This window comes from Triticum aestivum, chromosome 6A (genome assembly GCF_018294505.1).
Source record: "Triticum aestivum cultivar Chinese Spring chromosome 6A, IWGSC CS RefSeq v2.1, whole genome shotgun sequence".
NCBI classification, from domain to species: domain Eukaryota; kingdom Viridiplantae; phylum Streptophyta; class Magnoliopsida; order Poales; family Poaceae; genus Triticum; species Triticum aestivum.
In genome coordinates, this window is record NC_057809.1 from 458,037,134 (window position 1) to 458,109,222 (window position 72,089).

Consider the following 72,089-nt stretch of genomic DNA (forward strand, 5'->3'; position numbering starts at 1 on the left):
GACGCATCACAAGATAAGGACCAGTGCCAGGCGCAACCCGCCTAGAGGTAGGGCCCCGTGAGTCCCGCGCTGGCTCATGGGTGCCCAGATACACCTCGCCAGGCCCTACCGTGCCAGCCACGTGTCAGGGCGGGGCTGTACACGCCCCGGGGGCTCCTCTCGGAGGGGAGCCCCCTCCCACGTACCAATGGAAGCATCATGCTCCGCGCTGGCTGACGACACTGCCGAAGAGCGGCTATGCCCGTATACATACGGAAGCGCTATGCTCCACGCTGGTGATAAACAACTGAGGGCGGCCCCCGGGCCGCATCAACCTCAGGGAGCCCAGAGCTCAGTGTCTAGCCTCAACATAACGCCTCCCCTCGAGAGTGCCACGTGAAGGGGCTCGGCACGGGGGCTGCGCCTGGGTCATGCCCAGACGCACGCCACCCAGCCAGGCCCCCCGGGCCTGGTTCGTTGCGCGTCTCTCCCCGAGTGGAGCCAATGTACGAAGGCCGTTTGAGCGTCAAGGGGGACTTCTGAGCATCGCGAATCAGGAGCCTAACTGGTCACGTAGCCCCTCACTCCTTAGTTCCGAAAGGCTAACGGCGGTTGAGGTATGCGCGCGGCCGGGCTCTGTAGATGTAGAACGGTAGATCCACCCACATCACACCTCCCTACTTGCTGTTCGTGCCCAAGGGGGACTCCTGAGCATCACGACTCAGGAGCCTAACTTGTCACGTAGCCCCTCACTCCTTGGTCCCGTCCTAGTTTCCGGTCGGGGCTAACGGCGGCTGAGGTATGCATGGGCCAGGCCGGCGTAGAACATAAGCAAGTAGGAAGGAAAAGCGTAAATTTCAAGGAATTCAAAAGCAAATATTACAGTCCACACTGTTATGTCAATGCCAAACGCAAGTTTAAACGCCTCCCCGAGGCATGATACATGTGCAGGAATTAAAGGCAGGACAGGAGCCACAAGGGAGTCACTTGTCGGCGGTGGAGCAGCGCGGAGTGGGTTCGCCTCATGGAGCAGCGGGGTCGGCAGCGCCTTGCTTCGGCTTGGTGCCGAAAGCCCGGAACTTCCCCAGCAGAGCCTCCGTGCAACCCTTCACGGCCTCGACAGTGGCAGCGGCACGCTCACTGCTTACTGGCTTCAGCAGGCTGTCGAGGTCGACGCCGGGATCGCGAAGGTAGATGTGGGTGAGGACCCGCGTCAGCGCTGCAGAAGACAGGACACGCGCCTCGGCCTCGGCCGTGGGGCCAAGGCCAAGGGCGACATCTTCAAGAGCGCGAACCAGGAAGGGAAGCAGCTTGGCGAGGCCGTCCTCGGCGCCAGCCAGCGGGTTCTCCAGGCCGCTGTCGTAAAGCGTCCTCGGCGAGGAGAGAGCCTTCGCCTCCATCTCCGCGAAGGCCACCTGGTCTCGGCAAGAACTTGGGCCTTGTCGTCTAGCTCGACCTTCCTCGCCCCCAACTCCTGCTCCAGCGTGCCTAGGCGGTCACGGCGCCTCCTGAGCTTGACCTCCCTCTCCTTGACGGCCGCCTCGCGAGCCTTCACGTCTTCTTCCTGCTCTTGGCGAAGGCGGGCCTCTTTCGTGAGCTGGTCCCACAGGCCTTGCAGCTCGTCCTCTAGCGTCTTGCAGCGACCACGGACATCGACCACCTCCCCCAGGGCTGCGTCACGAGTAGCCTTCGCCTCAAGGACGGCCTGCCTCTCCTCATCGCAAGTCGTCGAGGCCTGGACCAGCGCCGCCCAAATCGAAGCGTCGGAACGAATCCATCCTGAAGCCAGGTCCAAGCGCCTGGCCACCAAGCGAGGGTCGGCGCCAAGAAGATCCTGCCGCAGCCGGTCCAGTTCAGCAGCAGCACGATCTAGAACGGCAGGAGGAGTCGGAGAGACAGCAGCCGGTGGAGTAAGAGGAGAAGGTGGCAGCATGACCATAGCATCCTGAGGCGGAGCCTACTCTGCCCCAACGGCTGTAGTGGCGGCAGTAGGCAAAGGCACCTCGGGAGTCACTTGGGCCATGGGGGCTGAGCTCACCCCAGCCGGCTCAGCCAGGCCTCGCAAGGACGACCGGGCAAGAGAAGCCCGTGCGTCGCGGTCACCTTCCTTCGCGGGCAGAGGCGCTGCCACAGATGGAACCTCAGGAGCCCCCTTCGGCTTCTTTGCTGCGGGCACCAGCCTGTCCAAAAGATGTGGACGTCAAGCCTCAGCAGCAGAACAAGAAATAAAGACAAGAATCAAGCGCTTACGGGTCGTCGCCAGTGAGCTCATGCAGCCTCCGGCCAAATTTGAAGCCTGAAAGCCGGCTGGAAGGCTCAACCTTGGGAAGCTCGGGAGCGGAAGGCGCGTCTGCGGTCCGCCTCGGGGCCGGGGCAGACCCGTGGGAGATCAGCCCGGTCCTGTCCTTCTTCGGGTTCGGGGGCAAGCTCCCGCCGCCCTGCTCGTCATCATCCTCGTCGTCATCACTCGGAGAAAGGCGGAGAGCGTGGGACCTGCGCCGGGGGAGGGAAGCCCTCGACTCTCCGTCAGTCGCCTCGGAGTCAGGCCCTTTTTCCCACTCCCCTCCTTCCTCCTCTTCGCTGGAGTCGTCGGAGGACACGTCCACCGATTCCTCGGGACTTTCCATGGGCACGGGCCCGTCCCCGTTGAAGACGGGCATGGACCCCACTACCTGCTCCCAGTCGTCGCGGAGGAATAAGGGCGTAGGAGCGCCCTCCAACCTTGCCACATCGCCCCCGACCAGAGATTGGAGGACCGCAGCCAGATCTTCGTCGGCCAAGGCCGCGGGGCTCAGATGGGGCCTCCACATCGGAAGTGAGTACTGCCGAAGCGGAGCCAGCTGGTGCTCCAGGAATTCCCTCAGCAGCAACGCGCCAGTCAGCTTCGCCGCTGCCATGTTGGCCGGCCTCAGATCCGCGTCCATCTTCTCCAAACCAGCTTCGCGCGGGGGTCCGCGAGCTCCGCTCGACCCCAATCGCTGGAGCTCGTGGGTTGCTCCATGGGCAAGATCAGCCGAGTTTGGATGCACCCAGCATCTGCCAAGACCCACTTCCTCCTGAAGCCCTCAATCCTTTTCCCGGGGTTCGAAATGGCAATGGCGTCATCGTACGCGATGAAGCTCGCGCACGCGGAAGTAGGACCGCGAGAGGTCCGGAGGTAGAAGTAGTGGCGCAGCAAGGCCACTGAGGGCTGCACCCCAACGTGAGCCTCGCAGTAATAGGCGAAGATTGCCAGGAGAAGGACGGAGTTGGGGTGGAGATGCAAAGCGTGTAGCTTATAATGGCGGAGGACAGAGAAGAAGAACTCCGAGAAGGGAGGCACCAGGCCAGCAGCAATGGCACTTACAAAGAACGGATAGAAGGTGCTCCCTTGGCCCTCAGGGGTGGCGGAGCCGGCCTTGAACACCTTCGCCCGGTCGATGCCCTGCGTCGCCGCCATCCGGCCAACCGGGCGAGGCTCGCCTCAGACATGTTCGGCGAGTCCAGGGCAGACGAGTACCAAGCTCCGGCCGGGGACTAACGAGGCGCCATGGCTTCCTAGGTCACGCAGTCGAAGTAGATCTGGAAATTTTGGAGGAAGGAAGGAGAGGCGCAAGAAAGGGGATCTGAGCAGCAACCGGAGAAAGCAAAAAGCGAAGCCTAGGCAGATGCCGCTCCCTTATCAACTCGCGCGGTTGCTGAGGCGCCCACGTCCAGTCAACCGCCACGCGGCGCCGAAGGCCGCAGGCTGTTAGGGCCCGTGGCGCTTCGCTCTTACCCTTTCGCCTCCCTGCACGGCCAAGTCCGGGCGCGCCTTGGGCCCGGGGGCTACTGTCGGCGTTCTGGGAACGGGGGTCCCCAGACTTGCCTGCCTGCGGCCTGCGGCGTGGCTAGAGGAGGGGCCCAGCACGGCCCATCTTCATCAACACAGACCCAAGACCCTCGCGAGGGGCCAAGCCTCGCAGGGCGGATGACACGGAGCTTCCTCAAGCACGGCCTCATCAGGCTGGCTCGCGAGGAGGCGGAGAGATCAAGGCGGGGTACCTCACGAGGTGCCCATGAAGCAAGCCATGACGACCAAAGGCGCCAGGCGGGCGCCAGCCGTGCAGTGTCCTCCTTTCCTCTTTGGTGCAAAGGGAGCAAGCGCAGGCAAGAGCATCAAGCAAAGGCACCCGTTTCGGTGCAACGAGACCAAGACCAGTCCAACGGCAGGGAGGAAGTCATTGTGGAGCCCAAGCCAGCGTCACCACCAGAGCCTTTGGCAGGCGAGGACCAACTTTTGTCAGGATAAGTGTACCAGATGTTCCTCTTCAAAATGGCTAATTGTTGGTGCCCTTCCCGCTCAATATTTGGGAAGAGGCCCAGGGCCTTTGCCTATAAATAGGACTAGCCACCCACAGGGTAGAGGAGAGATGGGAGATCGGATCGAAATCAGAGAGAGAATCGAGAAGAGAGAGAGAGAGAGAGAGAGAGAGAGAGAGAAGGGTGACTGAACTCCTCCTAGCAGTTCATCCCCCCAGCCAAGAACAGACCCTCGCGAGGCTGTTCTTCCTTGTATTGCTCATCATCATCAGCCCAAGAGGCAATCCACCACACCACACACTGGAGTAGGGTATTACACCACAATGGTGGCCCAAACCAGTATAAACCCTGTGTCTCTTGTGTTGTTCTTTCCATAGCTTAGATCTTAGCGAGGCGGAGGGGTGCAGGTAGGTACAAGGCGAAATCTCCGCGCACACCCCAGTGTTCGAACCTCAAGGGTCTGCCGGAACCCGAAATCCAACATTGTCCTTCACTATTGCGGCGAAGTGCGCACGGGCAAAGCGGAGACGTCGAGAGCAGAGGAGGGCACGGTGGGGAAGCAGAGGAAGGAGAGAGAATGAGGCGTACTGTGCTTTGCATCGGCTTCGGCGCCTTTTATGGGTCTGCTGCCGAGTGGCTGACCTGTGGGCCTGAGCAATCCTGTCATATCCCGCAACAGTCGCTCACCCGATACGTGGTGAAAAGGCGGCACGAAGATAGAGGCGCCTCTGTCTACCCGCTCCGATTACCGCAGCATGCTCCGTCCGGCGTGCTTCTCCAAAATTTCGAATCCCGTGAGATCCGGGAACCGCAAAGCAACCAATCGCGCCGAAGATTTTGCACCATGACAACGCTCAAAGATTATCAGCATAATTCACTCGACGACCTCTGAATTGATCAAGGCGGCTGAAACAAGGTTGAAGCTTCAGCATGATTTTCAGACTCCAACGAAATACCTCCAAAGTGTGGAATGAAGTCGGAACCAACTTCATCCCGTTTTAGTTCAGACCTCAATCCATTCGGGGGCTAATGGCGATGACTTGTACCTAGGGTAGGGTCATAGGCCTGACCTAGACGCCCTACCCAAGGACACTGGCCTAGAGTCAAAGACATTCAAAGTACAACTCAAGATACCGACTAAAATCACCTTGGACTGTAGTCCACTCGACCAGATGAACCACTCGGATATCACAATTCCACTCGACCAAGATAGAGTCATTCGACCATACGAAGAATCACTCGGAGTACAAAAGATCTAAAGTCACTCAAGATGGCAACAGTCAGGCATTCACTCCGTAGTTTTAAAGGTCATTTATAGTCCTTTATAGCTGGCGTTACTAGTAACGCCCTGTCTTAACATACATTGAACCCCGTGTAACTGAGGGCTGGAGGGGCCTAGCGCACTCTATATAAGCCACCCTCCTCCTTTGGCAGAAGGGTTCGCACCCCCTGTAACTTTCACGCATAATCCAGTCGACCAAGCCTCCGGGCACCGAGACATAGGGCAATTACTTCTTCTGAGAAGGGCCTGAACTCGTAAATCTTGCGTGCACAACCTTGCCATAGCTAGCGCCTTGCCTCCTCCTATGTACCCCCTATTCTTACTGTTAGACTTGCTCCAACGACACTTTTGATAGTATCTCCTGGACCTATCTGCTTGAGCTCATGCAACAATTGGGATTCAGTGTGCGCTGGCGGGACTGGGTGACGCTGCTACTGTCCACATCACGCTCCTCTTTCATACTTAATGGTGTCCCAGGAATGCCGGTCTTGCACCGCAAAGGAATGAGGCAGGGTGACCCTCTATCCCCGCTGTTGTTCATCATTGCCATAGACCCTCTACACCGGTTGCTGCAAGCTATAGGCGATCAAGGCCTGCTCCAGCCACTGTCGGGCAGAGAAATTAAGCTGAGGGTGTGTTGGAGAACGTAGCATGCAATTTCAAAACAATTCTTATGATCATGCAAGATCTATCTAGGAGATTCATAGCAACGAGAGGGGTAGAGTGTGTCCACGTACCCTCGTAGACCGAAAGCGGGGCGTTAGCTTAACGCGGTTGACGTAGTCGAACGTCTTCTCGATTCAACCGATCAAGCACCGAACGTATGGCACCTCCAAGTTCTGCACATGTTCAGCTCGATGACCTCCCTCGAACTCTTGATCCAGCAAAGTGTCGAGGGAGAGTTTCGTCAGCACGAAGGCGTGGTGACGGTGATGGTGAAGTGATCCGTGCAGGGCTTTTCCTAAGCACTACGACAATATGACCGGAGGAGTAAACGGTGGAGGGGGCGCCGCACACGGCTTGGAACAATTGATGTGTCTTAGAGCCACCCCCACCCTTGTACATAAAGGAGGGAGAGGGGAGGAGGCCGGCCCTAGGCGCGCCCAAAGTGGGAGGAGTCCCACTTGGGCTCCTAGTAGGATTCGCCCCCCCCCCCTTCCTTTTATCGAAGGGGAAAGGGGGAAGGAGAAGGAAAGGGGGGCGCCACCCCCTCCCCTAGTCCAATTCGGAATCCTCCCTTGGGGGGCACCCCTTGTGGGCTGGCCTGCCTCCCTCCTATGGCCCATATCTCCCCCCCCCGGGGGGGTCCGATAACCCCCCAGTACTCCAATACGTACCCGACACATTTCGAACACTTCCGGTGTCCGAATACTATCGTCCAATATATCAACCTTTACCTCTCGACTATTTCGAGACTCCTCGTCATGTCCGTGATCTCATCCGGGACTCCAAACAACATTCGGTCACCAAATCACATAACTCATAATACAAATCGTCATCGAACATTAAGCGTGCGGACACTATGGGTTCGAGCACTATCTAGACATGACCGAGACACCTCTCCGGTCAATAACCAACAACGGAACCTGGATGCTCATATCGGTTCCTACATATTATACGCAGATCTTTATCGGTCAAACTATAATGACAACATACGTCATTCCCTTTGTCATCGGTATGTTACTTGCCCGAGATTCGACCGTTGGTATCTTCATCCCTAGTTCAATCTCGTTACTGGCAAGTCTCTTTACTAGTTCTGTAATGCATCATCCCACAACTAACTCATTAGTCACATTGCTTGCAAGGCTTATCCTGATGTGCATTACCGAGAGGGCCCAGAGATACCTCTCTGACACTCAGAGTGACAAATCCTAATCTCGATCTATGCCAAGGCAACAGACACCTTCAGAGATACCTATAGAGCATCTTTATAATCACCCAGTTACATTGTTACTTTGATAGTCCACAAGGTATTCCTTCGGTATCCAGGAGTTGCATAATCTCATAGTCAAAGGAATATGTATAAGTCATGAAGAAAGGAAAAGCAATAAAACTTCAACGATCATTATGATAAGCTAACGGATGGGTCTTGTCCATCACATCATTCTCCTAATGATGTGATCCCGTTCATCATATGACAACACATGTCTATGGTTATGAAACTTAACCATCTTTGATTAACGAGCTAATCTAGTAGAGGCATACTAGGGACACTGAGTTTTGTAGATGTATCCACACATGTATCAAGTTTCCGGTTAATACAACTCTAGCATGAATAATAAACATTTATCATGATATAAGGAAATACAAATAACAACTTTATTATTGCCTCTAGGGTATATTTCCTTCAGTCTCCCACTTGCACTAGAGTTAATAATCTAGATTACATTGTAACGATTATAACACCCATGGAGTCTTGGTGTTGATCATGTTTTGCTCATGGAAGAGGCTTAGTCAACGTGTCTGCCACATTCAGATCCGTATGTATTGTGCATATCTCTATGTCTCCATCCTTGACTTGATCACGAATGGAGTTGAAGCGTCTCTTGATGTGTTTGGTTCTCTTGTGAAATATGGTTTCCTTAACCAAGGCAATTGCTCCAGTATTATCACAAAAGATTTTCATTGGACCCGATGCACTAGGTATTACACGAAGATCGGATATGAGCTCCTTCATCCAGACTCATTCATTCGCTACTTCTGAAGCAGCTATGTACTCCGCTTCACACATAAATCCCGCCACGACGCTTTGCTTGGAACTGCACCAACTAACTAAAGGAAATATGCCCTAGAGGCAATAATAGTGTTATTATTATATTTCCTTATATCATGATAAATGTTTATTATTCATGTTAGAATTGTATTATCCGGAAACATAACACTTGTGTGAATACATAGACAAACTAAAAGTCACTAGTATGCCTCTACTAGACTAGCTCGTTAATCAAAGATGGTTATATTTCCTAACCATAGACATGTGTTGTTATTTGATTAACGGGATCATATCATTAGGAGAATGATATGATTGACATGACCAATTCCATTAGCTTAGCACCCGATCGTTTAGTATGTTGCTATTGCTTTCTTCATGACTTATACATGTTCCTATGACTATGAGATTATGCAACTCCCGTTTGCCGGAGGAACACTTTGTGTGCTACCAAACATCACAACGTAACTGGGTGATTATAAAGGTGCTCTACAGGTGTCTCCAAAGGTACATGTTGGGTTGGCGTATTTCGAGATTAGGATTTGTCACTCCGATTGTCGGAGAGGTATCTCTGGGCCCTCTCGGTAATGCACATCACCTAAGCCTTGCAAGCAATACAACTAAATGAGTTAGTTGCGAGATGATGTATTACGGAACAAGTAAAGAGACTTGCCGGTAACGAGATTGAACTAGGTATTGAGATATCGACGATCGAATCTCAAGCAAGTAACATACCGATGACAAAGGGAACAACGTATGTTGTTATGCGGTCTGACCGATAAAGATCTTCGTAGAATATGTGGGAGCCAATATGAGCATCCAGGTTCCGCTATTGGTTATTGACTGCAGACGTGTCTCGGTCATGTCTACATTGTTCTCGAACCCGTAGGGTCCGCACGCTTAAGGTTTCGATGACAGTTATATTATGAGTTTATGAGTTTTGATGTATCGAAGTTAGTTCGGAGTCCTGGATGTGATCACAGACATGATGAGGAGTCTCGAAATGGTCGAGACATAAAGATTGATATACTGGGCGGCTATATTCGGACACCGGAAGTGTTTTGGGAAGTTTCGGATAAAACTGGAGTACCGGGGGGTTACCGGAACCCCCCGGGGGGTTAATGGGCCTCATGGGCCTAAAGTGGAGAAGAGGAGGGGCTGCCAGGGCAGGCCGCGTGCCCCCTCTCCCCCTAGTCTGAATTGGACAAGGAGGGAGGGGCGGCGCCCCTCCTTTCCTTCCTCTCCTCTCTCCCTTCCTTCCCCCTCTCCTACTTGGACAAGGAAAGGGAGGGGAGTCCTACTCCCGGTAGGAGTAGGACTCCTCCTGCGCGCCTCCTACTAGGGCCGGCCGCACCCCCCTTGGATCCTTTATATACGGATATAGGGGGCACCCCTAGACACACAAGTTGATCCACATGATCGTTTTCTTAGCCGTGTGCGGTGCCCCCTTCCACCATAATCCTCGATAATATTGTAGTGGTGCTTAGGCGAAGCCCTGCGACAGTTGAACATCAAGATCATCACCACGCCGTCATGCTGACGGAACTCTTCCCCGACGCTTTGCTGGATCGGAGTCCGGGGATCGTCATCGAGCTGAACGTGTGCTAGAACTCGGAGGTGCCGTAGTTTCGGTGCTTGATCGGTCGGGCCGTGAAGACGTACGACTACATCAACCGCGTTGTCATAACGCTTCCGCTGTCGGTCTACAAGGGTACGTAGATCGCACTCTCCCCTTGCTGCTATGCATCACCATGATCTTGCGTGTGCATAGGAAAATTTTGAAATTACTACGTTCCCCAACAGTGGCATCCGAGCCTAGGTTTTATGTGCTGATGTTATATGCACGAGTAGAACACAAGTGAGTTGTGGGCGATATAAGTCATACTGCTTACCAGCATGTCATACTTTGGTTCGGCGGTATTGTTGGACGAAGCGGCCCGGACCGACATTACGCGTACGCTTACGCGAGACCGGTTCTCCCGACATGCTTTGCACAAAGGTGGCTAGCGGGTGACAGTTTCTCCAACTTTAGTTGAACCGGGTGTGGCTACGCCCGGTCCTTGAGAAGGTTAAAACAACACCAACTTGACAAACTATCATTGTGGTTTTGATGCGTAGGTAAGATTGGTTCTTGCTTAAGCCCGTAGCATCCACGTAAAACTTGCAACAACAAAGTAGAGGATGTCTAACTTGTTTTTGCAGGGCATGTTGTGATGTGATATGGTCAAGACATGATGCTAAATTTTATTGTATGAGATGATCATGTTTTGTAACCGAGTTATCGGCAACTGGCAGGAGCCATATGGTTGTCGCTTTATTGTATGCAATGCAACTGCGCTGTAATGCTTTACTTTATCACTAAGCGGTAGCGATAGTCGTGGAAGCATAAGATTGGCGAGACGACAACGATGCTACGATGGTGATCAAGGTGTCGCGCCGGTGATGATGGTAATCATGATGGTACTTCGGAGATGGAGATCACAAGTCCAAGAAGATGATGGCCATATCATATCACTTATATTGATTGCATGTGATGTTTATCTTTTATGCATCTTATCTTGTTTTGATTGACGGTAGCATTATAAGATGATCTCTCACTAAATTTCAAGATAAAAGTGTTCTCCCTGAGTATGCACCGTTGCCAAAGTTTGTCCTGCCCAGACACCACGTGATGATCGGGTATGATAAGCTCTACGTCCATCTACAACGGGTGCAAGCTAGTTTTGCAGACGCAGAATACTCAGGTTAAACGTGACGAGCCTAGCATATGCAGATATGGCCTCGGAACACTAAGACTGAAAGGTCGAGCATGAATCATATAGTAGATATGATCAACATAGCGATGTTCACCATTGAAAACTACTCCATTTCACGTGATGATCGGTTATGGTTTAGTTGATTTGGATCACGTAATCACTTAGAAGATTAGAGGGATGTCTTTCTAAGTGGGTGTTCTTAAGTAATATGATTAATTGAACTTAAATTTATCATGAACTTAGTACCTGATAGTATCTTGCTTATTTATGTTTGATTGTAGATAGATGGCCCGTGCTGTTGTTCCGTTGAATTTTAATGCGTTCCTTGAGAAAGCAAACTTGAAAGATGATGGTAGCAATTACACGGACTAGGTCCGTAACTTGAGGATTATCCTCATTGCTGCACAGAAGAATTACGTCCTGGAAGCACCGCTAGGTGCCAGGCCTGCTGCTGGAGCAACACCAGATGTTATGAACGTCTGGCAGAGCAAAGCTGATGACTACTCGATAGTTCAGTGTGCCATGCTTTACGGCTTAGAATCGGGACTTCAACGACGTTTTGAACGTCATGGAGCATATGAGATGTTCCAGGAGTTGAAGTTAATATTTCAAGGAAATGCTCGGATTGAGAGATATGAAGTCTCCAATAAGTTCTATAGCTGCAAGATGGAGGAGAACAGTTCTGTCAGTGAGCATATACTCAAAATGTCTGGGTATAATAATCACTTGATTCAATTGGGAGTTAATCTTCCAGATGATTGCGTCATTGACAGAATTCTCCAATCACTGCCACCTAGCTACAAGAGCTTCATGACGAACTATAATATGCAAGGGATGAATAAAACTATTCCCGAGCTCTTCGCAATGCTGAAAGCTGCGGAGGTAGAAATCAAGAAGGAGCATCAAGTGTTGATGGTTAACAAAACCACTGGTTTCAAGAAAAAAGGCAAAGGGAAGAAGAAGGGGAACTTCAAAAAGAACAGCAAGCAAGTTGTTGCTCATGAGAAGAAACCCAAATCTGGACCTAAGCCTGAAACTGAGTGCTTCTACTGCAAGCAGACTGGTCACTGGAAGCGGAACTGCCCGAAGTATTTGGCGGATAAGAAGGATGGTAAGGTGAACAAAGGTATATGTGATATACATGTTGTTGATGTGTACCTTACTAGAGCTCGTAGTAGCACCTGGGTATTTGATGCTGGTTCTGTTGCTAATATTTGCAACTCGAAACAGGGACTACAGATTAAGGGAACACTGGCGAAGGACGAGGTGACGATGCGCGTGGGAAATGGTTCCAAAGTCGATGTGATCGCGGTCGGCACGCTACCTCTACATCTACCATCGGGATTAGTATTAGACCTAAATAATTGTTATTTGGTGCCAGCGTTGAGCATGAACATTATATCTGGATCTTGTTTGATGGGAGACGGTTATTCATTTAAATCAGAGAATAATGGTTGTTCTATTTATATGAGTAATATCTTTTATGGTCATGCACCCTTGAAGAGTGGTCTATTTTTGATGAATCTCGATAATAGTGATACACATATTCATAATGTTGAAGCCAAAAGATGCAGAGTTGATAATGATAGTGCAACTTATTTGTGGCACTACCGTTTAGGTCATATCGGTGTAAAACGCATGAAGAAACTCCATACTGATGGACTTTTGGAACCACTTGGTTATGAATCACTTGGTACTTGCGAACCGTGCCTCATGGGCAAGATGACTAAAACACCGTTCTCCGGTACTATGGAGAGAGCAACAAATTTGTTGGAAATCATACATACAGATGTATGTGGTCCAATGAATGTTGAAGCTCGTGGCGGATATCGTTATTTTCTCACCTTCACAGATGATTTAAGCAGATATGGGTATATCTACTTAATGAAATATAAGTCTGAAACATTTGAAAAGTTCAAAGAATTTTAGAGTGAAGTTGAAAATCATCATAACAAGAAAATATAGTTTCTACGATCTGATCGTGGAGGAGAATATTTGAGTTATGAGTTTGGTCTACATTTTAAACAATGCGGAATAGTTTCGCAACTCAAGACACCTAGAACACCACAACGTAATGGTGTGTCTGAACGTCGTAATCGTACTTTACTTGATATGGTACGATCTATGATGTCTCTTACAGATTTACCGCTATCGTTTTGGGGTTATGCTCTAGAGACAGCCGCATTCACGTTAAATAGGGCACCATCAAAATCCGTTGAGACGACGCCTTATGAACTGTGGTTTGGCAAGAAACCAAAGTTGTTGTTTCTAAAAGTTTGGGGCTGCGATGCTTATGTGAAGAAACTTCAACCTGATAAGCTCGAACCCAAATCGGAGAAATGTGTCTTCGTAGGATACCCAAAAGAAACTGTTGGGTACACCTTCTATCACAGATACGAAGGCAAGACATTTGTCGCTAAGAATGGATCATTTCTAGAGAAGGAGTTTCTCTCGAAAGAAGTGAGTGGGAGGAAAGTAGAACTTGATGAGGTAACTGTACCTGCTCCCTTATTGGAAAGTAGTACATCGCAGAAATAGGTTTCTGTAACACCTACACCAATTAGTGAGGAAGCTAATGATAATGATCATGAAACTTCAGAACAAGTTACTACTGAACCTCGTGGATCAACCAGAGTAAGATCGGCACCAGAGTGGTACGGTAATCCTGTTTTGGAAGTCATGCTACTAGATCATGATGAACCTGCGAACTATGAAGAAGCGATGGTGAGCCCAGATTCCGCAAAATGGCTCGAAGCCATGAAATCTGAGATAAGATCCATGTATGAGAACAAAGTATGGACTTTGGTTGACTTGCCCAATGATCGGCAAGCAATTGAGAATAAATGGATCTTCAAGAAGAAGACTGACGCTGACAGTAATGTTACTGTCTACAAAGCTCGACTTGTTGCAAAAGGTTTTCGACAAGTTCAAGGGATTGACTATGATGAGACCTTCTCACCTGTAGCGATGCTTAAGTCTGTCCGAATCATGTTAGCAATTGCCGCATTTTATGATTATGAAATTTGGCAGATGGATGTCAAAACTGCATTCCTGAATGGATTTCTGGAAGAAGAGTTGTATATGATGCAGCCGGAAGGTTTTGTCGATCCAAAGGGAGCTAACAAAGTGTGCAAGCTCTAGCGATCCATTTATGGACTAGTGCAAGCATCTCGAAGTTGGAATAAACGCTTTGATAGTGTGATCAAACCATTTGGTTTTGTACAGACTTTTGGAGAAGCCTGTATTTACAAGAAAGTGAGTGGGAGCTCTGTAGCATTTCTGATATTATATGTAGATGACATATTACTAACCGGAAATGATATAGAATTTCTGGATAGCATAAAGGGATACTTGAATAAGAGTTTTTCAATGAAAGACCTCGGTGAAGCTGCTTACATATTAGGCATTAAGATCTATAGAGATAGATCAAGACGTTTAATTGGACTTTCACAAAGCACATACCTTGACAAAGTTTTGAAAAAGTTCAAAATGGATTAAGCAAAGAAAGGATTCTTGCCTATGTTACAAGGTGTGAAATTGAGTAAGACTCAATGCCCGACCAATGCAGAAGATAGAGAGAAAATGAAAGATGTTCCCTATGCTTCAGCCATAGGCTCTATCATGTATGCAATGCTGTGTACCAGACCTGATGTGTGTCTTGCTATAAGTCTAGCAGGGAGGTACCAAAGTAATCCAGGAGTGGATCACTGGACAGCGGTCAAGAACATCCTGAAATACCTGAAAAGGACTAAGGGTATGTTTCTCATATATGAAGGTGAAAAAGAGCTCATCGTAAATGGTTACGTTGATGCAAGCTTTGACACTGATCCGGACGATTCCAAATCACAAACCGGATACGTATTTACATTAAACGGTGGAGCTGTCAGTTGGTGCAGTTCTAAACAAAGCGGTGTGGCGGGATCTACATGTGAAGCGGAGTACATAGCTGCTTCGGAAGCAGCAAACGAAGGAGTCTGGATGAAGGAGTTCATATCCGATCTAGGTGTCATACCTAGTGCGTCGGGTCCAATGAAAATCTTTTGTGACAATACTGGTGCAATTGCCTTGGCAAAGGAATCCAGATTTCACAAGAGAACCAAGCACATCAAGAGACGCTTCAATTCCATCCGGGATCTAGTCCAGGTGGGAGACATAGAGATTTGCAAGATACATACGGATCTGAATGTTGCATACCCATTTACTAAGCCTCTTCCACGAGCAAAACATGATCAGCACCAAATCTCCATGGGTGTTAGAATCATTACTGTGTAATCTAGATTATTGACTCTAGTGCAAGTGGGAGACTGAAGGAAATATGCCCTAGAGGAAATAATAGTGTTATTATTATATTTCCTTATATCATGATAAATGTTTATTATTCATGCTAGAATTGTATTATCCGGAAACATAATACTTGTGTGAATACATAGACAAACTAAAAGTCACTAGTATGCCTCTACTAGACTAGCTCGTTAATCAAAGATGGTTATGTTTCCTAACCATAGACATGTGTTGTTATTTGATTAACGGGATCATATCATTAGGAGAATGATATGATTGACATGACCCATTCCATTAGCTTAGCACCCGATCGTTTAGTATGTTGCTATTGCTTTCTTCATGACTTATACATGTTCCTATGACTATGAGATTATGCAACTCCCATTTGCCGGAGGAACACTTTGTGTGCTACCAAACGTCACAACGTAACTGGGTGATTATAAAGGTGCTCTACAGGTGTCTCCAAAGGTACATGTTGGGTTGGTGTATTTCGGGATTAGGATTTGTCACTCCGATTGTCGGAGAGGTATCTCTGGGCCCTCTCGGTAATGCACATCACCTAAGCCTTGCAAGTAATACAACTAAATTAGTTAGTTGCGAGTTGATGTATTACGGAACGAGTAAAGAGACTTGCCGGTAACGAGATTGAACTAGGTATTGAGATACCGACGATCGAATCTCGGGCAAGTAACATACCGATGACAAAGGGAACAACGTATGTTGTTATGCGGTCTGACCGATAAAGATCTTCGTAGAATATGTGGGAGCCAATATGAGCATCCAGGTTCCGCTATTGGTTATTGACCGGAGACGTGTCTCGGTCATGTCTACATTGTTCTCGAACCCGTAGGGTCCGCACGCTTAAGGTTTCGATGATAGTTATATTATGAGTTTATGAGTTTTGATGTACCGAAGTTAGTTCAGAGTCCCGGATGTGATCACGGACATGACGAGGAGTCTCGAAATGGTCGAGACATAAAGATTGATATAAATCCATTAGGAGACTACACACAAGTCACCTAGTACCTGCACAAACAAATAAGAACCTCGCCAGCAACGCGATAAAAGGGTTGTCAATCCCTTCATGGTCAGTTACGAAAGTGAGATCTGATAAAGATAATAAGATAAATATTTTTGGTATTTTTGTTGTATAGATTGAAAAGTAAAGATTGCAAAATAAAATAAATAGTAAACCAGAATTGCAGATCAGAAACTTATATGATGTAAAGTAGACCCAGGGGCCATAGGTTTCACTAGTGGCTTCTCTCAAGATAGCATATATTACGGTGGGTGGACAAATTACTGTCGAGCAATTGATAGAAAAGTGCATAGTTATGAGAATATCTAGGCATGATCATGAACATAGGCATCACGTCCGTGTCAAGTACACCAAAACGATTCTGCATCTACTATTATTACTCCACACATCGACCGCTATCCAGCATGCATCTAGAGTATTAAGTTCATAAGAACAGAGTAACGCATTAGGCAAGATGGCATGATGTAGAGGGATAAACTCAAGCAAGATATAAACCCCATCTTTTTATCCTCGATGGCAACAATACAATACGTGTTGGTTCCCTTTCTGTCAATGGGATCGAGCACCGCAAGATTGAACCCAAAGCTAAGCACTTCTCCCATTGCAAGAAAGATCAATCTAGTAGGCCAAACCAAACTGATAATTCAAAGAGACTTGCAAAGATATCAAATCATGCATATAAGAATTCAGAGAAGAATCAAATATTGTTCATAGATAATCTTGATCATAAACCCACAATTCATCGGATCTCGACAAACACACCGCAAAAAGTATTACATCGAATAGATCTCCAAGAACATCGAGGAGAACTTTGCATTGAGATCCAAAGAGAGAGAAGAAGTCATCTAGCTAATAACTATGGACCCGAAGGTCTGTGGTAAACTACTCACACATCATCTAAGAGGATATGGTGTTGATGTAGAAGCCCTGCGTGATCGAATCCCCCTCCGGCAGATCACCGGAAAAGGTCCCCAAATGGGATCTCACGGGTACAGAAGTTTGCGGTGGTGGAAAAGTGGTTTCGTGGCTCCCCTGGATGTTTTTAGGGTATAAGAGCATATATAGGCAAAAGAAATAGGTCGGTGGAGCTACGAGGGGCCCACGAGGGTGGGGGGCGCACCTGCCCCCCTGGGCGCGCCACCCTACCTCGTGGCCGCCTCGTTGCTTCCTTGACCTCCACTCCAAGTCTCCTGGATTACGCTTGTTCCAAAAACGATCATTGCGAAGGTTTCGTTCTGTTTGATATTCCTTTTCCGCGGAACACTGAAATAGGCAAAAAACAACAATTTGCATTGGGCCTTCGGTTAATAGGTTAGTCCCAAAAATAATATAAAAGTGCATAATAAAGCCCATTAAACATCCAAAACAGATAATATAATAGCATGGAACAATCAAATATTATAGATACGTTGGAGACGTATCACTTAGAATCATCTGGATCAGTTTCAAAGCTAGCACCGATGTAACCATTTACGAAGAGCTCTTTGTCACCTCCATAAATAAGAAACATATCCTTAGTCCTTTTCAGGTATTTTAGGATGTTCTTGACCGTTGTCCAATGATCCACTCATGGATTACTTTGGTACCTCCCTGCTAGACTTATAGCAAGGCACACATCAGGTCTGGTACACATCATTGCATACATGATAGAACCTATGGCTGAGGCATAGGGAATGACTTTCATTTTCTCTCTATCTTCTGCAGTGGTCGGGCATTGAGTCTGACTCAACTTCACACCTTGTAACACAGGCAAGAACCCTTTCTTTGACTGATCTATTTTGAACTTCTTCAAAACTTTATCAAGGTATGTGCTTTGTGAAAGTCCAATTAAGTGTCTTGATCTATCTCTCTAGATCTTGATGCCCAATATATAAGAAGCTTCACCGAGGTCTTTCATTGAAAAACTCTTATTCAAGTATCCTTTGATGCTATCCAAAAATTCTATATCATTTCCAGTCAACAATATGTCATCCACATATAATATTAGAAATGCTACAGAGCTCCCACTCACTTTCTTGTAAATATAGGCTTCTCCAAAAGTCTGTATAAAACCATATGCTTTGATCACACTATCAAAGCGTATATTCCAACTCTGAGATGCTTGCACCAGTCCATAAATGGATCGCTGGAGCTTGCACACTTTGTTAGCACCATTAGGATCGACAAAACCTTCTGGTTGTATCATATACAACTCTTCTTTGAGAAATCCATTAAGGAATGCAGTTTTGACGTCCATTTGCTAGATTTCATAATCATAAAATGCGGCAGTTGCTAACATGATTCCGACAGACTTAAGCATTGTTACGGGTGAGAAAGTCTCATCTAGTCAACTCCTTGAACTTGTCGAAAACCTTTCGCAACAAGTCGAGCTTTGTAGACAGTAACATTACCATCAGCGTCAGTCTTCTTATTGAAGACACATTTATTCTCTATGTCATGCCGATCATCGGGCAAGTCAACCAAAGTCCACCCTTTGTTCTCATACATGGATCCCATCTCAGATTTCATGGCCTCAAGCCATTTCGTGGAATCTGGGCTCATCATCCCTCCCTCATAGTTTGTAGGTTCCTCATGGTCTAGTAACATGACTTCCAGAACAGTATTACCGTACCACTCTGGTGCGGAACGTACTCTGGTTGACCTACGAGGTTCGTTAGTAACTTAATTTGAAGTTTCATGATCATCATCATTAACTTCCTCACCAGTTGGTGTAGGCATCACGGGAACAGTTTTCTGGGATGAGCTACTTTCCAATTCGAGAGAAGGTATAATTACCTCATCAAGTTCTACTTTCCTCCCACTCACTTCTTTTGAGAGAAATTCCTTCTCTAGAAAGGATCCATTCTTATCAACAAAGATCTTGCCTTCGGGTCTGTGATAGAAGGTGTACCCAACAGTTTCTTTTGGATATCCTATGAAGACGCACTTCTCCGATTTGGGTTCAAGCTTATCAGGCTGAAGCTTTCTCACATAAGCATCGCAACCCCAAAATTTAAGAAACGACAGCTTAGGTTTCTTGCCAAACCACAGTTCATACGGTGTCGTCTCAACGGATTTAGATGGTGCCCTATTTACTGTGAATGCAGCTATCTCTAATGCATAACCCCAAAATGATAGTGGTAAATCAGTAAGAGACATCATAGATCACACCATATCTAATAAAGTATAGTTACAACGTTCGGACACACCATTACGCTGTGGTGATCCAGGTGGCGTGAGTTGTGAAACTATTCCACATTGTTTTAAATGAAGGCCAAACTCGTAACTCAAATATTCGCCTCCGCGATCAGATCGTAGAAACTTTATTTTCTTGTTATGATGATTTTCCACTTCACTCTGAAATTCTTTGAACTTTTCAAATGTTTCACGCTTGTGTTTCATTAAGTAGATATACCCATATCTGCTCAAATCATCTGTCAAGGTCAGAAAATAACGATACCCACCACGAGCCTCAACACTCCTCGGACCACATACGTGGGTGTGTATTATTTCCAACAAGTCAGTGGCTCGCTCCATTGTTCCGGAGAATGGAGTCTTAGTCATCTTGCCCATGAGGCATGGTTCGCAAGCATCAAATGATTCATAATCAAGTGATTCCAAAAGTCCATCTGCATGGAGTTTCTTCATGCACTTTACACCAATATGACCTAAACAGCAGTGCCACAAATATGTTGCACTATCATTATCAACTTTGCATCTTTTGGCATCAATATTATGAATATGTGTATCACCACGATTGATATTCAACAAAAATAGACCACTCTTCAAGGGTGCATGACCATAAAAGATATTACTCATATAAATAGAACAACCATTATTCTCTATTTAAATGAATAATCGTCTCGCATCAAACAAGATCCAGATATAATGTTCATGCTTAATGCTGCACCAAATAACAATTATTCAGGTCTAAAACTAATCCCGAAGGTAGATGTAGAGGTAGCGTGCCGACGGCGATCACATCGACCTTGGAACAAATCCCGGCGCGCATCGTCACCTCATCCTTAGCCGATCTTCATTTAATCTGTAGCCCCTGTTTCAAGTTGCAACTATGAGCAACCGAACCCGTATCAAATACCCAGGCGCTACTACGAGCATTAGTAAGGTACACATCAATAACGTGTATATCAAATATACCTTTGTTCACTTTGCCAGCCTTCTTATCCGCTAAATACTTGGGGCAGTTCTGCTTCTAATGACCAGTCCCTTTGTAGTAGAAGCACTCAGTTTCAGGCTTGGGTCCAAACTTGGGCTTATTCCCGGGAGTGACAACTTGCTTGCCATTATTCATGAAGTTCCCCTTCTTTCCCTTGCCCTTTTTCTTGAAACTAGTGGTCTTGTTAGCCATCGAAAATTGATGCTCTTTCTTGATTTCTACCTCCGCAGCTTTGAGCATAGCGAAGAGCTCGGGAATTGTCTTATTCATCCCTTGGGTATTATAGTTCATCATGAAGCCTTTGTAGCTTGGTGGCAGTGATTGAAGAACTTTGTCAATAACACTATCATCTGGAAGATTAACTCCTAGCTGAGTCAAGTGGTTATGGTACCCAGACATTTCGAGTATGTGTTCACTGACAGAATTGTTCTCCTCCATCTTGCAGCTATAAAACTTGTTGGAGACTTCATATCTCTCAACTCGGGCATTTTCTTGAAATATTAACTTCAACTCCTGGAACATCTCATATGGTCCATGACGTTCAAAACATCTTTGAAGTCCCGATTCTAAGCCCTAAAGCATGGAACACCGAACTATAGAGTAGTCATCAAACTGCCTCTGCCAGACGTTCAAAGCGTCTACATTAGCGGTAGGGGACTTGTCACCTAGCGGTGCATCAAGGACATAGTTCTTCTGTGTAGCAATGAGGATAATCCTCAAGTTACGTACCCAGTCCGTGTAGTTGCTACCATCATCTTTCAACTTAGCTTTCTCTAGGAACGCATTAAAATTCAAGGGAACGGTAGCACGGGCCATTGATCTACAACATAGATATGCAAAAACTATCAGGACTAAGTTCATGATAAATTAAGTTCAATTAATCATATTACTTAAGAACTCTCACTTAGATAGACATCCCTCGAGTCATCTAAATGATTACATGATCCATATCAACTAAACCATGTTCGATCATCACGTGAGATTGAGTAGTTTTCAATGGTGAACATCTCTATGTTGGTCATATCTACTATATGATTCACATTCGACCTTTCGGTCTCTAGTGTTCCGAGGCCATGTCTGTACATGCTAGGCTCGCCAAGTTTAACCTGAGTATTCTGCACGTGCAAAACTGTCTTGCACCTGTTGTATGTGAACATAGAGCTTATCACACCCGACCATCACGTGGTGTCTCGGCACGACGAACTGTTGCAACAGTGCATACTCAGGGAGAACACTTATACCTTGAAATTTAGTGAGAGATCATCTTATAATGCTACCGCCGTACTAAGCAAAATAAGATGCATGAAAGATAAACATCACATGCAATCAAAATATGTGACATGATATGGCCATCATCATCTTGTGCCTTTGATCTCCATCTCCAAAGCACCGTCATGATCTCCATCGTCACTGGCTTGACACCTTGATCTCCATCGTAGCGTCGTTGTCGTCTTGCCAACTATCGCTAACGCATAGTGATAAAGTAAAGCAATTACATGGCCATTGCATTTCGTACAATAAAGAGACAACCATAAGGCTCCTACCAGTTGCCGATAACTTTTACAAGACATGATCATCTCATACAATAACGTATATCACATCATGTCTTGACCATATCACATCACAACATGCCCTACAAAAACAAGTTAGACGTCCTCTACTTTGTTGTTGCAAGTTTTATGTGGCTGCTACGGGCTTCTAGTAAGAACCCTTCTTACCTACGCATCAAAACCACAACGATGTTTCGTCAAGTATGCTGTTTTAACCTTCAACAAGGACCGGTCGTAGTCAAATTCGATTCAACTAAAGTTGGAGAAACAGACACCCGCCAGCCACCTTTATGCAAAACAAGTTGCATGTCTATCGGTGGAACCGGTCTCATGAATGTGGTCATGTAAGGTTGGTCTGGGCCGCTTCATCCAACAATACCGCCGAATCAAAATAAGACGTTGGTGGTAAGCAGTATGACTATCATCGCCCACAACTATTTGTGTTCTACTCGTGCATATCATCTACGCATAGACCTGGCCCAGATGCCACTGTTGGGGAACGTAGCATGCAATTTAAAAAATTCCTACGATCAGACGGGATATATCTAGGAGATGCATAGCAATGAGAGGGGGAGAGTGTGTCCATGTACCCTTGTAGACCGAAAGTGGGAGTGTTATTTTAACGCGGTTGATGTAGTCGAACGTCTTCTCGATTCAACCGATCAAGCACCAAACGTACGACACCTCCGAGTTCTGCACATGTTCAGCTCGATGACGTCCCTCGAACTATTGATCTAGCAAAGTGTCGAGGGAGAGTTTCGTCAGCACGACGGCGTGGTGACGGTGATGGTGAAGTGATCCGTGCAGGGCTTTGCCTAAGAACTATGACAATATGACCGGAGGAGTAAACGATGGAGGGGGCGCCGCACACGGCTTGGAACAATTGATGTGTGTTAGAGGTGCCCCCACCCCCGTATATAAAGAGGGGAGAGGCGAGGAGGCCGGCCCTAGGTGCACCCCAAGTGGGAGGAGACCCACTTGGGCTCCTAGTAGGATTCGGCCCCCCTTCCTTTTATCAGAGGGAGAAAGGGGGAAGGAGAAGGAAAGGGGGGCTCCGCCCCCTCCCCTAGTCCAATTCGGACTCCTCCCTTGGGGGGGGGGCTCCACCCCTTGTGGGCTGGCCTGCCTCCCTCCTATGTCCCATATGGCCCATATCTTCCCGCGGGGGGTTCTGGTAACCCCCTGGTACTCCGATACGTACCCGATACATTCTGAAACACTTCCGGTGTTCGAATACTATCGTCCAATATATCAATCTTTACCTCTAGACTATTTTGAGACTCCTCATCATGTCCGTGATCCCATCCGGGACTCCAAACAACATTCGGTCACCAAATCACATAACTCATAATACAAATCGTCATCGAACGTTAAGCGTGCAGACCCTATGGGTTCGAGAACTATCTAGACATGACCGAGACACCTCTCCGGTCAATAACCAACAAGGGAACCTGGATGCTCATATCGGTTCCTACATATTATACGAAGATCTTTATCGGTCAAACTGTAATGACAACATACGTCATTCCCATTGTCATCGGTATATTACTTTCCCGAGATTCGATCGTCGGTATCTTCATACCTAGGTTAATCTCGTTACCGGCAAATCTCTTTACTTGTTCCGTAATGCATCATCCCACAACTAACTCATTAGTCACATTGCTTGCAAGGCTTATCATGATGTGCATTACCGAGAAGGCCCAGAGATACCTCTCCGACACTCGGAGTGGCAAATCCTAATATCAATCTATGCCAACCCAATAGACACCTTCGAAGATACCTGTAGATCATCTTTATAATCACCCAGTTATGTTGTGACGTTTGATAGCACACAAGGTATTCCTTGGGTATACGGAAGTTGCATAATCTCATAGTCAAAGGAATATGTATAAGACATGAAGAAAGCAATAGCAATGAAACTTTAACGATCATTATGCTAAGCTAACGGATGGGTCTTGTCCATCACATCATTCTCCTAATGATGTGATCTCGTTCATCAAATGACAACACATGTCTATGGTTAGGAAACTTAACCATCTTTGATTAACGAGCTAGTCTAGTAGAGGCATACTAGGGACACTGTGTTTTGTCTATGTATCCACACATGTATCAAGTTTCCGGTTAATGCAATTCTAGCATGAATAATAAACATTTATCATGATATAAGGAAATATCAATAACAACTTTATTATTGCCTCTAGGGCATATTTCCTTCATGGTGAGCCTATATGCGGACGATGCGGTCATCTTTGCAAACCCGATCAAAGAAGAGATTGAAACACTGATGCAAATTGTACACTATTCCGGGGAAGCCACAAGACTGAAAATAAACCTCTAGAAGTCAATGGCCACGCCAATCCGGTGCTTTGAAATTAATATGGAGTAGGTCCTATAGAGCTTCGGCGGGCAACAAACAAGCTTCCCCCTCACATACTTGGGACTGCCGGTCACCATCAAGGAATCAGATTAGTCCACCTACAGTTTATCCTTGACAGGATTCGGGCTCGACTTGCTAGGTGTAAAGGAAAACTAATGTCCATCGCGGCCCGGAGGGTCCTAGTCAGAGTTTTCCTTAGCTCATTGCCAACATTTGCAGTTACGGCACATCAGGTGAAAAAAATATTTCTCAAGGAAGTTGATAAATCCCGTCGAAGATTCCTATGGGCACAAGACGAGGAACTGTCAGGAGGGAGTGCAAGGTTAATTGGTCCAAAGTTTGCTCGCCGATAGAATACGGTGGGCTTGTCATCCTCAACCTCGAGAAATTCAGTAGGGCACTTAGGTTGCGATGGTTGTGGCACTCTTGGAAGAATCCCGATCGACCATGGGTGGGGATGGAGGTGCCATGTGATGACAGAGACAAGGCCACATACAACGCAATGACGACGATCACCATAGGGGACGGAAGCAGGGCCACCTTCTGGGATGTGGCTGGGCGGACGCTGAACCCTTGAAGCTCTCCTTCCTGCGCCTGTTCAAACACTCTAAAAGGAAAAATAGAACTATACAGGCGGCAGTCCATGCCAACACTTGGATCAAGGACCTGGCACATGGAGATACAAACCCCCTGCTCCATGAGTTCTTGAACATGGAGAGGTTGATCAGAATCGCCAGAGCGAGAATCAGACTGGGCCAACCGGATGAGATTAAATGGGAGCTCACGGCAAATGAGCACTACATCGCATCATCGACGTATCAAGCCTAGTTCCAAGGATCCCCGAAGACCCCTTTCAAGGTGATTTTCTGGAGTCTCTGGGCTCCTAGATGTCTCAAGATCTTCTCATGATTGATGCATCTAAAATGAGTATGGTGCAACGACAGGCTGCAAAGACAAAGATGGGAGAACCAATACTTCTGTCAACTATGCTTCAGACACCTAGAAAGCTCGATCCACCTGTTCTGGCAGTGTGAACTGTCTAGGGATGTTTGGGAGAAGGTGGCTACATGGAACGGCTGCCAGGCCATGAGCCCATCCATCTGGTCCTCCCTCAACCACTCAACAGACATTGTTGAGAGGATCATCAGTAGCACAACGACATTGAACCGAAAGAGGATCACAACGATCGTCACCCTGGTGCTATGGGAAATCTGGTTGGAGCCACACCAGTGCACCTTCAGAGACAAAATTGCACAAGGGATAGATGTTTTGACGGCTGCAAGACGAAGCATTGAACTATATATGGAGCCAAGCAGGAGCCAAATGCTTGGAGCAGCCGTTTGCAGAGCCGACAACAGGGATTGGCTAAGTCGTGTAATATAACTGTAGTGCCTCTGTGCCTTTTCTTTCTTTTTGCTTTTCCCTTTGATATCTAGATCATATCCTCCATGTTAAGCATTTTCCCGCTAGTTCCTGCTGAATATATGAATGCCAGCAATTTGCTAGATCTTTCAAAAAAAGGAGTTCGAGAGTTGACCGGTGCATGTGTGGTGATGATGGGTCACCGGTGCCAAAGAAGAACCATATGTTAGAGGGATACCTGGTGCGTCGGCGACTCCGGCAGGGTGGCACGGTCGCAATGCCAACTGCGGGTATGGTGGTTGGAGACGGCGCTTCAGCCGGTGGCAGCCGGCTGCAATGGGGCCAGCGTGCAACGATGTTGTGGAGAGGAGGAAGGCGGCGGGAGAATCAAAGGATTGCAACATTATGAACTAACAAATAATCCTCCCCTAAAAGCATCTACAGCGGTGCCTGAAACCTTCCTTTTATGTCGCGGACGGCCCAGTCACTGACCAGTCAAGAAAAAACTCAAACAAGCTCCTCATATCGACCCTAAAAGCCCGGCCAGACCGATACCCATCATATTCAACCCAAATCTCAGGCGGATATGGGGAGACCCGAGCGCGCCTGCCACATCGGACCAGACAGGCGGACCCTGCCCCAAATTGCACCAAATCACCCCCTGTCCTAGCCGATTCGTTTTATTCCTCTCCTCTCTCTCCTCTATTCTCCGCGTCATCCCTCCCCTAGCTCTGCCGCCATACTGAGTCGTCACGCCGCCAACACCGCTCAACGGCTCGCCCATCCGTTCTCACCTCCGCAGACGTTGTTGCCGGCCCGGCCGCCACCACGCTACATCCGGTAACTCTACTATCGATAGTCGCAACTATAACATGGGGTCATATCTTGCTGATGATATCTATTCTCGGTGAGCGGCGTTTGTGAAGACCATATCCAAACCCCGAGGTAAAAAATAAAGCCACTTTGCAACAATGCAAGATGCAGTTGGGAAGGATGTGGAGAGGAAATTCAGAGTGCCCCAAGCTGGTTGGAGAATTGTTTGTGGAGCTGCAATGATGTGTGAATCGAAGACTTTATGGCAAGTAATGACATGTTGTATTATTTTGCACAATATGATTGTCGAGTATGAGGATGGTGGAGTAGCCCAAACCAATGATTTTGCGACGCCTGGAGAACAATTTCACATTCCAAAACAACAAGATGCATATCATCTTATGAGAATCTTTGCGATCAACAGGTGCACACGCATCTACTCAGTGATCTTGTGAAGTATACATGGACCTACAATGCAAACAAAGTGCTAATGTTTGAATTGTGCACTTCAAATAAATTATATGTTCAAACTATGTATTTTCGATATCAACATTTAATATTTACATGTGAGATAGATGTCCATGAATTTGCATTAGTTTAAGAGTCATGCATGATTGTCATTGACAGGCACGACATTTGAGAGGTTGTTCGATACTGTTCGTGGGTCTGTGTGAACATGTCCGCAGACATACAGAAGGCCGGATTTATCATGTCCTATTGCAGATGCTTTAACATCTTGGTACTAGTATAGTAGATAACATGAACAGAGTAAATCATTTCCAGCAAATTTGCATGCGCATAGCACCAAATTTGTGGGACGCATCCCGCATACAACCAAATTAATCGTGATGGAGATTTATCTGGAATTCTGGACCATCTCTTGCTGGTAGACGTACGAATCATGGTTCTTGCTAAGATCTGTATATGATGACAGGAGGTTTCTGAATTGGACGCCGCTTGTCCTCGCTCGACGAGAATTTTTGGTGGCCTCGCCAAGTTTGAGAGCAACTCTAGCCGAGTCGGCATATTGTCGGCTATACTAATGGTCAATGTAGTAATTTAGGGTTAGAATGACACTCGATGCAGGATCACGTTAAATGACAAAGCGCGGTCCGGATGTATTTACTCGGATGGTCGACATGCGAGAGAAAAGGAAAATTGATGCCCGATATAGCATCGTTCAAGCAGCAGTAGGTAGACTCCAAAGGAGAGTGGGTTTCTACGCCCGAGCTCACCTAAGAACAGTGAATTCGAAACAAAAAGTAAATTTTTGAACTTTTTTGCTATTTTTACACTAAAGATGATGAAATTTCCTATGGGCAAATTTTAACATGCTCCCTCTTACCTCTTCTTTTTACATGAGAAGTAAGAAAGTAAAACTTAATCAGACCACTAATTGATGAGATCAACGGCTCAGATCTATTACATACTCTTACCTCTCATGTAAAAAGAGAGGGTAAGAGGGAGCATGCTAAAACTGCTCTTTCCTATGAGCTTGCAAATTTTCATGCCAAGATGACTTGGGGAGGAACTCCATAAAAAAAAGAGAGGCAAAAACGGAGCTAGAAAAGCTCGAGCAGCTTCGGCCATTTTGGAGCTCCGATTTTGTGTTTTGTCTTTACGGAGCTCCCCTGAAGTCACCTTGGCACCATTTTTTTGCAAGCTCCCAGAAAATTACATCATATCTACCGCAAACAAAATCATCGATTCTCAACGGAGGAAATGGCCATGCACAGCACACCACACCGCAGTGCACCTACCTAGGGTCGGTCCTCTACCTACCAACCCCCCCACTTTAACGCTAATCTCCAACAGAAAAAAGGCCAAAGGCGACGGAGGCTGGACTCACTGGACTGGAAGCCACCCGGCCGGCCTCCTCCTCCTCCTCCTCAGTAGCCCTCACTCTCCCACACTGCTCACTGGTTGGTCGACGATGATAAAAACCTCCACACGATAGGAATCTCAAGCCATCCTCCTCCTCCTCCTCCTCCCGGCAGTTTCCTCCACGGCTCCACCACCCCGAGCCCAAGCCAACCGAGCAAAGCGCACGCCAAAGCGAGGGGCTTTGCCTCGAATCCTGGGCGAGCCGAGCCACGAGCCCCACCACCACTGCTTTCGCCTTTCCGTTCATTCCAAGAACCGGCGTACGTACATGGAGCCGGCGGCGGCGGACGGGGCCTCGGACGAGCCGGTGCACAAGGGGCGGACCAACTCCATCCTGCTCCCCATCCTCGCCGTGCTCCTCGCCTACCTGCTCTACCGCTACCTCCGCCCGCGCCTCCGCGGCCTGCGCCTCGACCGCCTCCCGTTCCGCGTCCCGGACTGCCTCCGCCGCCGCGGCAATGCCACCCGGACCACCCTGCTGCCCTACTTCGCGCCCATCGCCGACCGCCTCGGCGCGCTGCAGCCCTACCTCGGCCCCATCGCCGACCGCCTCGGGGTCGGCGGCCCGCACGGCCACGGCGGCGGGTACGGCGGCGCCGACGCGCTCGTCAGGTTCCCCGGCGGCGAGGGCCTGTCGGTGGCCGCCATCCTCGAGGCGCCTGGGGAGGTGGTGGCCAAGTCGTCGCACAGCACGCTCTACCGCGCCGCCATGCGCTCCGGGGAGACGGCCGTGCTGCTCCGGTTCGTGCGGCCCGCGTGCGCCGTGGGCGCCGACGAGGCCGCCGCCGCCGCGCGCCGGATCGGCGCCGTCAGCCACCCGAACCTCGTGCCGCTCCGCGCCGTGTACGTCGGGCCCAGGGGCGAGAAGCTGCTCGTGCACCCTTCTACGCCGCCGGCTCGCTCCACCGATTCTTGCAAGGTCAGTGCATGCGCATCACTCACTCTTGCTTTGGTCGACATGTTCATCCTGATTCGTACAAATGCACAATTTTGCTACGTCAAAAGTGCACATGAGCCCACACCGCAAATGAAACTTTTTCTTAATTCTATTTGTTGCGACGAGATCACACATGAAACATTATGCAATTACATTTCGTCACAAAGGGAAAAGCATGGCGTGGTTGCGAAGCGAGTTCGAAGACTCCAAAAAGGCAGATCAGCAGCTTTCACTAAACAAAAATCATTTGGGCCATCAGTTTCAACTTTCTTTTTCGATAATCAGTATCAACTTTTGAGGCAATGTGGAATGTGTTACACAGTTTGGTTATGGTACAGAGTCCATTTCTTATTTCCAGTTCATGTTCGCTGGTTCTTATTATTATTGCCTACTGCGGCCAGGCAGGAAACATTTCTCTGCTTTGGTTGTTAGCCTGAGACCTCACATGACACTGTCCTGAAGCAATGGTCCTGGCCATTAATGTTACATAAGGTCATTAGATCACCCTTCACAATCGTGATCATTGGGGCACACAATCAGTCCAGTGTGTTGCTCAGTTAAAACAGTGGTTAGTGCTGTATAGTCGTCTGTCAAACAGTAGTGAACATAGTCATTGTTGTGCCTTAATTGAAGGCACATGCACACATGTGCAGTCTTTTCAAGCCAAAACCATGCATTCATAATATTGGCATTTGTTGTGATGGTAGCTGATGATAGTCTGCCTGTGTGCTGCCATTTTCACAGAGGGGATCGCCGACTCGCAGAGATGGAGCCTGATCTGCAAGCTCTCCGTGTGCATCGCCAAGGGGCTCGACCACCTGCACACGGGGATGGAGAAGCCGATCATCCACGGCAACCTCAAGACGAGCAACATCCTCCTCGACGCCAGCTACGAGTGCAGGATCTCGGACTACGGCCTCTACCTCCTGCTCAACACCGGCGGCGCCCACGAGATGCTGGAGGCGTCGGCGGCGCAGGGGTACAAGGCGCCGGAGCTGGTCAAGATGAGGGACGCCACCAGGGAGAGCGACGTGTACAGCCTGGGCGTGGTGCTGCTGGAGATGCTCGCGCAGAAGGAGCCCGCCGGCGACGACGACCGCGCGCCCAGCTCCCGCGACATCTTCCTGCCGGCGTCGTTCAAGAACCTGGTGCTCGAGAGGAAGATCTCCGACGCCTTCAGCTCCGACCTCGTCAGGCAGAGCAGGAAGTCGGGGAACGAGAAGAAGCTGAACGCGTTCTTCGAGCTGGCCACGGCGTGCTGCAGCCCTTCGCCGTCGCTCCGGCCCAACACCAAGGAGATACTCAGAAGGCTTGAGGAGATAGCAAAATAATTAACTAAATGTGGGTAGGTTCACCATTCAGACGTAGCACGAGGCAAGGCTCAAGGAACGACTGAACCTCTGCTGGACGGAAAATTGGAGAATGGAGGCACACGGTTCAGATATCATGGAATGTGTATAGTCAGAGTGTAAGCGCGGTGGAGGCCATCGTCTCAAGAATATACTCATTGTACGTAATTTATTTTCTTGTGCTTTGCTTGAAACCGACCATGTACAAAGTGTTGAAAGAGTGGGGACGGCGTATGCTGCATGTTCATGCATCAAAATCGCCATGTCGATGTAACCTTGGTCTGATCTGAGTGTTATATCAGATATGATTGGTAGGAGCATTTGCTGTGCAGCTTGTGATGTTCCCGGTGCATGTGCGGTTGTTCTACTTGTACGCACTGACAAGGGCCGGCAGGGAGTGATTCTCTCCAAGGGAATTATGCCCAGCGTTGCCTGATTTCGGTCTCTGCACAGTCATGCTGTCCTTAACAGTGGCTAGATTCCGAAATAGTAAGAAATTAAGATTCGGAACTTTTGGTTGTAGCTAGATTGCTCAGCGGCATGGCCTCAAAAACAGGTCACCATCCACCACCTTCTCTTTCGCCGACACCAAAAGCGTAGCGTCCGTAACACACGGGCCTACAGTCTGCTGATTTATTTCGTAACCTGCAAATGAATCGCCTATTCACTATCCCACGTCAACAAATGATCATCCTGTGCTAGCTTAAGCTTACCAAACGATCTTCGGCTTGACGCCAGAAAAACTTACTGATCATCTCGAGTCTCCTTGTCCCTGAATTATCGTAATGAGACGGAACATGAAAGGCATGTGTCATGGCCTCCGCTGGCCGAGTGATTATCAGGTGGGTGAGGCCTTGGTTTGTGCCACCGGTTAGCCGCGGCGTCTCTCTCGCAGCGCAGGGAAAGCGGCAGCACGTGAAGCGCCAACGAACCCACCGAGAAAACTTGGAGCAAGCCTCCAAGCCTCCAAGCCGGGACCGCCTCTCGTCGTCCTCCAACTCCGCGGCCCCCTAATGGTAGATCTTGTGGGCACGTACATACGTCCGTAGGCCGTAGCGTAGATCAAATGCCCCTGCGCGCGCTCAGGCCGGCCGGCCGGTCCGGTCCGGTGCACGGACGCCTGCGCTCGCCGTGCCGTATCATCAATTTGCTAATGCACATGTCCCTTGGTCACAAATCTTACGATGTGTACTGTCGACGCGTTTTTACTGCCTCTGGCCCGTTGCCGACGCCGACGCCGATGCCATGGCCGTGCGCCGTGGTCCTCGCCCGTCCATTCGCGGCTACTACAGTTGTGCGCGCCGTCCGTCGTGTAGCGTCTTGTGGGCATGCGGCGTGCACCGTGTTTAACTTGGTAAGCTAAGCCGCACACGGCGAAGTGTTCGGGTCGGTGGGAGGCGGGTCACCGTACCTACCTATGCGTCGACATGTACCCGGTGTACGTACGTGCCGGGCCGCGACGGCGATGGCTGGGGAGAGGAGATGGTGGTGGATTGGTGGTGGCGGTGGTTGCGCGTGGCTGGCGCGGCGGAGTAGGAGTGGTAGGGCGTCGGGGCGGTACCACGCGGATTGGGTGCGCGTGCACGGCGCCGAGCGCAGGGGGCTGCGTGGCCGGATGATAGATGCGTCGCACGCAGGCGCAGGCATGTGGGCGTCATGTGGTAGGGAGTTGGCTGTGGGTGCTACTACTGGGTGAGATAAGGCTCTGATAAGATGTGATTTGGCTACTGCCGCTCGCGATTCGCTGCTGCGCTGTCTACTCATTGCGAGAGTTGGTGCTTGTCACTGAATGTGAATGGTACCGTACCGGAGTTAAATCAAGTGAAAGCAGCAAGTACCACTGCCGGTGCCGGGGTTTATTTATGTTGGGTTGCACTGCGGCGCTGCAATCATCGCTCTTCCGTGCGGCTTCATTCGTTCCTTTGCTGGGGCCGGGGGAAACGGGTTGGCCTTGGCCGTCGCCGGCCGAATGCAATATGGCATCGCGACCCAAAGCTTTTGCTGCGGTATTGCCGACTTGCAAGTTAAGTTTTTTTTTTAATGAACGAGCAAGCTCGGTTGAGATCCTTGCCTTTTCAACCTTGAACAGCGGTATTTGTTTTGATAGAGTATTTTTCATTAATTCATATTGAAACACAAGCAGATGTACAAAATACAACGAGCACACAGCCAGCCACTACACGACTAGGATGCACACAACCAATACACACACAAAGATATTCATCACAAGATCAAAACTATGCCTAGGTCAAATGGAAAAGAAAGAGAAAAGAAAAGGAGAAAGGACTTCGCCGAAGCAGTAGAAACAACCATTGATGTGGCATGCCCTACTGCAAACATGACTAGTACACAAGTCATGGTGAGTACGTCGGTCAATGACAAGCGGTTGCAGGCAACTTCGGCAGTCGTCGACAAAGGGGTGCGAACGGAGGATATTACGAATGAGGCAGCGACAATGCATGTGGACGAGGCGGATGTCGGAAAGAAAGTTGTTGATGTGAGTTGTAATTATGTAAGGACATGAGGATTATATTGTAAAAGAACAAAAATCTAAATGAAGGGAGGTGAGAAGGGGATCGGTAGAAGACCCCAGATTTTTCCCCAATGTCTCCTCTCCTTCATGAACCCTAGTTCACAAATCCATGAGTGACAAGATGGTATCAGGGCGGGACGAATCCTGTGTGGTTCTCCTGTGATTTCGATTGATTTTGGTCGTCGGTGCGGTGCGGTGCTGTGTCGCTCCTATTGTTGGAGGTGCTTCTGCTGCTGGCTTTGTTGTAGGTGTCGGGAAGCGACCTCGATTCTGCCTGAATCAAGTACAACCGGGGAGGCTCCTGCAGCTACCAGTTGAATTGAATAGAGCCTGGGCGTCTAGACTCCCTCCCCCGCTACAAGCTAATTTTTTCTCTCCTGCCATCCGGCGCCGTGAGCAGGTCTAGTTCGTCCCCAACTTGACTCTCGGACTCCTTGAGCTTCTGTGTTTTTTATTGCTTTAGAAGAAGAATCAGTGTTGCCTGGAGCTGCTTTGGTGGTCAGCTGGCCGGATTAAATAATACTATTTGCTAGTGTTGCAATCCGAAGTAATTGCCGTACTCTTTGGCACATTGTTGAGCCGTACTAGTTGGTTCCTCTTTGTGCTGCACGTATTTGATAAGAAGAACCAAGTACTAGTGTTGGAATATATTCTTGCTCACTGAACCATGGGAGATCCAAGTACAGAAAAACAGGGGATTCTAGTGTTGATAAGATGTATGAAATATTTAGCAAACTGCTTAAGCACCAGCAGGCTGCTGAGCCAGTTAAGCATACACTTGAGCCAAATCCAGTCAAACTATCAGGACCTGGTGACTACATCAGTTGGGCACGCCATGCCAAATTGATTTTGAGCGCCAATGAGTATGATTATTTACTTGTTGGGAGTGAAGAAAGTTTGGAGAAAGGCGGTGCGGGCAGGAAACAAATCAATGATAAAGTACTAGTATGGCTGTTGGAAAGTATGGAACCAAAAATAAGAGAACAAGTGGAAGGCATGGACACTGTTTGTGAGGTCCGGTCATCTTTGAAGAAACAATTTGCAGGGAAAACAAATAAAATGCAAGCCACCCATATCATGCATGAGTTAACTAATTTGAAGCAGCGCTCAAGATCTGTAACAGAGTATCCAGGTGAAGTAAAAAAATTATATAGAAACTTACATTATCATCACCCTTTTGAACCTGTTGACAAGGATGACTTGGCAATTCATCATGTGTGGTTTGAGTCGTTTGTGAGCAAGCTCTTTCTTGATGGCCTAGACCAGGAACTAAACCTCCGTCGTCAATTGATATTTGGAATGCCTGAGTGGCCTAGTCTTGATGATATTATTTCTAGCATGATTGAGGAGGAGACTCGTTTGGCACAACCGAAGGAGGATGGTCAGGAGCGTGCAGATGCTCGTGCTGCATTATCCATACAACCTCGCCGTGCTACAAATTCCTTTGGTAAGGTGGATAAAAGCAAATTGCTTTGTGACCATTGCAAGAGAAAAGGACACACCAAGGATGAGTGTTTTGAGTTGCATGGTTATCCACCTTGGTGGGATAAAGGGAGATCTCAGCTAGGGGGAGCTCGGGGTTCAAACAAAAGACAAGCTAATTACAATGCATCTGCAAGGGAACTACATGTGGTAGATATGCAAGCTCTTGAGGATTTCAAATCCAAGCTCAAATTCTCTGAAGGCTCATCTTCGTCCCAAGGTTCCTCCAAAGTTGATTCTAGCTTTAATGCCATCACCCAAGGTATGGAATCCCACCAAGCCCAGTCAAAACCATGGATATTGATACTGGAGCTACTAACCACATGACAGGTGCCTCAAACTTGTTTACTTCAGGCACCTTCCAGTCCAGGCCAGCCAGGGTCCCGGCGACCCTCCTTACTCCTACTCCTACCCCTCCCAACTGCCGCTGCCACTGTGCTCACCGATTCTCAACGGAGGAAATGGCCATGCACAGCACACCACACCGCAGTGCACCTACCTAGGGTCGGTCCTCTACCTACCAACCCCCCACTTTAACGCTAATCTCCAACAGAAAAAAGGCCAAAGGCGACGGAGGCTGGACTCACTGGACTGGAAGCCACCCGGCCGGCCTCCTCCTCCTCCTCCTCAGTAGCCCTCACTCTCCCACACTGCTCACTGGTTGGTCGACGATGATAAAAACCTCCACACGATAGGAATCTCAAGCCATCCTCCTCCTCCTCCTCCTCCCGGCAGTTTCCTCCACGGCTCCACCACCCCGAGCCCAAGCCAACCGAGCAAAGCGCACGCCAAAGCGAGGGGCTTTGCCTCGAATCCTGGGCGAGCCGAGCCACGAGCCCCACCACCACTGCTTTCGCCTTTCCGTTCATTCCAAGAACCGGCGTACGTACATGGAGCCGGCGGCGGCGGACGGGGCCTCGGACGAGCCGGTGCACAAGGGGCGGACCAACTCCATCCTGCTCCCCATCCTCGCCGTGCTCCTCGCCTACCTGCTCTACCGCTACCTCCGCCCGCGCCTCCGCGGCCTGCGCCTCGACCGCCTCCCGTTCCGCGTCCCGGACTGCCTCCGCCGCCGCGGCAATGCCACCCGGACCACCCTGCTGCCCTACTTCGCGCCCATCGCCGACCGCCTCGGCGCGCTGCAGCCCTACCTCGGCCCCATCGCCGACCGCCTCGGGGTCGGCGGCCCGCACGGCCACGGCGGCGGGTACGGCGGCGCCGACGCGCTCGTCAGGTTCCCCGGCGGCGAGGGCCTGTCGGTGGCCGCCATCCTCGAGGCGCCTGGGGAGGTGGTGGCCAAGTCGTCGCACAGCACGCTCTACCGCGCCGCCATGCGCTCCGGGGAGACGGCCGTGCTGCTCCGGTTCGTGCGGCCCGCGTGCGCCGTGGGCGCCGACGAGGCCGCCGCCGCCGCGCGCCGGATCGGCGCCGTCAGCCACCCGAACCTCGTGCCGCTCCGCGCCGTGTACGTCGGGCCCAGGGGCGAGAAGCTGCTCGTGCACCCTTCTACGCCGCCGGCTCGCTCCACCGATTCTTGCAAGGTCAGTGCATGCGCATCACTCACTCTTGCTTTGGTCGACATGTTCATCCTGATTCGTACAAATGCACAATTTTGCTACGTCAAAAGTGCACATGAGCCCACACCGCAAATGAAACTTTTTCTTAATTCTATTTGTTGCGACGAGATCACACATGAAACATTATGCAATTACATTTCGTCACAAAGGGAAAAGCATGGCGTGGTTGCGAAGCGAGTTCGAAGACTCCAAAAAGGCAGATCAGCAGCTTTCACTAAACAAAAATCATTTGGGCCATCAGTTTCAACTTTCTTTTTCGATAATCAGTATCAACTTTTGAGGCAATGTGGAATGTGTTACACAGTTTGGTTATGGTACAGAGTCCATTTCTTATTTCCAGTTCATGTTCGCTGGTTCTTATTATTATTGCCTACTGCGGCCAGGCAGGAAACATTTCTCTGCTTTGGTTGTTAGCCTGAGACCTCACATGACACTGTCCTGAAGCAATGGTCCTGGCCATTAATGTTACATAAGGTCATTAGATCACCCTTCACAATCGTGATCATTGGGGCACACAATCAGTCCAGTGTGTTGCTCAGTTAAAACAGTGGTTAGTGCTGTATAGTCGTCTGTCAAACAGTAGTGAACATAGTCATTGTTGTGCCTTAATTGAAGGCACATGCACACATGTGCAGTCTTTTCAAGCCAAAACCATGCATTCATAATATTGGCATTTGTTGTGATGGTAGCTGATGATAGTCTGCCTGTGTGCTGCCATTTTCACAGAGGGGATCGCCGACTCGCAGAGATGGAGCCTGATCTGCAAGCTCTCCGTGTGCATCGCCAAGGGGCTCGACCACCTGCACACGGGGATGGAGAAGCCGATCATCCACGGCAACCTCAAGACGAGCAACATCCTCCTCGACGCCAGCTACGAGTGCAGGATCTCGGACTACGGCCTCTACCTCCTGCTCAACACCGGCGGCGCCCACGAGATGCTGGAGGCGTCGGCGGCGCAGGGGTACAAGGCGCCGGAGCTGGTCAAGATGAGGGACGCCACCAGGGAGAGCGACGTGTACAGCCTGGGCGTGGTGCTGCTGGAGATGCTCGCGCAGAAGGAGCCCGCCGGCGACGACGACCGCGCGCCCAGCTCCCGCGACATCTTCCTGCCGGCGTCGTTCAAGAACCTGGTGCTCGAGAGGAAGATCTCCGACGCCTTCAGCTCCGACCTCGTCAGGCAGAGCAGGAAGTCGGGGAACGAGAAGAAGCTGAACGCGTTCTTCGAGCTGGCCACGGCGTGCTGCAGCCCTTCGCCGTCGCTCCGGCCCAACACCAAGGAGATACTCAGAAGGCTTGAGGAGATAGCAAAATAATTAACTAAATGTGGGTAGGTTCACCATTCAGACGTAGCACGAGGCAAGGCTCAAGGAACGACTGAACCTCTGCTGGACGGAAAATTGGAGAATGGAGGCACACGGTTCAGATATCATGGAATGTGTATAGTCAGAGTGTAAGCGCGGTGGAGGCCATCGTCTCAAGAATATACTCATTGTACGTAATTTATTTTCTTGTGCTTTGCTTGAAACCGACCATGTACAAAGTGTTGAAAGAGTGGGGACGGCGTATGCTGCATGTTCATGCATCAAAATCGCCATGTCGATGTAACCTTGGTCTGATCTGAGTGTTATATCAGATATGATTGGTAGGAGCATTTGCTGTGCAGCTTGTGATGTTCCCGGTGCATGTGCGGTTGTTCTACTTGTACGCACTGACAAGGGCCGGCAGGGAGTGATTCTCTCCAAGGGAATTATGCCCAGCGTTGCCTGATTTCGGTCTCTGCACAGTCATGCTGTCCTTAACAGTGGCTAGATTCCGAAATAGTAAGAAATTAAGATTCGGAACTTTTGGTTGTAGCTAGATTGCTCAGCGGCATGGCCTCAAAAACAGGTCACCATCCACCACCTTCTCTTTCGCCGACACCAAAAGCGTAGCGTCCGTAACACACGGGCCTACAGTCTGCTGATTTATTTCGTAACCTGCAAATGAATCGCCTATTCACTATCCCACGTCAACAAATGATCATCCTGTGCTAGCTTAAGCTTACCAAACGATCTTCGGCTTGACGCCAGAAAAACTTACTGATCATCTCGAGTCTCCTTGTCCCTGAATTATCGTAATGAGACGGAACATGAAAGGCATGTGTCATGGCCTCCGCTGGCCGAGTGATTATCAGGTGGGTGAGGCCTTGGTTTGTGCCACCGGTTAGCCGCGGCGTCTCTCTCGCAGCGCAGGGAAAGCGGCAGCACGTGAAGCGCCAACGAACCCACCGAGAAAACTTGGAGCAAGCCTCCAAGCCTCCAAGCCGGGACCGCCTCTCGTCGTCCTCCAACTCCGCGGCCCCCTAATGGTAGATCTTGTGGGCACGTACATACGTCCGTAGGCCGTAGCGTAGATCAAATGCCCCTGCGCGCGCTCAGGCCGGCCGGCCGGTCCGGTCCGGTGCACGGACGCCTGCGCTCGCCGTGCCGTATCATCAATTTGCTAATGCACATGTCCCTTGGTCACAAATCTTACGATGTGTACTGTCGACGCGTTTTTACTGCCTCTGGCCCGTTGCCGACGCCGACGCCGATGCCATGGCCGTGCGCCGTGGTCCTCGCCCGTCCATTCGCGGCTACTACAGTTGTGCGCGCCGTCCGTCGTGTAGCGTCTTGTGGGCATGCGGCGTGCACCGTGTTTAACTTGGTAAGCTAAGCCGCACACGGCGAAGTGTTCGGGTCGGTGGGAGGCGGGTCACCGTACCTACCTATGCGTCGACATGTACCCGGTGTACGTACGTGCCGGGCCGCGACGGCGATGGCTGGGGAGAGGAGATGGTGGTGGATTGGTGGTGGCGGTGGTTGCGCGTGGCTGGCGCGGCGGAGTAGGAGTGGTAGGGCGTCGGGGCGGTACCACGCGGATTGGGTGCGCGTGCACGGCGCCGAGCGCAGGGGGCTGCGTGGCCGGATGATAGATGCGTCGCACGCAGGCGCAGGCATGTGGGCGTCATGTGGTAGGGAGTTGGCTGTGGGTGCTACTACTGGGTGAGATAAGGCTCTGATAAGATGTGATTTGGCTACTGCCGCTCGCGATTCGCTGCTGCGCTGTCTACTCATTGCGAGAGTTGGTGCTTGTCACTGAATGTGAATGGTACCGTACCGGAGTTAAATCAAGTGAAAGCAGCAAGTACCACTGCCGGTGCCGGGGTTTATTTATGTTGGGTTGCACTGCGGCGCTGCAATCATCGCTCTTCCGTGCGGCTTCATTCGTTCCTTTGCTGGGGCCGGGGGAAACGGGTTGGCCTTGGCCGTCGCCGGCCGAATGCAATATGGCATCGCGACCCAAAGCTTTTGCTGCGGTATTGCCGACTTGCAAGTTAAGTTTTTTTTTTTAATGAACGAGCAAGCTCGGTTGAGATCCTTGCCTTTTCAACCTTGAACAGCGGTATTTGTTTTGATAGAGTATTTTTCATTAATTCATATTGAACACAAGCAGATGTACAAAATACAACGAGCACACAGCCAGCCACTACACGACTAGGATGCACACAACCAATACACACACAAAGATATTCATCACAAGATCAAAACTATGCCTAGGTCAAATGGAAAAGAAAGAGAAAAGAAAAGGAGAAAGGACTTCGCCGAAGCAGTAGAAACAACCATTGATGTGGCATGCCCTACTGCAAACATGACTAGTACACAAGTCATGGTGAGTACGTCGGTCAATGACAAGCGGTTGCAGGCAACTTCGGCAGTCGTCGACAAAGGGGTGCGAACGGAGGATATTACGAATGAGGCAGCGACAATGCATGTGGACGAGGCGGATGTCGGAAAGAAAGTTGTTGATGTGAGTTGTAATTATGTAAGGACATGAGGATTATATTGTAAAAGAACAAAAATCTAAATGAAGGGAGGTGAGAAGGGGATCGGTAGAAGACCCCAGATTTTTCCCCAATGTCTCCTCTCCTTCATGAACCCTAGTTCACAAATCCATGAGTGACAAGATGGTATCAGGGCGGGACGAATCCTGTGTGGTTCTCCTGTGATTTCGATTGATTTTGGTCGTCGGTGCGGTGCGGTGCTGTGTCGCTCCTATTGTTGGAGGTGCTTCTGCTGCTGGCTTTGTTGTAGGTGTCGGGAAGCGACCTCGATTCTGCCTGAATCAAGTACAACCGGGGAGGCTCCTGCAGCTACCAGTTGAATTGAATAGAGCCTGGGCGTCTAGACTCCCTCCCCCGCTACAAGCTAATTTTTTCTCTCCTGCCATCCGGCGCCGTGAGCAGGTCTAGTTCGTCCCCAACTTGACTCTCGGACTCCTTGAGCTTCTGTGTTTTTTATTGCTTTAGAAGAAGAATCAGTGTTGCCTGGAGCTGCTTTGGTGGTCAGCTGGCCGGATTAAATAATACTATTTGCTAGTGTTGCAATCCGAAGTAATTGCCGTACTCTTTGGCACATTGTTGAGCCGTACTAGTTGGTTCCTCTTTGTGCTGCACGTATTTGATAAGAAGAACCAAGTACTAGTGTTGGAATATATTCTTGCTCACTGAACCATGGGAGATCCAAGTACAGAAAAACAGGGGATTCTAGTGTTGATAAGATGTATGAAATATTTAGCAAACTGCTTAAGCACCAGCAGGCTGCTGAGCCAGTTAAGCATACACTTGAGCCAAATCCAGTCAAACTATCAGGACCTGGTGACTACATCAGTTGGGCACGCCATGCCAAATTGATTTTGAGCGCCAATGAGTATGATTATTTACTTGTTGGGAGTGAAGAAAGTTTGGAGAAAGGCGGTGCGGGCAGGAAACAAATCAATGATAAAGTACTAGTATGGCTGTTGGAAAGTATGGAACCAAAAATAGAGAACAAGTGGAAGGCATGGACACTGTTTGTGAGGTCCGGTCATCTTTGAAGAAACAATTTGCAGGGAAACAAATAAAATGCAAGCCACCCATATCATGCATGAGTTAACTAATTTGAAGCAGCGCTCAAGATCTGTAACAGAGTATCCAGGTGAAGTAAAAAAATTATATAGAAACTTACATTATCATCACCCTTTTGAACCTGTTGACAAGGATGACTTGGCAATTCATCATGTGTGGTTTGAGTCGTTTGTGAGCAAGCTCTTTCTTGATGGCCTAGACCAGGAACTAAACCTCCGTCGTCAATTGATATTTGGAATGCCTGAGTGGCCTAGTCTTGATGATATTATTTCTAGCATGATTGAGGAGGAGACTCGTTTGGCACAACCGAAGGAGGATGGTCAGGAGCGTGCAGATGCTCGTGCTGCATTATCCATACAACCTCGCCGTGCTACAAATTCCTTTGGTAAGGTGGATAAAAGCAAATTGCTTTGTGACCATTGCAAGAGAAAAGGACACACCAAGGATGAGTGTTTTGAGTTGCATGGTTATCCACCTTGGTGGGATAAAGGGAGATCTCAGCTAGGGGGAGCTCGGGGTTCAAACAAAAGACAAGCTAATTACAATGCATCTGCAAGGGAACTACATGTGGTAGATATGCAAGCTCTTGAGGATTTCAAATCCAAGCTCAAATTCTCTGAAGGCTCATCTTCGTCCCAAGGTTCCTCCAAAGTTGATTCTAGCTTTAATGCCATCACCCAAGGTATGGAATCCCACCAAGCCCAGTCAAAACCATGGATAATTGATACTGGAGCTACTAACCACATGACAGGTGCCTCAAACTTGTTTACTTCAGGCACCTTCCAGTCCAGGCCAGCCAGGGTCCCGGCGACCCTCCTACTCCTACTCCTACCCCTCCCAACTGCCGCTGCCACTGTGCTCACCGATTCTCAACGGAGGAAATGGCCATGCACAGCACACCACACCGCAGTGCACCTACCTAGGGTCGGTCCTCTACCTACCAACCCCCCCACTTTAACGCTAATCTCCAACAGAAAAAAGGCCAAAGGCGACGGAGGCTGGACTCACTGGACTGGAAGCCACCCGGCCGGCCTCCTCCTCCTCCTCCTCAGTAGCCCTCACTCTCCCACACTGCTCACTGGTTGGTCGACGATGATAAAAACCTCCACACGATAGGAATCTCAAGCCATCCTCCTCCTCCTCCTCCTCCCGGCAGTTTCCTCCACGGCTCCACCACCCCGAGCCCAAGCCAACCGAGCAAAGCGCACGCCAAAGCGAGGGGCTTTGCCTCGAATCCTGGGCGAGCCGAGCCACGAGCCCCACCACCACTGCTTTCGCCTTTCCGTTCATTCCAAGAACCGGCGTACGTACATGGAGCCGGCGGCGGCGGACGGGGCCTCGGACGAGCCGGTGCACAAGGGGCGGACCAACTCCATCCTGCTCCCCATCCTCGCCGTGCTCCTCGCCTACCTGCTCTACCGCTACCTCCGCCCGCGCCTCCGCGGCCTGCGCCTCGACCGCCTCCCGTTCCGCGTCCCGGACTGCCTCCGCCGCCGCGGCAATGCCACCCGGACCACCCTGCTGCCCTACTTCGCGCCCATCGCCGACCGCCTCGGCGCGCTGCAGCCCTACCTCGGCCCCATCGCCGACCGCCTCGGGGTCGGCGGCCCGCACGGCCACGGCGGCGGGTACGGCGGCGCCGACGCGCTCGTCAGGTTCCCCGGCGGCGAGGGCCTGTCGGTGGCCGCCATCCTCGAGGCGCCTGGGGAGGTGGTGGCCAAGTCGTCGCACAGCACGCTCTACCCGCGCCGCCATGCGCTCCGGGGAGACGGCCGTGCTGCTCCGGTTCGTGCGGCCCGCGTGCGCCGTGGGCGCCGACGAGGCCGCCGCCGCCGCGCGCCGGATCGGCGCCGTCAGCCACCCGAACCTCGTGCCGCTCCGCGCCGTGTACGTCGGGCCCAGGGGCGAGAAGCTGCTCGTGCACCCTTCTACGCCGCCGGCTCGCTCCACCGATTCTTGCAAGGTCAGTGCATGCGCATCACTCACTCTTGCTTTGGTCGACATGTTCATCCTGATTCGTACAAATGCACAATTTTGCTACGTCAAAAGTGCACATGAGCCCACACCGCAAATGAAACTTTTTCTTAATTCTATTTGTTGCGACGAGATCACACATGAAACATTATGCAATTACATTTCGTCACAAAGGGAAAAGCATGGCGTGGTTGCGAAGCGAGTTCGAAGACTCCAAAAAGGCAGATCAGCAGCTTTCACTAAACAAAAATCATTTGGGCCATCAGTTTCAACTTTCTTTTTCGATAATCAGTATCAACTTTTGAGGCAATGTGGAATGTGTTACACAGTTTGGTTATGGTACAGAGTCCATTTCTTATTTCCAGTTCATGTTCGCTGGTTCTTATTATTATTGCCTACTGCGGCCAGGCAGGAAACATTTCTCTGCTTTGGTTGTTAGCCTGAGACCTCACATGACACTGTCCTGAAGCAATGGTCCTGGCCATTAATGTTACATAAGGTCATTAGATCACCCTTCACAATCGTGATCATTGGGGCACACAATCAGTCCAGTGTGTTGCTCAGTTAAAACAGTGGTTAGTGCTGTATAGTCGTCTGTCAAACAGTAGTGAACATAGTCATTGTTGTGCCTTAATTGAAGGCACATGCACACATGTGCAGTCTTTTCAAGCCAAAACCATGCATTCATAATATTGGCATTTGTTGTGATGGTAGCTGATGATAGTCTGCCTGTGTGCTGCCATTTTCACAGAGGGGATCGCCGACTCGCAGAGATGGAGCCTGATCTGCAAGCTCTCCGTGTGCATCGCCAAGGGGCTCGACCACCTGCACACGGGGATGGAGAAGCCGATCATCCACGGCAACCTCAAGACGAGCAACATCCTCCTCGACGCCAGCTACGAGTGCAGGATCTCGGACTACGGCCTCTACCTCCTGCTCAACACCGGCGGCGCCCACGAGATGCTGGAGGCGTCGGCGGCGCAGGGGTACAAGGCGCCGGAGCTGGTCAAGATGAGGGACGCCACCAGGGAGAGCGACGTGTACAGCCTGGGCGTGGTGCTGCTGGAGATGCTCGCGCAGAAGGAGCCCGCCGGCGACGACGACCGCGCGCCCAGCTCCCGCGACATCTTCCTGCCGGCGTCGTTCAAGAACCTGGTGCTCGAGAGGAAGATCTCCGACGCCTTCAGCTCCGACCTCGTCAGGCAGAGCAGGAAGTCGGGGAACGAGAAGAAGCTGAACGCGTTCTTCGAGCTGGCCACGGCGTGCTGCAGCCCTTCGCCGTCGCTCCGGCCCAACACCAAGGAGATACTCAGAAGGCTTGAGGAGATAGCAAAATAATTAACTAAATGTGGGTAGGTTCACCATTCAGACGTAGCACGAGGCAAGGCTCAAGGAACGACTGAACCTCTGCTGGACGGAAAATTGGAGAATGGAGGCACACGGTTCAGATATCATGGAATGTGTATAGTCAGAGTGTAAGCGCGGTGGAGGCCATCGTCTCAAGAATATACTCATTGTACGTAATTTATTTTCTTGTGCTTTGCTTGAAACCGACCATGTACAAAGTGTTGAAAGAGTGGGGACGGCGTATGCTGCATGTTCATGCATCAAAATCGCCATGTCGATGTAACCTTGGTCTGATCTGAGTGTTATATCAGATATGATTGGTAGGAGCATTTGCTGTGCAGCTTGTGATGTTCCCGGTGCATGTGCGGTTGTTCTACTTGTACGCACTGACAAGGGCCGGCAGGGAGTGATTCTCTCCAAGGGAATTATGCCCAGCGTTGCCTGATTTCGGTCTCTGCACAGTCATGCTGTCCTTAACAGTGGCTAGATTCCGAAATAGTAAGAAATTAAGATTCGGAACTTTTGGTTGTAGCTAGATTGCTCAGCGGCATGGCCTCAAAAACAGGTCACCATCCACCACCTTCTCTTTCGCCGACACCAAAAGCGTAGCGTCCGTAACACACGGGCCTACAGTCTGCTGATTTATTTCGTAACCTGCAAATGAATCGCCTATTCACTATCCCACGTCAACAAATGATCATCCTGTGCTAGCTTAAGCTTACCAAACGATCTTCGGCTTGACGCCAGAAAAACTTACTGATCATCTCGAGTCTCCTTGTCCCTGAATTATCGTAATGAGACGGAACATGAAAGGCATGTGTCATGGCCTCCGCTGGCCGAGTGATTATCAGGTGGGTGAGGCCTTGGTTTGTGCCACCGGTTAGCCGCGGCGTCTCTCTCGCAGCGCAGGGAAAGCGGCAGCACGTGAAGCGCCAACGAACCCACCGAGAAAACTTGGAGCAAGCCTCCAAGCCTCCAAGCCGGGACCGCCTCTCGTCGTCCTCCAACTCCGCGGCCCCCTAATGGTAGATCTTGTGGGCACGTACATACGTCCGTAGGCCGTAGCGTAGATCAAATGCCCCTGCGCGCGCTCAGGCCGGCCGGCCGGTCCGGTCCGGTGCACGGACGCCTGCGCTCGCCGTGCCGTATCATCAATTTGCTAATGCACATGTCCCTTGGTCACAAATCTTACGATGTGTACTGTCGACGCGTTTTTACTGCCTCTGGCCCGTTGCCGACGCCGACGCCGATGCCATGGCCGTGCGCCGTGGTCCTCGCCCGTCCATTCGCGGCTACTACAGTTGTGCGCGCCGTCCGTCGTGTAGCGTCTTGTGGGCATGCGGCGTGCACCGTGTTTAACTTGGTAAGCTAAGCCGCACACGGCGAAGTGTTCGGGTCGGTGGGAGGCGGGTCACCGTACCTACCTATGCGTCGACATGTACCCGGTGTACGTACGTGCCGGGCCGCGACGGCGATGGCTGGGGAGAGGAGATGGTGGTGGATTGGTGGTGGCGGTGGTTGCGCGTGGCTGGCGCGGCGGAGTAGGAGTGGTAGGGCGTCGGGGCGGTACCACGCGGATTGGGTGCGCGTGCACGGCGCCGAGCGCAGGGGGCTGCGTGGCCGGATGATAGATGCGTCGCACGCAGGCGCAGGCATGTGGGCGTCATGTGGTAGGGAGTTGGCTGTGGGTGCTACTACTGGGTGAGATAAGGCTCTGATAAGATGTGATTTGGCTACTGCCGCTCGCGATTCGCTGCTGCGCTGTCTACTCATTGCGAGAGTTGGTGCTTGTCACTGAATGTGAATGGTACCGTACCGGAGTTAAATCAAGTGAAAGCAGCAAGTACCACTGCCGGTGCCGGGGTTTATTTATGTTGGGTTGCACTGCGGCGCTGCAATCATCGCTCTTCCGTGCGGCTTCATTCGTTCCTTTGCTGGGGCCGGGGGAAACGGGTTGGCCTTGGCCGTCGCCGGCCGAATGCAATATGGCATCGCGACCCAAAGCTTTTGCTGCGGTATTGCCGACTTGCAAGTTAAGTTTTTTTTTTTAATGAACGAGCAAGCTCGGTTGAGATCCTTGCCTTTTCAACCTTGAACAGCGGTATTTGTTTTGATAGAGTATTTTTCATTAATTCATATTGAAACACAAGCAGATGTACAAAATACAACGAGCACACAGCCAGCCACTACACGACTAGGATGCACACAACCAATACACACACAAAGATATTCATCACAAGATCAAAACTATGCCTAGGTCAAATGGAAAAGAAAGAGAAAAGAAAAGGAGAAAGGACTTCGCCGAAGCAGTAGAAACAACCATTGATGTGGCATGCCCTACTGCAAACATGACTAGTACACAAGTCATGGTGAGTACGTCGGTCAATGACAAGCGGTTGCAGGCAACTTCGGCAGTCGTCGACAAAGGGGTGCGAACGGAGGATATTACGAATGAGGCAGCGACAATGCATGTGGACGAGGCGGATGTCGGAAAGAAAGTTGTTGATGTGAGTTGTAATTATGTAAGGACATGAGGATTATATTGTAAAAGAACAAAAATCTAAATGAAGGGAGGTGAGAAGGGGATCGGTAGAAGACCCCAGATTTTTCCCCAATGTCTCCTCTCCTTCATGAACCCTAGTTCACAAATCCATGAGTGACAAGATGGTATCAGGGCGGGACGAATCCTGTGTGGTTCTCCTGTGATTTCGATTGATTTTGGTCGTCGGTGCGGTGCGGTGCTGTGTCGCTCCTATTGTTGGAGGTGCTTCTGCTGCTGGCTTTGTTGTAGGTGTCGGGAAGCGACCTCGATTCTGCCTGAATCAAGTACAACCGGGGAGGCTCCTGCAGCTACCAGTTGAATTGAATAGAGCCTGGGCGTCTAGACTCCCTCCCCGCTACAAGCTAATTTTTTCTCTCCTGCCATCCGGCGCCGTGAGCAGGTCTAGTTCGTCCCCAACTTGACTCTCGGACTCCTTGAGCTTCTGTGTTTTTTATTGCTTTAGAAGAAGAATCAGTGTTGCCTGGAGCTGCTTTGGTGGTCAGCTGGCCGGATTAAATAATACTATTTGCTAGTGTTGCAATCCGAAGTAATTGCCGTACTCTTTGGCACATTGTTGAGCCGTACTAGTTGGTTCCTCTTTGTGCTGCACGTATTTGATAAGAAGAACCAAGTACTAGTGTTGGAATATATTCTTGCTCACTGAACCATGGGAGATCCAAGTACAGAAAAACAGGGGATTCTAGTGTTGATAAGATGTATGAAATATTTAGCAAACTGCTTAAGCACCAGCAGGCTGCTGAGCCAGTTAAGCATACACTTGAGCCAAATCCAGTCAAACTATCAGGACCTGGTGACTACATCAGTTGGGCACGCCATGCCAAATTGATTTTGAGCGCCAATGAGTATGATTATTTACTTGTTGGGAGTGAAGAAAGTTTGGAGAAAGGCGGTGCGGGCAGGAAACAAATCAATGATAAAGTACTAGTATGGCTGTTGGAAGTATGGAACCAAAAATAAGAGAACAAGTGGAAGGCATGGACACTGTTTGTGAGGTCCGGTCATCTTTGAAGAAACAATTTGCAGGGAAAACAAATAAAATGCAAGCCACCCATATCATGCATGAGTTAACTAATTTGAAGCAGCGCTCAAGATCTGTAACAGAGTATCCAGGTGAAGTAAAAAATTATATAGAAACTTACATTATCATCACCCTTTTGAACCTGTTGACAAGGATGACTTGGCAATTCATCATGTGTGGTTTGAGTCGTTTGTGAGCAAGCTCTTTCTTGATGGCCTAGACCAGGAACTAAACCTCCGTCGTCAATTGATATTTGGAATGCCTGAGTGGCCTAGTCTTGATGATATTATTTCTAGCATGATTGAGGAGGAGACTCGTTTGGCACAACCGAAGGAGGATGGTCAGGAGCGTGCAGATGCTCGTGCTGCATTATCCATACAACCTCGCCGTGCTACAAATTCCTTTGGTAAGGTGGATAAAAGCAAATTGCTTTGTGACCATTGCAAGAGAAAAGGACACACCAAGGGTGAGTGTTTTGAGTTGCATGGTTATCCACCTTGGTGGGATAAAGGGAGATCTCAGCTAGGGGGAGCTCGGGGTTCAAACAAAAGACAAGCTAATTACAATGCATCTGCAAGGGAACTACATGTGGTAGATATGCAAGCTCTTGAGGATTTCAAATCCAAGCTCAAATTCTCTGAAGGCTCATCTTCGTCCCAAGGTTCCTCCAAAGTTGATTCTAGCTTTAATGCCATCACCCAAGGTATGGAATCCCACCAAGCCCAGTCAAAACCATGGATAATTGATACTGGAGCTACTAACCACATGACAGGTGCCTCAAACTTGTTTACTTCCTACACACCTACCTCTGGTAAGGACAAAGTTCGTGTTGCTGATGGTTCCATGGCACCTATTACAGGACGTGGAACTGTCCAGTGTACCAAGACATTGTCCTTATCCCCAGTTCTGCATGTTCCTAAATTTCCTATCAGCCTATTATCAGTTAGCTCCATCACTAGTGCTCTCAAGTGTAGATGTTGGTTTGATCCTACCTGTTGTGTTTTTCAGGAGCTTGGGACAGGGAGAGTTCTCGGGACTGGGACCATGCATGAGGGACTCTACTATCTTGATGAAGGGGGAGATGAAATTGCTCTTGCAACCTGCATGTCTCCTACTCAAGAATTGTTACTTCATCACCGAAGATTGGGACACCTCTCTTTTGCTGCCATGTCATGTATTTATCCCTCTCTCTTTAACTTGTGTTCTAGAGAATCCCTTGTATGCGACGCATGTGAATTAGCAAAACATACAAGGGGTACCTATCCTAGCAGGGGTTTGCGAAGTCATAAATCATTTGAAGTAATACATTCTGATGTTTGGGGCCCCTGTGAGGTTTATTCTGTTTCTGGACATCGGTGGTTTGTGACTTCATTGATGGATTTAGTCGTTACACTTGGCTTTACCTTTTGAAGCGTAAAAGTGATGTGTTCCCTGTTTTCAAAGATTTGTGTGCTCTCATTCAAAACCAGTTTGGAACAATTATAAAAACCTTACGTTCTGACAACGGTACTGAATATGTTAACATGGAGTTTGGATAGTTCCTTGCATCACATGGCATTGAACATCAAACTACATGCGTCAATACACCAGAACAGAATGGTGTTGCAGAACGTAAGAATAGGCATTTACTTGAAGTTGCTCATTCACTCATGTTCACCATGAATGTCCCTAAGTTTCTTTGGGGGAGGCAATAAAAACAACAACATATTTAATAAATCGTATGCCTCTACTCACTCTTGAGTTTAAGACTCCAGCTGCGTGTCTTTTGAACACAAATGATTTTGTGGTACCTCCAAAGGTATTTGGTTGTGTTTCTTTTGTGCATGATTATCGAAATTCTGTTGGGAAATTAGATCCTCATGGCATCAAATGTGTCTTTGTGGGCTATTCTCCTTCTCAAAAGGGCTATAGGTGTTGGTGTCCCTCTGAATGTCGATTCTTTGTGAGTATGGATGTGACCTTTCGTGAACATGAACCTTATTATCTTGGATCAGCCAATGACACTGGCATTGCTCTATCCCCACCTGAAGTAGGACAAGAGGGGGAGAGCAGTGGTGGAGGCACCCTTATTGGATCAATACTTGTCCCTACTCCAGATGCTTCTGCTCTTGATAATAATATTCCTGGACATGGGGATGAGATAAATCATGAGGAGAGTAACAATTCTGGTCATGGAGACATGCAAGATGCAACAGGAGATTCATTATCACCTTCATAGAATGTTGATCACTCAGCACATGATGACCCAGGCACCGATGATCACTCTCCTAGTCCTATTGCTCCTACTAGCACCATGGGTGAGAGTGATAACCAATTGTCGACATCTGTTCCGCGAGGTAATTTACCCATTGCCTTGAGAAAACCAACTAGAACCTCAAATCTTCCTCCACACCTAAAAGACTACGATGTTGGTTATAAACACAACATAGCCAATTTCATCACCTACAAACATTGTAGCCCATCCTTTCAGAGCTTCATTACATCTCTAGATTCCACATCCATACCTACTAACTTCGACATAGCCAAGGAGGATCCAAAGTGGAGGGAAGCAATGCTTGAAGAGATGCGAGCTTTGGAAAAGAACAAAACCTGGGAGCTTGTGGATCTACCATAGGGTAAACAACCTGTAGGTTGCAAGTGGGTTTTCAACATTAAGCATACCCCGGAGGGTAAAGTGGATAGATATAAAGCTCGCCTTGTGGCAAAGGGATATACCCAAACATATGGAATTGATTATGAGGAAACATTTGCACCTGTAGCAAGAATTCTGTTAGAACACTCATATCATGTGCAGCAAACTTGAACTGGAACATTCACCAGATGGATGTAAAAAATGCCTTTCTTCATGGTGACCTTCAAGAAGAAGTGTATATGGAGATGCCACCAGGGTTCGAGTCCGGCTATGTTACTAGAAAGGTACTTCGCTTACGTCGCTCCTTGTACGGGCTCAAACAATCGCCGAGGGCCTGGTTTGATAGGTTTCGGCGTGTTATGTTGAGAATTGGGTACACTCAGAGCAATGCAGATCACACCATGTTTTACAAACGCAGAATGAGCAAGGTTGTCGTCCTCATTGTATATGTGGATGACATTGTTATCACAGGTGATGACCAAGAGGAAATTGTTCACTTAAAACATCATCTTGCGCGAGAATTTGAAGTCAAGGATTTGGGACACTTGAGATATTTTCTTGGGATAGAAGTATCTAGAGGAACAAAAGGTATGTTCCTTTCCCAAAGAAAATATGTCCTAGACCTACTACAAGAGGCAGGTATGCTTGGGTGTCGTCCAGCTGCAACCCCAATCGAGCAAAACCATTGCCTGATGAGTGATTCAGGAAAACCCGTGGACCGTGAATGCTATCAAAGATTAGTCGGTAAGCTCATTTACCTGTCTCATACTCGACCAGATATTGCGTTTGCTGTTAGTGTAGTGAGCCAATTCATGCATGACCCAAGATCATATCATATGGATGCCGTGACTCGAATCCTACGCTATTTGAAGGGGTGTCCTGGAAAGGGTTTACTGTACAGTCATCAGGGAAACCTCCAGGTTGAGTGTTATACTGATGCAGATTGGGCAGGCTCACTGGATGATCGACGATCAACATCTGGGTATTGTACCTTCGTTGGTTGGAATTTAGTTTCATGGCGCAGCAAGAAGCAAACTGTTGTGGCTAGATCCACGGCAGAGGCTGAGTTTCGATCTATGGCACATGGTGTATGTGAGGTATTATGGTTAAAGATATTACTGACAGAACTAGGGTTGTTCAAGGAATCACCACTGATGCTATGTTGTGATAACAAGGCCGCCATTGATATTGCAAATAACCCAATGCAACATGATAGAACCAAACATGTGGAAATTGATCGTCACTTTATCAAAGAGAAAATGGATAGAGGGATAATATGTATGCCTTATGTAAGTTCATCTAGTCAAGTAGCGGATATACCTACAAAAGGTCTACATGAGAAATCATTCTCTATTTTCTGTAGCAAGATGGGTCTGTATGATATATTCACCCCATCTTGAGGGGGAGTGTTGATGTGAGTTGTAATTATGTAAGGACATGAGGACTACATTCTAAAAGAACAAAAATATAAATGAAGGGAGGTGAGAAGGGGATCGGTAGAAGACCCTAGATTTTTCCCCAATGTCTCTTCTCCTTCATGAACCCTAGTTCACAAATCCATGAGTGACAAGAAAAGTTAACCGAGACAAGGATGAACAAATTATGAAGGTGATGACACATCTTAGCAAAGGAAAAGATGGAACCTTGCGTATTCTATGTGGTCCAGGATTTATGCCAGTTCTACATAAAGAAAGAGTGCATGTTAAATGTGAGAGCGTTGCTGGTTTAAAGGAGACCATGCAAGTGCATGCACGCACAAAACTAGAAAAGATTTGTTTGTTTTCTAACCAACGTGCAAAAGAATATCATGGATGCCTTTGAAGAAATAATGGGACGTGGAAACCATGGAGGAAAAATAGGAAGAGGAGCAGTATCCACGTACATGCTACAGATACGTTTCCAAGTCAACCTGTTGGAAATATGAGCAATTTACCAAATGATTTTATTAACAGAAATATTAGATAAAGCATGACTAATATAGCCGCGATAAAGCAAGTCATGCAACCTGACGGAGAACAAGTAAATAGCATTTTCATATATGAACTTGAACTGAACACATCTAGGACAGTCACTAGATCATGTTGCATATATGGAGTAGAACCTAACACATGTAGGGCAAGTACTAGTACGAGAAACTATGGCAGGACATCTAACAGAAAGAAGAAGAACACATACGGGACAGCAGCAGCAGAAGCACTGGACTTGGGGTCGACATCCTCTCCAGCCATGTCGTTGCTGAGGTAGTCGACGTCGGGGAAGTAGTCGTCGGAGTCCATGATGAAGAAGCTAGTAGTCGCGCAGAGCGCGCCCCAAAAACCTTATCACCCTTCTCCCGTACAGGACTCAAAAGGTGCGGTCTCGAAGGCCTACGGTCCTGACATGCGGTGCACGCCGCAAGCCGGGATGAGGAAGACAGCAGCAGCTCAGAAATGGAACCGATGGCGAGGAAAGGAGTAGTTCTGGTGCGTCTCTCTGGGAGGAGCAACCTCCCTTTTATAGGCGCAAGAGAAGGATGCGGGAGGGCAGCTACAGGAGGCCAGTAGTCGCGTAGAGCGCTCCCCAAAAACCTTATCACCCTTCCCCCGTACAGGACTCAAAAGGTGCGGTCTCGGAGGCCTACTGTCCCGACATGCGGTGCACGCCGCAAGCCGGGATGAGGAAGACAGCAGCAGCTCAGAGATGGAACCGATGGAGAGGAAAGGAGTAGTTCTGGTGCGTCTCTCTGGGAGGAGATACCTCCCTTTTATAGGCGCAAGAGAAGGAGGCAAGAGGGCAGCGACGGGAGGCGAAACGAACAGCCAGCAGCCGAAGGGTTGCACCGTTCGCATTCGAACTCCACTTCGCAAAAATCTTTTCAGCTTCCGTGTGACCTTTCGTATACCCGTAGTGTGTGGCAAAAATTTAGATATCGGCTCGGCTCATTCCCTCCCCGCGTTGCATCGTGACGAGGCGTGGCGTGGCGTGGCGAGGCAGGCGACGGAGGAGGAGCGTGCGTGAATATCTCTCTTGTTCTCATGCTCGTACAAGTGGGGAAAGAACCTCCCTTATAAGGAGGTCCAACTCCCACTAAACTAGCAATGTGGGACTAAACTTTAGTAGTATCCCTTGCCTTGCACAAATTGGCTAAGTGGGCCTCTAGGATTTATTAGGAATTTCTAAAATAGTTATTGGGCTGCCCAAAATAGACTAAATTCCATCAAACCCCCACCAGATCCCAGAGGCACACAGAAATTTGCCTTTGGTTCCAAAACATTGTTTTATATACCGGTACTGCAGTGGAGACTGTTAAGTTGAACTTCCACCTAGAACTCTATGCTACACTAGTAAGCAACTTGAACAGTGGACTGGGCTTTGAACTGCAAGATTTCTGCGAATCTAGCTTCACATAAAGCCTTGACCGATACGTGGCTACTATGGGTCTTCCCCGTGGGTGGAGCTTATGCGTCATACTCCGTGACCTTTCATGAGTTTACTAGAGAGAACCCTACTCTCATAGATTGCGATGTTTGACAATCAGACTCATATAGGTGTGTTCTTCGAAAGATGTTCTGCAGTATAACATCTCTGCTTAAATAAGCCACTTAGAACACATTAAGATATACATCAACCTGCCATGCAGATTAGGAGAGTATTGCATCTTCATGGAGTGGTATTGTGAATAGTAAGGATACTCTCCTCTCAGTTGACCAACAACTTGTCTTCCACATCTAATTCACGGGATCTCCGATCACAAAGAATAGGTTACCACTGTGAACAACTCATATTGTGGGTCTCATACCCATCTCTCTCGATGCATTATCTATCACATTATGTGATAGACCCTTAGTAAAAGGATCTGCCATATTTTTAGACATTTGGATATAATCCAATGTAATAACTCCGGAGTTTTTCATTTTCCTGACAGACTTTAATCTTCTCTGAACATGTCTTGATGACTTCATATTATCCTTTGAGCTGCTCACTTTCGTGATCACAGTTTGATTGTCGCAGTTCATAAGGATACCCGGTACAGGTTTCTCAACAACCGGGAAGTCATTCAAGAGCTGGCGAAGCCAATCTGCTTCGACCGTAGCTGTATCTAGTGTTGTGAGTTCTGCTTCCATTGTTGACCTCATTAAGATGGTTTGCTTGCAAGACTTCCAAGAAACAGCGCCACCTCCATGAGTGAATACATAACCGCTCGTGGCCTTTATCTCATCAGCATCTGAGATCCAGTTTGAGTCACTATATCCTTCAAGCACCTTTGGGTGCCCGGTGTAGTGAATTCCATAATTCGCAGTGCCTTTCAAATAACGCAAAACTCTTTCTAGAGCTTTCCAATGCACATCTCCTGGTTTTGAGACAAACTGACTCAGTTTGCTAACAGCGAAAAAGATGTCAGGTCTTGTAGCACTAGCTAAGTACATAAGCGAGCCAATAATCTGAGAATACTTCAATTGGTCTCTAGAAATTTTTCGATTCTTTTGAAGTAACACACTTGCATCATAAGGTGTTGGAGAGGGCTTGCAGTCACTATAGCCAAAGCGACTCAAGATCTTTTCCACATAGTGAGATTGAAGCAATGTAATCCCACCATCATCGTCTCTCAACAACTTAATGTTCAGAATGACATCAGCCACTCCTAAATCCTTCATCTCAAAACAGCGAGATAGGAAATTCTTGACCTCCTTAATAACATTCAGATTTGTTCCAAAAATCAGTATGCCGTCAACATACAAGCAAAGGATAACTCCCTCGCCCCCACCATGGCGATAGTACACACATTTGTCAGCTTCGTTTACAACAGAGCCTGCGGCTGTTAAAGTTCTTTCAAACTTCTCATGCCACTGTTTAGGTGCTTGCTTGAGTCCATATAAAGACTTCAACAACTTGCACACTTTTCCTTTCTGACCATCTACTACAAACCCATCTGGTTGTTCCATATAGATTTCCTCGTCCAACTCTCCATTTAGGAAAGCAGTCTTAACATCCATTTGATGAACGAGAAGACCATGCGAGGCAGCTAGTGAAAGTAGAACTCGAATAGTGGTCAGTCGAGCCACAGGTGAGTAAGTATCAAAGAAGTCTTCACCTTCCTTTTGGGTATATCCCTTAGCCATGAGCCGAGCCTTGTACTTTTCAATAGTACCATCAGGCCTAAGCTTCTTCTTGAATACCCATTTGCATCCTATAGGTTTGCACCCATAAGAACGATCAGTTATCTCCCAAGTTTCATTCGCCAAGATGGAATCCATCTCGCTACGAACTGCTTCCTTCCAGTAGTCAGCATCTTCAGATGCATAGGCCTCTGAAATAGAACTGGGAGTGTCATCTATGAGGTACATAAGAAAATCATCACCAAAGGACTTTGCAGTCCTTTGTCTCTTGCTCCTAATAGGAACTTCATTGTTCTCCTCCCCAGAACTTTCAAAGTGTTCCATCGAAATTGTAGGTTCGGTAATTGATGAAGCTATGTACCTAGGGTAGGGTCATGGACCTGTCCTAACTGCCCTACCCAAGGACATCTCTAGAAGAAATCACCTTTCAATCGACTTGGAGGTGTTCCACTCGACAGACTCAAAGACACTCGACCAAGAAGCAATCACTCGACCAAGATCCAACCACTCGACGGCCAGGAGACCTAAAGTCACTCCGCACGCTAACGGTCGGTCATTAAGTAGCTTTTATGGTCATCATAGCACTTTATTAGGGGCGTTACTAGTAATGCCCGACCTTAATGTACTTAAAACCATGCATAACTGAGGGCCGGAGGGGTCTGGCGAACTCTATATAAGCCACCCCCTCCTCAGTGTAGAGGGTGCGCACCCCTATAATTCATACACACATAATCCAGTTGACCGCCTCCGGGCTCCGAGACGTAGGGCTATTACTTCCTCCGAGAAGGGCCTGAACTCATAAACCTCGTGTGCTTACAACTACTCCATAGCTAAGATCTCACCTCTCCATACCTACCCCCCTACACTACTGTCAGACCTAGAACCATGACAGTTGGCGCCCACCGTGGGGTGGTGTCTTAGCGATTTGTTGGAGGAGTTGCGATCTTTTCCGATCCAAATCATCATGGTTTCTGGTGGAGTTTTGGTGGAGGGTCGCGAGATCCGTCTCGGCGCACTCACGTTCATCGCCGACGAGTCCGCTTGGCTTCAGGAGGCTCCGCTCGACGTCGACGCACTCCCTGTCCGCGGGGCAACGCACTTTTGCACGTGCGTTCGCGGCGTCCTCTTGCGGCAACCGTTGACCCATTATCGGTCGGCCCCTGTGTTGTCCTCCCTCCCTGTTTCCTGCCAGCGCAAGCGCTCCGGTCGGTCGAGACTGCAGTGGTGGGTGAGACACGCGGTGGCACGCCAGTCGGCCACCCCTGAAGTCGCGGCGATCGAGCCCGACGAATCCCTCTACGGCCTATTTGACCTGTCGACTGGCTCCATAGAGACCGCATCCGAGTGCGACAATAGTGATCCGGCGGCGGAGGTTCTGATGGTCGATGGACCGCGCAGTCCTCCAGGTTTTCCCCGCACCGACGGAGGCGCAGGTGGAGGCGACCCGTCGCATCCCCATGAGGAATATCTCCCCGAGCCTCTCACGTCACTGCAGAGAGAAGAACTTCGTCGCCGAAACATGGATGCACTGCACACTCCTGTCGGTGGAGAAACCCCCAAGGCTCGTGCCTTGGAGGACGCGCGCCTGGCAAACTTGGCTGAGCGCACTCGACTGGAGAACCTCCAGCGAGCACTCGACGAGCGTGCGCGACAACAGGTTCCAGAATCCAGTCGACGTTAGCTCTTTCCACCCCTGCAGGTATATCGAACTCCGATTCAGAATTTAGCAGCTGCAGCCCGTATAGCAGAGTCGATTCATCCTTCCCAGTCAGACGCTGGCAGAGGCTTGCTGCAGATCAGAGCGTTACTCCGGGCAGCAGGAGACCAGAATTCCGCTGTTTCTCAGCCGCGGAACAGGAATCATAGCAGATCCATTGCTGCAGACACAGTCCAGTCGGCTCATAGCCCAAGATCGCCCCCGAGGCGTGAGGGACGTGGGGACCGGCGTGATCAGTACAGAAACCGTGAGCAGTATGATCACTGATTCGTTCGTGACGATCGACGTCGAGTGCCCACCCCTCCCCCGAGGAGTGGATCGTATGTGCCTCGGCAGCAGGATGACAGGCGCCCTCATACTGTTGGGCGAAGGATTCTAGTCGACCCCAGGGAACCAGGCTTTGATGCGAGATCAATTCTCGTTCAAGGTTTGGTCGACAGGAACAGAGCTCATCGAGAAGGTCACGACAGAGATGCACCTACCAGCAGCAGAGTACATGTTTCGGGGCCTGAGTGCTTTAGTAGAGCCATCAGGGCTGCTGTGATTCCTCCCAACTTCAGGTTGGCGACTGGAGTCAGTAAGTTCACTGGTGAGTCCAAGCCCGATACTTGGCTTGAAGACTACCGAGTGGCTGTCCAGATTGGCGGTGGCAATGATGAAGTGGCCATGAAGCACCTGCCTCTCATGTTGGAGGGCTCGGCCAGAGCGTGGCTGAATCAGTTAGCACCCAGCAGCATTTACACTTGGGAAGATCTCGCCCGAGTGTTTGTCACCACATTTGAAGGAACATGCAAGCGACCGGCAGGGCTGACGGAACTGCGGTCTTGCGTGCAGAAGCCGAATGAAACTTTGAGGGATTACATCCAGAGATGGATCACGTTACATCACACGGTAGAGAATGTGCCTGATCACCAAGCAGTCTGTGCCTTCAAAGAAGGCGTCAAGTACAGAGAACTGAATCTGAAATTCGGTCGAACCGGAGACATGTCTCTGAATCGGATGATGGAGATTGCCACCAAGTACGCTAATGGTGAAGATGAGGATCGACTCCGGAGTGGCAAGCACAAGTCAGTCGCCCAAGAAACCGGAGGAGGAAATTCCAATCGGAAACAGAAGCGGAAAGCCGAGCCAGCTGCTCCTGGGGAAGCCTTGGCTGTAACTCAAGGAAAGTTTAAGGGGAAACCCAAAGGGCCTTGGAACCCCAAGAAAGTTAAAGACCAAGACGGAAATGATGTGTTGGATTTGCCATGTCACATCCACACCAAGAAAGATGAAGAGGGTAAGCTCATTTACCCGAAACATACCACTCGACAGTGTCGGCTCTTGATCCAGCAGTTCCAGGGCAAACAACCCAAAGATAAGGAAAAGGAGTCGGACAAAGTTGAGGACAAGGAAGACAGTGATGATGGATACCCCCAGGTCAATTCCACCTTGATGATTTTTGCTGATGTTGAAAGCAAAAGTCGACTGAAAGTTATCAACCGTGAGGTGAATATGGTTGCTCCGGCGACACCCAGTTATCTGAAGTGGTCTCAGACTGCCATCACATTCGACCAGTCCGATCACCCAACGCACATTGCCACCCCTGGGAGGCAAGCTTTGGTGGTCGACCCAGTTGTTGAAGGCACTCGACTGACCAAAGTCTTGATGGATGGTGGCAGTGGTTTGAACATACTGTATGCTGAGACGTTGAAAGGGATGGGCATTCCGATGTCCAGACTCAGTACCAGCAACATGAGTTTCCATGGAGTCATTCCTGGGAAGAAGGCTGAGTCACTCGGCCAAATTGCTCTTGATGTGGTTTTCGGTGATTCCAAGAATTACCGCAAAGAAAAGTTGACGTTCGAAGTTGTGGATTTCCAGAGTGCTTATCACGCTATTTTGGGCAGGCCAGCTTATGCACGCTTCATGGCTCGACCATGTTATGTGTATCTCAAATTGAAGATGCCTGGTCCCAAAGGTGTGATCACTGTTACGGGCAATCGGAAGAAAGCAGAAGAGTGTTTTCAGAAAGGCTCAAAGATCGCTGATGCTCAGATGGCAGTGGTGGAGCTGCAGGAGTACCAGAAGACTGCAGACCCGAGTGATTTGTTGCGAGCCAAGAAGCCCGCTACAGAATCAGCTTTTCAGTCGTCTGGTGAAACGAAGCCGGTTCACATTCACCCGACCGATCCCAGTGCTGCTCCGACTCATATCTCAACAACACTCGACTCCAAATAGGAAGAAGCGCTCATCCAGTTCCTCCGTGAGAACTGGGACATCTTCGCATGGAAGCCTTCTGACATGCCGGGTGTTCCCAGGGGGCTGGCTGAGCACCGCCTACGAGTCGACTCAAAAGTGAAACCTGTCAAAGAACATCTCCGACGGTCCGCCGTCCAGAAGAGAAAGGCTATTGGTGAGGAGGTGGCTCGGCTCTTAGCAGCGGAGTTCATCCGAGAGATTTACCACTCCGAGTGGCTCGCCAATGTTGTCATGGTCCCCAAGAAGGACAAGTCACTTCGCATGTGCATTGACTTTAAACATATCAATCGGGCCTGCCCGAAAGATCATTTTCCTCTCCCCCGCATCGACCAGATAGTCGACTCGACTGCGGGATGTGAGCGACTGTCTTTTTTAGACGCCTATTCCGGGTACCATCAGATCCGTCTGTATGGACCTGACGAGATCAAAACAACTTTCATCACTCCATTCGGGTGCTTCTGTTATGTTACCATGCCATTCGGCCTCAAGAATGCCGGGGCCACATTCATGAGGATGATTCAGAAGTGTTTGCTTACTCAAATCAGTCGGAATGTGGAAGCATACATGGATGACATTGTGGTCAAGTCATGGAAGGGTTCCGACCTGCTGACTGACCTTGCTGAAACCTTTGCCAACCTCAGGAGGTATGATATCAAGCTTAATCCATCAAAGTGCACATTCGGAGTTCCTGGCGGAAATTTACTCGGTTTTCTCATTTCCGAACGGGGAATCGACGCCAATCCAGAAAAAGTTGGTACTATACTCCGGATGAAACGTCCTGTGCGAGTGCATGACGTCCAAAAGCTTACTGGTTGCTTGGCCGCTTTAAGTCGATTCATCTCTCGTCTCGGTGAAAAGGCATTGCCTCTTTACCGATTGATGAAGAAGTCAGACAAGTTCGAGTGAACTCCTGAAGTTGATGCAGCATTTGCAGAGCTCAAAGCTCTGCTCTCCACCCAGCCAGTGCTTGTTGTCCCAATCAGCAAAGAACCTTTGCTGATTTACATCGCAGCCACGGGACAAGTCGTCAGTACGGTACTTACGGTTGAGCGGGAAGAAGAAGGAAAAGCCTTCAAAGTTCAGCGCCCAGTATATTATGTTTCTGAAGTTTTGACCCCATCGAAGCAAAGATATCCTCATTATCAGAAGCTTGTATATGGGATTTATATGACCACAAAGAAGGTTGCTCACTACTTCTCTGATCATTCCATTACAGTCGTCATCGACGCTCCATTGTCAGAGATCCTACACAACAGAGATGCAACTGGTCGAGTGACAAAATGGGCGATTGAATTCCTTCCTCTAGATATCAAGTTTGAGGCAAAGAAAGCTATCAAGTCCCAAGCAATAGCAGATTTCGTCGCCGAGTGGATTGAACAACAACTGCCGACTCAGGTTCACTCGGAGCATTGGACCATGTTCTTCGACGGTTCCAAAATGCTGAATGGTTCCGGTGCCGGGGTAGTATTGGTCTCCCCCCGAGGAGATAAGCTCAGATATGTTCTTCAAATCCACTTTGATTCCTCCAATAACGAAGCAGAATATGAAGCACTTTTATATGGGTTGCGCATGGCCATTTCACTCGGCGTCCGTCGCCTCATGGTCTATGGCGACTCAGATTTGGTGGTTAATCAAGTGATGAAGGAGTGGGACGTCAGAAGTCCGGCCATGACTGGTTATTGCAATGCAGTGAGAAAGCTGGAGAAGAAATTCGAGGGGTTAGAACTTCATCACATACCCCGACTGAAAAATCAAGCAGCTGATGATTTGGCGAAAATAGGTTCCAAAAGAGAAGCCATTCCCAGCAATGTGTTTTTGGAACACATCCACACACCATCAGTTCAGGAGGATCCCTTCACTGAAGAAGCCCCGCAGCCAAAAAGTGCCACGGATCCGATTGAAGTTGAAGTTCCAGCTGTGGTCGACCTGATCATGGAAGTTTTGGTCATCACTCCCGACTGGACGGTACCGTACATCGCGTACATCCTAAGGAAAGAACTCCCAGAGGACGAAGAAGAGGCTCGACAGATCGTCCGTCGATCCAAGGCCTTTACAGTCATAAAGGGACAGTTGTATAGAGAAAGCGCGACTGGAGTCAGTCAGAAGTGTATAACACCAGAAGAAGGTCAGATAATCCTTGATGATATCCACTCGGGGACCTGTGGTCATCTTGCGTCCTCTCGGACCATTTTGGCTAAAGCATACCGAGCGGGATTCTACTGGCCAAGGGCGAATGAAATGTTGAAAGAGATAGTCGACAAATGTGAAGGATGTCAGTTTTACTCCAATATGTCACACAAACCCACGTCAGCCCTGAAAACCATTCCACTCGTCTGGCCCTTTGCTGTTTGGGGACTGGACATGGTTGGACCACTGAGAACGGGCAGGAGCGGCTTCACTCATGTGCTAGTAGCAGTCGACAAGTTCACCAAATGGATTGAAGCTAAGCCTATCAAGAATCTTGATGCTTGCACTGCTATCAGTTTCATCAAAGATTTGATATTCAGATATGGAGTTCCACACAACATCATTACTGACAATGGGTCAAACTTCGATTCTGACAAATTCAGAGCCTTTTGTGCCTCTCAAGGCACATGAGTCGACTACGCTTCAGTCGCTCACCCCCAGTCGAATGGACAAGCGGAAAGAGCAAATGGCTTAATTCTCAAAGGACTGAAACCCCGACTGATGCGCGATCTCAAGCACGCAGCAGGTGCTTGGGTAGACGAGCTTCCATCAGTTCTTTGGGGATTGAGAACAACCCCGAACCGATCGACTGGAAGAACCCCATTCTTTCTGGTCTACGGAGCCGAAGCAGTTTTGCCGAGTGACCTGCTTCACAACGCACCGCGAGTCGAGCTCTACTCTGAGGATGAAGCAGAACAAGCCCGGCAGGACGCAGTCGACCTCCTGGAAGAAGAAAGAGAAATGGCCATGATCCGATCGACCGTCTATCAGCAGGACTTGCGTCAATTCCATGCCAGAAATGTGAAGAGTCGAGCCTTCCAAGAAGGAGACTTGGTCCTCCGAGTGGATCAACAGAAACCACACAAACTCGCTCCTACTTGGGAAGGTCCCTTCATAGTCACCAGAGTCCTCCACAATGGAGCGTACCACCTTTATAATGTTGATCACCAGATTGATGAGCCACGAGCCTGGAATGCGGAGCTGCTCCGCCCCTTTTATACTTGAATTCTCACTCGGATGAGATGTAATAAGAAAAACTTCTGTAGTTTATTTATCAAAGGCAAGAGCGTTATAATTTTCCCAGTGATTGTTATTGTTTTTGTTTGCGTGAGAAATCTCCCAGTGGGTGGCTTAGCTGCGAACCCGTTTCACCTAAGTGTTTGAAAATCCTACCAAGTGGTGGGCCAGCCTCCGACTCGGAGGCTTAGCTGCGAACCCGTTTCGCCTAAGTGTTTGAAAATCCTACCGAGTGGTGAGCCAGCCTACCACTCGGGGGCTTAGCTGCAGTCCAGTACTCGCCTAAGTATTTGAAAATCCTACCGAGTGGTGAGCCATCCTCCCACTCGGGGGCTTAGCTGCAGTCCAGTACTCGCCTAAGTATTTGAAAATCCTACCGAGTGGTGAGCCAGCCTCCCACTCGGGGGCTTAGCTGCAGTCCAGTACTCGCTTAAGTATTTGAAAATCCTACCGAGTGGTGAGCCAGCCTCCCACTCGGGGGCTTAGCTGCAGTCCAGTACTCGCCTAAGTGTTTGAAAATCCTACCGAGTGGTGAGCCAGCCTCCCACTCGGGGCTTAGCTGCAGTCCAGTACTCGCCTAAGTTTGAAAATCCTACCGAGTGGTGAGCCAGCCTCCCACTCGGGGGCTTAGCTGCAGTCCAGTACTCGCCTAAGTTTGAAAATCCTACCGAGTGGTGAGCGACCCTCCCACTCGGGGGCTTAGCTGCAGTCCAGTACTCACCTAAGTTTGAAAATCCTACCGAGTGGTGAACGACCCTCCCACTCGGGGGCTTAGCTGCAGTCCAGTACTCGCCTAAGTTTGAACAATCCTACCGAGTGGAGAGCGACCCTCCCACTCGGGGGCTTAGCTGCAGTCCAGTACTCGCCTAAGTTTGAAAAATCCTACCGAGTGGAGAGCGACCCTCCCACTCGGGGGCTTAGCTGCAGTCCAGTACTCGCCTAAGTTTGAAAAATCCTACCGAGTGAAGAGCGGCCCTCCTACTCGGGGGCTTAGCTGCAGTCCAGTACTCGCCTAAGTTTGAAAAATCCTACCGAGTGGAGAGCGACCCTCCCACTCGGGGGCTTAGCTGCAGTCCAGTACTCGCCTAAGTTTGAAAAATCCTACCGAGTGGAGAGTGACCCTCCCACTCGGGGGCTTAGCTGCAGTCCAGTACTCGCCTAAGTTTGAAAAATCCTACCGAGTGGAGAGCGACCCTCCCACTCGGAGGCTTAGCTGCAGTCCAGTACTCGCCTAAGTTTGAAAAATCCTACCGAGTGGAGAGCGACCCTCCCACTCGGAGGCTTAGCTGCAGTCCAGTACTCGCCTAAGTACGAAACACATCCCAATCCGCAGGGACGACGAGGTGCAGGTCGACTGCCACCTTCTCCTTCGGAGCTTCGCCACAAATACAACGTGCGCTCCATCCCAATCCGCAAGGACGACGAGGTGCAGGTCGACTGCCACCTTCTCCTTGGGAGCTTCGCCACAAATACAACGTGCGCTCCATCCCACTCCGCAAGGATGACGAGGTGCAGGTCGACTGCCACCTTCTCCTTCGGAGCTTCGCCACAAATACAATGTGCTCTCCATCCCAATCCGCAAGGACGACGAGGTGCAGGTCGACTGCCACCTTCTCCTTCGGAGCTTCGCCACAAATACAACGTGCGCTCCATCCCGGCCCGCAAGGACGACGAGGTGCAGGTTGACTGCTACCTTCTCCTTCGGAGCTGCGCCACAAATACAAAAGTTGTCCCGAGTGAAGAACGAGTTCCACTCGACGGAGAATTCATGAAGATATTCAACGATAAACCAAGTTCAGATAAATCCTAAAGGTTCCAGACCGCAGATCGAAGTGCTCGGGCATTCAGCCCGAAAGAGTTTAACGGTTACAAAAACCACTCGGCATTCCGAGGCAAATTTAAGGTGGGGCATAAAAGTTTGTTCACTCCGCAGGAGGAGGACTGGCAGGCTCGACGAACTCGTCCAGGTCGACGCCGTTGGCGATCCGAGTGGCTGCAGCAATAAAAGTCTCCATAAAAGATCGAAGTCATGCCTCTGGGTGTTGGCGACCTTGATTGCTGCCAGCTTATCTTGTCGCACCTCCTTGTAGTGGACACGAACCAAAGACAGAGCCACATCAGCACCACACCGGGCAGAAGATTTCTTCCACTCCTGCACTCGACCAGGGATCTCGTTAAGTCAAGTCATCAGGGATTCGAGATCATTCTAGAGCATGGCCCCTGGCCAAAGTGCCGTGTCGATCCATGCCGTGGCGACCTTCAGTCGAGCCAAGTAGTCCACAACACCGTCGATGCGGGATTCCAGTCGGAGCAGATTCATGGCAGTTTCATCTTTCACGGGAGAGTTGATGGGGTCCAAACCTGGCTCAATCCGCCCAGTCTCCTCCTCGAAGTTCTGGCAAAACTCTGCATTCACGATCCAAGGATAAGTCAATTTTCGTATGCTGAGTCGACAAAAAAAAACATCAGTCGGAACAAAATGTATACCTTCAAGCTTGATGAACAACTTCTTGGCAAGGCTCCTCAGATAGCTCTCCAGATCGTCCCTCCTGCGAGTGATGCCTTCCATCTTCTCGTACAGGTTGAAATTGTCCTTCTTCAAGCGCGTGCACTCCTTGTTGGCTTCGTTCAGGGCAGATTTCATCTTGGCCTTCTCTTCTTCCAATTGGCCGACTGAAGCCAGTTTCTGTTCAGCCAGAGCGGTTCTGTCGTCAGCTTTCTTTTGAGCGGCAGCCAAACCCTGATCCTTCTTCGCCAGAGCTTCGTTCAGTTTTTCTGCAAGGAAATGGTGCTTGATTCAAAAAGAGCAGAAGGGTACTCAAGCCTAAGACAAACCAGTCGACAAGCTCGTCTTACCATTGGCGTCGTCCTTGGCCTTTTGCAGCTCTATCTTGGCCAATTCCAAGTCAATGTTTAGCTGGATCTGCTGTTTCTCCAAGTCAGCAAAGCGAGCTCCAAGATCACAAGATTTCTGCAATCAGGGAGGGGAAGTTATTTTACAGCGAAAAACGACAAAGACAATAAATACTAAGACTACGGTCGACTGCCCGCAGTCCACCATAGTCTCGGGGACTACACCCAGTGGGTGCACTTTGCGTGCCCCCACCGGTTCAGTTTACACTCGACACGGCCAGACCAGATCGAGCGAAAGAATCAAAATACAAAGACTACAGTCGACTGCCAACAGTCCACCATAGTCTCGGGGACTACACCCAGTGGGTGCACTCAGCGTGCCCCCACTAGTCCAAAAATTCAATCGACGCACCCAGTGGGTGTACAGATGCAAAGATTTTCGGAAAGAGAGTCTTCAGATAGCATATCCTAACAGAACAAGCGGTGACCAACTAACCTAAACATTGCTTTGGAGAGCCGAGCTGGCATCATAGGCGGCCTAACTGGCGTCCCGCACCATCTTCACCTTCTCCATCATAATGCCCGCCTGGCGTATGGCTTCCTTGGCAGCATTCACTTCGTCCTCTGGGACATGATGGACCGCAAAAACTAAAGGTGGGTCGGCAGGAGCTTGAGCAGTCAACGAAGAAGGCAGGGCACTCGACAATGGTACAACGAAGGTAACAAAACCCCGATTGGCATCACCAGCGTCCTGAACGACTGGTTCCACCATCGGCGTCGACTGTGGCACCTTGCTTGCAGGAGCTTTCCTATTTTTCCTCGTCAAAGGCCTCTCAGGCTCTTCATCATCATCATCGGGGAGGTCAATAATGTTAGGAGCTGTTCAAAGATCAATCGCCAAAATCACATCACCCAATGGTACACATTGCAGTTGAGTCGACCAAATAAAGACAGAATGACAGAAATCATACCCAGATTGGATGTAACGCCCTCGATGTGGCTATATCTCCCACGTGCCGAAGCACGACTTAGAGGCATAACCGCATTGAAAGCAATGTCGCAAGTGAGGTAATCTTCACACAACCCATGTAATACAATAAGGGAAAAAGATACATAGTTGGCTTACAATCGCCACTTCACACAATTACATGAATAAAACATTACATCATCTAGATACAATCAAGGTCCGACTACGGAACCAAAATAAAAGAAGAACCCCAAATGCGACAAGGTCCCCGATCGACCCCAACTGGGCTCCACTACTGATCAACTAGAACGAAACAACACAAAGGACAAGATCTTCGTCGAGCTCCTCCTGAGCTGGGTTGCGTCATCTGCACGGACTCATCGGCACCTGCAAGCTGGTTTTGGAAGTATTTGTGAGTCACGGGGACTCAGCAATCTCGCACCCTCGTGATCAAGACTATTTAAGCTTATGGGTAAGGTAAAAGGTATGAGGTGGAGCTGCAGCAAGCGACTAGCATATATGGTGGCTAACATATGCAAATGAGAGCGAGAAGAGAAGGCAAAGCACGGTTGATAAAAGTATGATCAAGAAGTGATCCTATAGCAACCTACGTCAAGCATAACTCCAACAACCGTGTTCACTTCCCAGACTCCACCGGAAAGAGACCATCACGGTTACACACGCTATTGATATATTTTAATTAAGGTCAACTTTAGGTTTTCTACAACCGGACGTTAACAAATTCCCATCTGCCCATAACCGCGGGCACGGCTTTCGAAAGTTCAAATCCCTGCAGGGGTGTCCCAACTTAGCCCATCACAAGCTCTCACGGTCAACGAAGGAATAGACCTCCTCCTGAGACATTCCGATCAGGCTCGGTATCCCGGTTCTACAAGACATTTCGACAGGGTAAAACTAAACCAGCAACACCGCCCGAATGTGCCGACAAATCCCGATAGGAGCTGCACATATCTCTTTCTCAGGGCACACCGGATCGTCCAAACTTCTGGTAGGCCAGCCCAGAGTTGCCCCTGGTGGCCACCGGCAGCTGACAAGTTGGACCAACACTCAAAGGAGCACTGGCCCGGGGGGTAAAATAATGATGAACCTCAAGAGCGCGACTCCCAAGGGAAAAGAAAATGCTAGGTGGCAAATGGTAAAACCAATGTTGGGCATTGCTGGAAGAGCTTTACTTAAGGCGAACTGTCGAGGGGTTCCCATAATAGCCCAACCGCGTAAGGAACGCAAAATCCGGGAACATAACACCGATATGACAGAAACTAGGGCGGCAAGAGTGGAACAAAACACCAGGCATAAGGCCGAGCCTTCCACCCTTTACCAAGTATATAGATGCATTAATTAAATAAGATATATTGTGATATCCCAACAAGTAAATCATGTTCCAACAAGGAACAACATCTCCATGTTCCAACAAGGAACAAACTTCAATCTTCACCTGCAACTAACAACGCTATAAGAGGGGCTGAGCAAAGCGGTAACATAGCCAAACAACGGTTTGCTAGGACAAGGTGGGTTAGAGGCTTGGTTCAACAATATAGGAGGCATGATAAGCAAGTGGTAGGTATCGCAGCATAGGCATAGCAAAAGAGCGAGCATCTAAGCAAGCAAATATAGAAGTGATTTCGAGGGTATGATTATCTTTCCTGAAATCCCGCAAGAAAGAAGAACGAGTCCATGAAGAAGACAAACGGAACGTAGACGAACGGGTCCTCACAACGCGATGTTAACGGAACCAACCCGAAGAAGCAAACACCGGAAAGAAGCACACAACATAGTAAACAACCAACACATGAACATGATATGATATGCGGGATGCGGTATGCGATGCATATGCATGATTTGCAAGGGAATGAATGAACCTGGCCTCAACTTGTAAATCCAAGTGTGCCACTGGAAAGATGAGATGAAATCGCTTGAAAATGATATAAAGATCACCGGAATCGGAGTCACGGTTTGGAAATGGCGAGCAAATCAAATATGACCACGTTCTGCGATATACAGCAAGTAGCCATCTAAATGCAACAAGATGAACATGCTACAGCACTCAAACATGGCAACAAAATACATGGAAGGAATCCATTCATAATGCTTAACAAAAGATGAACACTGAGCTACGGCCAATTCATCCACTAACAGGTTCAAACAAGCATGGCAAAAATGCATATGGTAAACAGATCTCAGACTTAGTGAAATTAACACTTGTCTGGAATTTCAGATCAGGTAGCACACTTTGGAGCATGAAAACTATATGCTATAGGACCTGAACATGTCAAAATAAAGCATGGCATGGAGCTACTCAAAGAGCTTAACAAAAGTCCCTTAGTGACCTTGAGCCAAAAGGGATCAGAAAATACATTTGCAAGCATGTGAACATGGCAAAAACATAATCAGATCACAGACTTAGTGAAAACTGGAGCATGCTGAAACAGATATCAAGTAAGCATGTTTACGAGCTCGATGCACTCACTACAGAGCAAGTCATGACAATCTAAGCATACACCCATCAAGAATACACATTATACAAGCTAGACATGGCAAGAACAATAACATAGCATGCACGGATCAACTACAACATCCTCGGCAAAATCGCTAACAAGTAGACAATCTGCCCAGATTCACGAAGTAGCAAAAGTAGAGCTCGATTGACTCAAGCTAGGGTGCTCCATAATTGCAAACAAAGACATGGATGGATATATCACTACAAGATTAACAAAACATCCTTACTAATCATCCTCAAAATAGGCGCGGATCACTAGGAAACAACATGAACATATGGCATAATGAGATAAACAGGTCAAGGACTTAGTGGAAATGCTAAGTCCCCGAAATCAGCATTGCCAAGTGCCTCACTTTGCAAGCTCGTGCTAGTCACCACACACATCACAAAAATACATGGGTTGCACCTTTGGAAAGATGGCAAAACCCTTAACAAAATACATGTAGAGCTCATGGGCATATCATGCACACAATAATCATGGCAAAAATGACAAATAGCTAAATGGAGCAGCAGATCTGACAATTATCTCAAGTAGCATTCTTCTAACAGAATTTCGGGCATCAAGATGAACTCAAATGAAAATGATGCAATGTAATGAAATGATGTACTCTCTAAGACGAACATTTTGATATGCTATATGCATGAATCGGAGCTATGAATGCAAAGTTACGAGGCGATGAACATGTGCATATGAAACATGGAAAACTCGGGGACTTAGTGAAAATCTGGACCTCCAGATCTAGGGTTCATCCGGTGCGGAAATCGAGGATCACTGGAATCCTCGCCGGAGACGAGGGAGAAGGCTTCCAGAGGGTGAGGGAGTTATCGGGGAGGTGCGGGGAGGCGTGGATCGGGCAGATCCAGCCGCGAGGACCTCGGATCCGGTCATGGCGCGGGCGGAGGGGGTCGGCATGGCCATGGCAGGTACGGCGGCGCGCTCGCCGGCCGGAGTGGGCGGCGGCGTCCATGGGCGGCGAACCTGAGCCGGTAGCGGGCTCTCGCGGGGAGGCGTGGTGGTGGCGACGATTGACGGTGGAGCGCGGCGTGCTGGGCGGCGCGAGCGGGCGGCTCGCCGGCGGGAATGGCGGAGCCGGCGACCGGCGACGAAGGCATGCGGCGGCGGGGCGACGGAGCAAGTGCGGCCGGGCGGCGCGGTGTCCGGGCCGCAGCGGGCGAGCGGCGGCGGCGCGCGGGCCTGCGCGGGCCCGCGATGGGCTCCGCGGGCCGCGGCAAAGTGGGCGCGGGCGAGGCTGACGTGGCGCAGCGGGATTGGAGGAGGGAGGCGGCTGTGACGATGTGGCAGCTCCGGATTGGTCCGGGTGAGGTGGCGGCGGCGGACATTGTCCGGCGCGGTGGAGAAGTGTCCGACGACGATGAGGGAGTTGGATCTAGGGTTTGGACTGCGCGAAAAATCGGGGAGAGCCACATATTTATAGGTAGAGAGAGCTAGGAGAGTCCAAATGAGGTGCGGTTTTCGGCCACACGATCGTGATCAAACGACCGAGATGATGGAGGAGGTTTAGGTGGGTTTTGGGCCACTTTGGAAGGGTGTTGGGCTGCAACACACACGAGGTCTTCTCGGTCCCTCGGTTAACCGTTGGAGTATCAAACAAAGTCCAAATGGTACGTAACTTGACAGGCGGTCTACCGGTAGTAAACCAAGGCCGCTTGGCAAGTCTCGGTCCAATCCGGAAATGTTTAATCCCCACACATGAAAGAAAGGTAGAAATGACCACCAGAGGAGAACGGAGCGCTGGAATGCAAAACGGACAACGGGGAAAATGCTCGGATGCAAGAGATGAACACGTATGCAAATGAAATGCACATGATGACATGATATGCAATGCATGACACGCAAGCAATGACAAGGCAACAACAGCGAATAACTGGACGACACCTGGCACATCGGTCTCGGGGCGTTACATTGGAAGTGACTGCATCCTCCATTACCTCATCCTCATCTCTGTAAGCTGAGGTCCCGGAAGTAGCAGCGCTGCCAGTTCCAAAGTTCGTCTGGTTAAATCAAGAAAAAATAAACAACACAGAGCGTCGAGTGAATACAAAGGGAGACACTCACGCAGAAGCGACGGGGATGTCAATCTTAATCTTCGGCAACACCTTCCGAGGCTTCTGCTCTGCAACTTTGAGATGCTTTGACTCTTTTTCAGTTGGGGTCGGTGAAGATGTCCGAGGACGCTTTGAAGACTGACCAGTCTGAGCAATCGCCTTTTCACGGGCGCTCGGTCGTTCTTGGTCAAGCTTGGATCGCCTCTCCCTGCGAGGAGGCGACTCGACTTCTTCTTCGTCACTTGAGTCGTCGCTTTCTTCGTCCTCTTCTCCGTCGGAATGCCATTCGCCACTGTCGCTGCAGCTCGCCTCTCCTTCCGGGTCTTGCTCTTGCTCTCCGTTGGGCACTGAGTACATTTCGATAAGGGCCTGAAAGAAAGCAGGAAGAAGAAAGTCAGTCGACGCAGTATAGACAGTTGCGCGAGTGAATTCAGATTATAATCAAAATCTCAGAATCTGACCTTTTCTGGTTCATGGGACTGGTCGAATGGAGGAACTCTCCTGGCTCCCCTGGGGTTGTCCTTGTTTCTGGTGATGCCCGACAGCCACCCCTCCAGTGTGTCGTCATCGACCTCCTCCGGGTGAATCCGAGTGGTGTCGTCAAGACCCGAATACATCCA

At 49.3% G+C, this 72,089-nt stretch overlaps 1 protein-coding gene and 3 pseudogenes across 6 annotated transcripts; all 4 read left to right on the forward strand.

Annotated features, from left to right (window-relative positions):
* The first annotated feature begins 28,324 nt into the window (after positions 1-28,324).
* On the forward strand, positions 28,325-31,076 carry LOC123127903 (putative kinase-like protein TMKL1; annotated as a pseudogene). Its single transcript, XR_006462858.1, has 2 exons — positions 28,325-29,389; positions 30,152-31,076. The product of XR_006462858.1 is annotated as a putative kinase-like protein TMKL1 (transcript).
* Positions 31,077-35,308: 4,232 nt separating this feature from the next.
* Positions 35,309-37,999, forward strand: LOC123127904 (putative kinase-like protein TMKL1; annotated as a pseudogene). Its single transcript, XR_006462859.1, has 2 exons — positions 35,309-36,312; positions 37,075-37,999. The product of XR_006462859.1 is annotated as a putative kinase-like protein TMKL1 (transcript).
* A 4,263-nt stretch (positions 38,000-42,262) lies between these two features.
* Positions 42,263-44,922, forward strand: LOC123127905 (putative kinase-like protein TMKL1; annotated as a pseudogene). Its single transcript, XR_006462860.1, has 2 exons — positions 42,263-43,235; positions 43,998-44,922. The product of XR_006462860.1 is annotated as a putative kinase-like protein TMKL1 (transcript).
* Positions 44,923-47,087: 2,165 nt separating this feature from the next.
* LOC123127906 (uncharacterized) lies at positions 47,088-49,498 on the forward strand. Of its 3 annotated transcripts, none has more exons than XR_006462861.1 (2): positions 47,088-48,877; positions 49,183-49,498. XR_006462861.1 is itself a non-coding variant. In XM_044547765.1 (2 exons), exons 1-2 carry the CDS (start codon positions 48,433-48,435, stop codon positions 49,224-49,226), a joined length of 558 nt encoding a protein of 185 aa, XP_044403700.1. In that variant the 5' UTR covers positions 48,279-48,432; the 3' UTR covers positions 49,227-49,498. The 3 variants fall into 3 exon arrangements, 1 of the variants encoding a protein (XP_044403700.1); XM_044547765.1 differs by having other exon boundaries at positions 48,279-48,946; XR_006462862.1 differs by lacking the exon at positions 47,088-48,877 and adding an exon at positions 48,932-48,985.
* Positions 49,499-72,089: the final 22,591 nt, after the last annotated feature.

Bases quoted from the DNA above. Each gene is read 5' to 3' on its own strand.
- LOC123127906 (XM_044547765.1), top strand. From the start codon at position 48,433: ATGCCTGAGTGGCCTAGTCTTGATGATATTATTTCTAGCATGATTGAG. The intron at 48,947-49,182 runs GTGCCTCAAACT...TGTGTTTTTCAG, and splicing joins AGCTACTAACCACATGACAG to GAGCTTGGGACAGGGAGAGT.